At 42.0% G+C, this 70,291-nt stretch overlaps 7 protein-coding genes and 2 long non-coding RNA genes across 9 annotated transcripts in view; 5 read left to right on the forward strand and 4 right to left on the reverse strand.

Annotated features, from left to right (window-relative positions):
• Window positions 1-2,710: 2,710 nt before the first annotated feature.
• On the reverse strand, window positions 2,711-19,759 carry LOC134634798 (mothers against decapentaplegic homolog 6-like). The gene is made up of 4 exons (XM_063484226.1): window positions 18,350-19,759; window positions 16,617-16,670; window positions 16,116-16,193; window positions 2,711-3,642 (listed from the first exon to the last, which is right to left on the reverse strand). The coding sequence occupies exons 1-4, from the start codon at window positions 19,089-19,091 to the stop codon at window positions 3,011-3,013; spliced, it is 1,506 nt and encodes a 501-aa protein (XP_063340296.1). The 5' UTR covers window positions 19,092-19,759; the 3' UTR covers window positions 2,711-3,010.
• A 13,836-nt stretch (window positions 19,760-33,595) lies between these two features.
• tmem208 (transmembrane protein 208) lies at window positions 33,596-38,230 on the reverse strand. The gene is made up of 6 exons (XM_063472517.1): window positions 38,063-38,230; window positions 35,888-35,983; window positions 35,558-35,617; window positions 35,326-35,462; window positions 34,352-34,436; window positions 33,596-34,266 (listed from the first exon to the last, which is right to left on the reverse strand). The coding sequence occupies exons 1-6, from the start codon at window positions 38,066-38,068 to the stop codon at window positions 34,129-34,131; spliced, it is 522 nt and encodes a 173-aa protein (XP_063328587.1). The 5' UTR covers window positions 38,069-38,230; the 3' UTR covers window positions 33,596-34,128.
• Window positions 38,231-38,297: 67 nt separating this feature from the next.
• Window positions 38,298-41,664, forward strand: LOC134626567 (stomatin-like). Its single transcript, XM_063472503.1, has one exon. The coding sequence runs from the start codon at window positions 38,409-38,411 to the stop codon at window positions 39,261-39,263; it is 855 nt and encodes a 284-aa protein (XP_063328573.1). The 5' UTR covers window positions 38,298-38,408; the 3' UTR covers window positions 39,264-41,664.
• Window positions 41,665-41,806: 142 nt separating this feature from the next.
• LOC134626581 (uncharacterized) lies at window positions 41,807-45,703 on the reverse strand. The gene is made up of 3 exons (XR_010093829.1): window positions 45,494-45,703; window positions 43,251-43,446; window positions 41,807-43,162 (listed from the first exon to the last, which is right to left on the reverse strand). It is a non-coding gene; the product is annotated as an uncharacterized LOC134626581 (long non-coding RNA).
• A 1,000-nt stretch (window positions 45,704-46,703) lies between these two features.
• LOC134626585 (stomatin-like) lies at window positions 46,704-50,061 on the forward strand. The gene has a single exon (XM_063472535.1). It carries the CDS (start codon window positions 46,784-46,786, stop codon window positions 47,636-47,638), a length of 855 nt encoding a protein of 284 aa, XP_063328605.1. The 5' UTR covers window positions 46,704-46,783; the 3' UTR covers window positions 47,639-50,061.
• A 162-nt stretch (window positions 50,062-50,223) lies between these two features.
• On the reverse strand, window positions 50,224-54,096 carry LOC134626605 (uncharacterized). Its single transcript, XR_010093832.1, has 3 exons — window positions 53,907-54,096; window positions 51,664-51,859; window positions 50,224-51,575 (listed from the first exon to the last, which is right to left on the reverse strand). It is a non-coding gene; the product is annotated as an uncharacterized LOC134626605 (long non-coding RNA).
• A 35-nt stretch (window positions 54,097-54,131) lies between these two features.
• LOC134626599 (stomatin-like) lies at window positions 54,132-61,060 on the forward strand. Its single transcript, XM_063472560.1, has 2 exons — window positions 54,132-55,195; window positions 61,046-61,060. The coding sequence occupies exon 1, from the start codon at window positions 54,256-54,258 to the stop codon at window positions 55,108-55,110; it is 855 nt and encodes a 284-aa protein (XP_063328630.1). The 5' UTR covers window positions 54,132-54,255; the 3' UTR covers window positions 55,111-55,195; window positions 61,046-61,060.
• slc39a1 (solute carrier family 39 member 1) lies at window positions 58,659-65,292 on the forward strand. The gene is made up of 5 exons (XM_063472548.1): window positions 58,659-58,974; window positions 59,359-59,653; window positions 61,046-61,176; window positions 61,303-61,605; window positions 63,169-65,292. The coding sequence occupies exons 2-5, from the start codon at window positions 59,539-59,541 to the stop codon at window positions 63,520-63,522; spliced, it is 903 nt and encodes a 300-aa protein (XP_063328618.1). The 5' UTR covers window positions 58,659-58,974; window positions 59,359-59,538; the 3' UTR covers window positions 63,523-65,292.
• A 3,703-nt stretch (window positions 65,293-68,995) lies between these two features.
• LOC134626610 (retinaldehyde-binding protein 1-like) overlaps window positions 68,996-70,291 on the forward strand; it is a 5,832-nt gene continuing 4,536 nt past the window's right edge. Inside the window, exons 1-3 of the mRNA XM_063472579.1 lie at window positions 68,996-69,083; window positions 69,719-69,759; window positions 70,191-70,291. The exon at window positions 70,191-70,291 is cut by the window's right edge and continues 28 nt beyond it. Coding sequence (XP_063328649.1) covers window positions 69,751-69,759; window positions 70,191-70,291 — 110 coding nt within the window. The 5' untranslated portion in view covers window positions 68,996-69,083; window positions 69,719-69,750. The remainder of the gene's footprint in view (window positions 69,084-69,718; window positions 69,760-70,190) is intronic.

Here is a 70,291-nt window from a genome sequence, read left to right on the forward strand (position 1 = left end):
CGATGTCCCGCTGCTGCTTCTGCTTCTTCGACCGAAACTCGGGAAAGGTTATCGTTTTTTAACACCCTTCTGACGTATACGTTACTTTTTCATCTCACTTCTCCAGCTCTTTGACCTTTTCTCAGATATGAGTTTCCATAAATAATTGTGTTGTTGGAAGTCTCAAACAGGATGCCGTTACACTATAAACACAAAACTTTCGCCTACCAGAGTCGGTTGGGGCCTGAGTGCCCTGCTGTGGTTTGTTGTGTAATCTCTCAGTTATGCACTTTATTTTCTTACCACTGGCACTGTGACGCCTTTCACTGTTTTCCATTGCTGCTGGTGTTTTCAAAGCGAGAAGATAGCTGAAACTTGGATATGAATTACACAGTCTGAACGCATTTTTAAAGAACATGTTGCGACTGTATGCATGCATGGAGACATAACAAAACAAGCATTTCAGTATGGTTACAATGAGCCGAGGTACATTGATCCACCAGCTTTTTACATCATTTACCATCTCTTTAGCAAATGGAGTTGGTTCACATGTCTCTGCATGATCTACAGCAACTAGAGCCTAGAGTTACTTGAGTAAAGGTATGGTGGATTTTCCATACTACCACAAAGCAAGTGTATTTACATTGCTCTGCCAAAGTCTTGAGCCACCGCTCATTTCTTTAAATTTTTAAAGGAAAATGGGCAATTTATTGAAACATTTGCCAACATAACTGGAAATACAGTGTATAAGTAACATTTATTCAGGAACAGTTCTCCGTGTTTCTTGAAGGACATTCAAAGCTCTTCTTTGGATGTTTCTGCCTTTTGTTCTCTGTCAAGATGATCCCACACTGCTTCAATAATGTTGAGGCCCAGCTCTGGGGAAGCCAGTCCATGACTGATAGTGTTCCTCTGTGTGTCTTTCTATCCAGGTTTGCTTTTACTGCATTGGTGGTGCGTTTGGGGTCCCTTCATAATTCCAGCAACTTTCAAAAGATCCCCAATACCACTGGCTGAAATGACAGAGCCTCCACAGTGTTTTTCAGATGGTTGTAGACGCTCACTGTTGTACCTCTCTCCTGACCTCCTTTGTACATATTGATGATGAAATGAACCAATCATTTCAGATTTGTATTCATTTGTATCTCTGAGGTCCTGTGTCAAGTCTTTGCTGGATTTTTCCCTGGTTGGACACGACAGTTACTGTTCATCTGCTGTTTTTTAGGCCACTTCTTCTTTTGTCCTCCACTTGTCCAGTTTCTGTAAGTTTTTAAGGACACACTGCACACCATGCTAAGATAAGTCAAGTTTTCAAGACATTTATTTTATAATCTGGACAAAATATAATATCTGCTGACAAATGAATGGAGTTTTAAACCACTGCAGCTAAAAGATCAGACATACAGTACAAATCACTAATCATTGGAGTGGGTATGTATCTGTCTTGATGCATGCTCAATCATCCAGGTAAGGAAATCCCAAAAGTTGATCTGGATGTAGCGCTTTCAGTGGCAGAAACGTTTCGTCACTCATCCAAGTGACTTCTTCAGTCTCAGCTGACTGCAGGTTTCCCCAATCTTATAAACAGTACATTTGCATAATGACTGAAACTAGCCCACTGGCGAACAATGTACTGTGAGATCAGTTTCTTGATCATTAATATGCAAATTTTATTGACCATTGATCAAGAACACTGATCAAAGATCATTGAATTGATCAGTGGTCCAGAATCAACTTTTTGGGAGTGTGAACTATCTGTTCTGCTCTGGTTAAAAACAAACAAAAAAACCAGACAAAATATCTGCCGCTGTAAAATCTAATTCGTTCCCAGAACTTAAAAAACTATGCAAAATCGTTGCCTCCAAAAAACTAAGTAAAACTTATATGAGCTTTACCTGGTAAGCTTATAAACTTATTAATAGTCCCCTTTTTCTTCACAGCTGACTTCTCTATTGTGTTTGTGCATATTTACATTATTAGTATGATTACATTTTATGTTATCGTTCAGCTTCCTCCATGAAAACAAGAAACTACAAACCTGGAATGTTTCTCCATTGTTAGCTTGCTGAGTTTTTAGCATCACTTGAAATGTATGCGGAAAGCAGACCTGTGGTTTTGAGGGCAAGACCTTTTAATGAGTTACTTACCATTGGGTGTTGAAGACAGAAGCTGATGTGGAAGTCTCTTAAATGTCGATTTTTTCTAATATTCAACAGGGGGTGGAGGACTTCCATGGCTCCACAGAGAAGTCTGATTGTAAGTCTATGGGATAATGACCTCATGCCAAAGCAGGGTGTGCATTAGGTTGGGCTACCTTGTAGTTAACAGTTCACACCGTATGAGTGTGGCGTGTCCTCAGTATGAAGGTCAGGTCCACAGCTCATTCATCAGACCTCAATTCAAAACACCAAGATGGAAATGACAATGACTAACAAGCTCAGAGGCTTCAAGACAGAATTTTACTTACCACTCGATGGTGTTTCAGTGGCTCTGTGCATCTTTTATGTAAAGTCTATTGCACTGAAGGAACAGGTGTGCTTGTTTGGTTGTTGAGTTCAAACATTAACAACCTTTCTCAGGAATGAGTTACTCACCTTTAATGGATCCTATTAATGACAATGTTATAAACCTGCATGTGCATACAAGTCAAGCAAGCCAAAGCTCAGGTACAAGCACTCAAGAACATGACGGAAACATTCACTTCATACAAAGACTTTATTGACAATGTGTGTGTGGCATACGTTTCAATGGAATTGCTAAATCATGAGAGTTTCATATTTATGTTTGCGAAACGACGCTGAGAATCTGTAATGCATATATAGAGGCAAAAGTGCATACTCTTGTTCCTTTTTATTTTGTTCATGTACACATTACACTATACATAAATAATTGCATTGTAAAAATGACTCAAGTATTTACAAGTATAATATATTTTATATAATATATAAATTTTATATTAAATCTAGGTAGATTACAATTAGGATACTGGATCAGGACGCTTCCTGTGAGTCTATGAGCGTGTGTGCGCGTGCTATCTGTGGTTATTGAGCAGCACCTCCAGCCAGCAGGGACAGGAAGTGATGAACTGTCTGGAGTAGCAGGGCCCCCATCCTTTTGCAAAACTGATGCGAACACTGTGGGGGTCCCAGGGCCCCTCCTGGCTCTCGGGCTTTACGCTGTGCTCTGCCATCCAGCTGGAGCACTCATAGTCGAACACCTTGAGAGAAAAGCCCGGCATCACCCTCTTCACGTTTAGCCCTCGAGCACTGGGCGGGTCCAGAGTGGGCGAGTGAACAAACACCGGGTGCTGGCTGCGATTGTACACCCAAACTCCGTCCGGCTCGTGACTCAGAACGATGCCGAAACCAATTTTACTGCGTATCTGCTGCACACTGCTGCTGCTGCTCCCTCTGTGCCTGTGATGTCCGTGAAGACCTAACAAGCTGTGGCTGCCTGGGTCATCACGCCGGCTATGGTAGGCGTTGGCTTGGAGTTGGCTAAGACAGAGGCCAGTGCCCTGAGGTAGGTCATAGAAGATGCTGAGTGAGGGCTCGTAGGCTGGATAAAGGCGACCCACGCGTGTGCGCTGCTCCCAGTAAGCAACACTGCACCAGTGAGAGCGATGTCCGCCAGAGGTCACCGAGCCGAGGGAGGTACCAGTGTCTGAAGAGAAAAGGAAAGGAAGTGGATGAGGTAATGATCGTAGCAGTAAAGTGTATTTAATTTTTATATCACTGTGACATGATATAAAAGACATTTTAACTGCTGAGCACAAGTACACAACATCAGAACATCATAAATGGATCTTTATATTGCTATCCCTGAGATCTGTTCTGACTCATCAATAAAAGGAATAATGGGAAGTAGCTATCAGTCGATCTACTTCACTTTTTAAGTTGATGGTCATCAATTTGTGTGAACCTTATGTGTTAAAATCTTGTTTAAGTACAACCTTTTTACTCAAAATATGTCAGACTAATACAACTACAGCAGGTTTCACACAGCCACGGAAAACATGCCTGTTTTGAAAGAAGGAAATCATTTTCTAGGAAGTGGAGAAAGACTTTATTTTAGCACAGCTTGATGTGCTAAAATGCACCCACAGTTCATTAGATTGGACTTCTTCGGGAAATCTACATCGTAACTTACGATGCAACTTCCCGAGAAATGTTACCACACTTCGGGTCAATGCAGCCCGCAATGGCTGAATGGCGTGAACGGTTACAGCATACGGTTAAAAGGGGATTACCTACGTTACCACATCTCAGTACTATAGAACATTTATTTGCTTTGACTGAGCTCTAGAGGAAGGACCGTGATGATAGAGGGGACCATCTGAAATTCCTGGTGCTTCAAGGTTTTTTATACGATTGAAAGATCAAAGACAGATGAATGCTGTTATTTTGTTTCTAGTTTGTCTTTCATGTAAAATTAGCATTATCTAGATGTCCTAAATGCATCTCTCGGATTGTTTCCTCTTTTGTAACAATATCTAAAAACAATTAAAAAAAATGTCCCAATACTCGATGCTGTAAATGATTGACATTTTTATACCCATTCAGCTGCACGGACGCATGCTCCCTTTAGTTAGTCACTGTCTGCAGTATTTTGAAAAGGGGGTTAAAACTGTAAACTCCACTGACATCTCCTGACCGTCAGCCTCTGCAAGCCTCCTTCAGGTCCGGAGTTAAAGAGGAGGTTTTAGAGCGGGGTGTCTGGGGTGGAAAGCATTCAGCTCTCTGTCAACCTAGCGCAAGCCCATGAATCCTTGACCCCACAGCCCTCATGCTATCAGCTCACATTAACTCCCACACAGAGTGATGCCATTATTTTGCTCCAGAGACTCTATTGACACAGAAGATTTAAAGACCCATGTGCCTGTGGCCCCATTCCTTTCATATTCCAGCGAAAACCCCCTCGACTTCATTTACCAGGGGCCAAAATGGCGGCAGCCTTTCTCCCAATAGTGGGTTGCTTTAAAAGAAGAAAGTGTAACGAGGGCCGAGATCTGACGAATTTTTTTGTGTTTATGCCCCAGCCATTTTCATTTCAGGGGTTTCAGAGAAGAAGGGTTGGTAAATGTAGGAAGAGATGTGAGTGGTTGTACACGAGCACAAACACACACAGAAAATGATGAGACAGGGCCTCACACATGCCCACGTACGCACACAAATTGAGCCCTCTGATCCAAACAGTATGACTGTAACACACACACACACACACACACACACACACACACACACACACACACACACACACACAAAATTGCACTTCTCATCTGAGGCCCACGTGTGTCATTAGTGAATTCCAGGCTGGCAACTCCTGCGGACTGCAGTTTTACAGCTCTCCAATAAGAGAGCGGGCTGCACGGCTAGCTAGGATCGCTCTCTTTCTCCCACTCTATCTCTTCGTGGCTCGCTCACGCACACACAAACAAACACACACTTTTACAAGCCATGCTCTTCCCTGTAATAAGGCAACGCAAACATGTCTGGGGAAACACAGGGAGACTTTATGAGCTCACGATCAACTTAATTCCCAAAGAAGACTTAAAACAAACTGGAACTTTTAAGGTTTTCTTTCAAAAGGCACGGCACACTTTAATTTCAATCATATGATGAATGATGGGGCAAATAATATGGTTTTAAAGGCTGGCCTTTTACGTTTCAGACACCCTCAGTATTCATAGCTGGATAGTATATTGGAAATAGAAACATAAGAGGCAGCAGCTAGAAGACATGAGCACTCATAAGAATTTAGATCTCCTCCTGCTCTCTTTATTTATGGTCTCATGCACGCCTGAAGTGTGCTTGTGCAGACTTTATTAAATTTAAGAATGACTGACCTGCTGTAAAGTTCAAAACACTAAATCAAAATTTCCACCAGCATTTTGACAGCGAGGCATGTTTAATGTTTCTCGCAGAGTCCTCGGTGTCATCACGCTCGGCCTGGCTATCATCCAAGTAAAGGTGTAACCAGCTTGTGTGAGAACGATGTAGGAGGGAGGGAGGAGGAGGAGGGCAACCGACTTCTTCAATGGAATTTTTAAAGAGGGGTTGAAGCTGGAGGTTATCAGCATGTTTATATTCAACTGGAGGAAGTCAAAAAGCTGTGTGTGTGTGTGTGTCTGTGGGACTTTGTTGGTGTGCATGCATGCCCGCATCTGTACGTGGGCTGGCAGCAATTACAAAGTCCTGCAAGCATTTAAGCCAACCTCTATTTAACAGCCCTGTTTACCAATTAGATAAGTAGCCTTTGTTATTTCATTTCAAAATCGCTGTCTCTTAGTGCCAATCTCACCGAGACGCCCACTGAACTTTAGGGGTTGAACAAAGGTGGGAATATACACGACAACAAGCTGAGACTTTACTGCACAAACAAAGTAAAAGGCAGTGGCAATCAAAGTTCAGAGGTCAGACAGTCAGTTTCCTGCCGGATGCTCACAGATTGTTAAACCTGGACTTCAAACGAGGACGCCAACACTCATCTTTTATCTTACATTTCCGCATCTCTCTGTTTTCCCTCCTGTAACAATGTTGGGAATATGATGTGAGGCTCCCTCAGCAGACAAAATGATGCATAAAAGCTTAACTGGTTATGAACATATCTTGGGTCTTGCATATGTGAAGCAAACATGCTAATAAGCTAATAAGCTGGCTGTTTACATGTCTATAGCTGTAAAGCTACTTTAACTTCCTCCAAACTTCCTGCTTTGTTTTCTCTTACTCCAGTCTGAACAGTGGAGGCTTCCTCCTCCAAACTGTAACCTGGAGAGAAGAGAGGAATAAAGCTGTGCAGGAAAAGACGGGAAGCAGAGGAGTAAAAAAGAGAGAGACAGAGGAAAAGAGAGACTGGGTAGACTGAAAGAGGGAGCGGGGGAATGAGAGGGAGCGAGAACCTGCCAAGCATAACCAGCATCCAAGGAAAAAATGAAGAGAGAGAAAGAGACTGTGAGAAAGAGATGGAGGGAGGGAGACCCTCGTCTTTCATCCAGTGCCAAGGATTAGATTCCCCTCCAGTTATTAGACTCTTCCACTGTGCTGAAAGAAGTGGGTGGGTTGGGAAGGGGGCGGGCGGGGATGAGGAGGGAGTGTGAGGGGGACAGAGGGACGAGAAGGGAGGATAGAATTTAGCTACTGACCATCGTCGGTCGCCTTTAAAATGCTTTGTTTTGATTCAACTTCCTGTGAAAAGATCCTAAAAGAGTAGAAATAAAATCAAATAAGGTGGGCAAAAAAACAGAGAAAAAGTGAGAGAGAGAGAGAGAGAGAGAGACACCCCTCCCTGCCTACAAATGGTAGATTCTATGTTGTTTGAGACAACTATCATTACAGGGAAAAAACTTCAATCCAGCAAGCCACATTTAAGCTGGCGTCTCGACTATCTCTACCATCAGCGGGCTGCCTTATCGCCAGACGTGGCCTTTACAGTCGAACACAGTGGGGCTCTTGCTCACACACACGCACAAACACGCATTCCTGCACACACACACACTCATTCCTTCTCCCTCTTTTTTTTCCATTGTGAAGTGGATCTGTGTGATGGAGCGGTGTGTGGCTAAAGATGTCTCGTGTTTAACGGCACAAGAGACACAAACCTGGCCTCGCCACCTGGAGACGTCCTTTGGACCGGCCCGACTGAGCTGAAGTAAAGTTACAGTGTGTCCCTGTAAAATTCCTAGGGAGAAGTGCTCGGAGGCGGTTTAGAAAGGAAGAGCGAAAGTAACGAGCTTCCTGCATTTCTGCTGCTACTTCAAAGTGCCAAACAACTCGAGCCAAGGAATGTCTCAGGTTTTGCATACAACTCGCATCCTGGACAACTCCACTGTCGTGTTTATGCCATCACCTTGGCCATAAAAAAAAAAAAAGGAAACCCAGATTCTGGCAATATTTATTTAACACGATCCTCCAAATTCTCAGGCTGTAAATCCTACAATAAATGGCTCTTGTTTGTGATTCTTGAAGGGACTGAAAGGCTTTATGTCAGCAAAAACTTTAGATAGATTGATATAATTTGTGAAAGTAAATGCTTGCACTGCAGTTGGCTTTGCAAGATGATCTCATCTGTGGTCAGTTTTTAGCTTTTTATTCCCATTGTGCTTCTCCTATACATGCAACTGTGCGTGCACCTACAGAGCCACCAGAGATACATACGCAGGTATCATCACCACTAAAGACTTAGAGTCTTAAATCTGGCTTGCTTAAGACAATGCATAGTTTAAAGTGCACAAATGACTTAAAGAAAGATGATTAACGTCTGAACGGAGGCACGAAAAGCAGACGCAGGGCTGCTTTGGAGCTCGGTAGTTGACAACTCTCCCCTCCCAACACATTCCTGGACAGGCCCTCTTCCTCAACACTTCCTCCCCCCCACCCACCCTCCCCTCAGCCAGTCACAGGGGTCAAGTTGACAAGTCTCTCATTGAGCCTCACGTGGTCTGACTATATGGCCTTCACTCCTCACAACATAATTACACGCGTTTATTGGTGGAATAGATCCATTTGCTCCACTATGAAGAAGGAGTTATGGAATTCCACTAAAATGTAATTTGGGAGAATTATCAGAATGTGAAACTCCAGCTCAGACATGCACGCAGGAGTGTGGACTGAAAGCGAGGTGACACGAGGGCCTGCAGTCGTTTAGCGGAGGGCGACGCGTGCAAGAGCGCATTTACTATTTCTCGTCATTCGGTCATCAAAATCAAATGATGACAAATGCTGTCAAAAGTGATTTCCAAAGCTGGGTGAACAGGCAGCTACAAGTCCTGAAAATACCTACAAATATTAATTAACGTGTGTCTTAGCTCAGGGTTGCCTTTGGAGCTCACGGTGCTGGCGACAGTTTCTTACATTTCATAGAGTCAGAGTCTGTCGACATCTGCAAAGAATCTTTAGGTTCAGCAGCATGGCAGGATTCCATTAAAAGCCAAATTGCGAGTTGGCAAAAACTCTGAGGGAACAACGGAAAGCCACAGCCAGTCCTGTAATTTAAACCTTATTTTAAATTGTGATTGCCTGACAACATGGGCCGAAAGAGAGGAGAGCAAGACTACGAGAGCAAAAAGCAAGCAGAAGAACTGTGGAGAAGCAACAGAAGAGGTGGATCTTCAGTAAGGGCAGGAAGGGAGCAAGAGCAGAAGACATAATGAAAGAGAGGAGAAAAGGTTTTTGTGAACAATGAAACGACAACCTTTGCTTAATCACCAGGACGGCTACAAATGAGTAACGTCTTCTTAGTGTATGAACTTGGAAGCCTGCTGATTCACTTTGCTTCATTTAGAAATGTCTGCGAGATGCATCTGCACGCGGCGTTTAAACATATGCACACTACTGCCGCATCTATCATAATGAAAAAGAAAATCGAGAAAACACAACCCGCTCAAGCAATCTATTCTAGGCACAGGGACCTCAGATACTCACATACACTATAATTCATGTTGGCTGCTTTTGGGGGGCATCTTCGCCCCAACAGGCGACGTGACGCACGTGACGTGTCAAAACTAGAGCTTCGGACACCTCAGTGAGCACAGATTTTACAGCTTTTTGATTACATTTGAGACAGAGCCAGAAGAAATGAAATCTTTTTTAAAAGATGGAAAGTATTAAACCTCTCTATTGTTTTTCTATAGGGAAATAAAATAAGGGAACCTGGAGGGTTTGGTAAGTGTGGCTGACATGTTCTGGGTCTGCTATCAGAAAGTCCATCTATACAAACCATTAACCCTTTTTATCTGACAGAAACAAACATACAATTACTCTCTGTCTCCCTGTCTCCACACACACACACACACACATATATATATATATATATATATATATATATATATATATATATATATATATATATGTGTGTTAAATTACTGGTTAATCAACATGAATATATATTTCATTTCACCTCTATGTTTTCAAATATCACTTATCCCTATTTCTTTTTTTGTTGCTTTTTTACATTTGTTTGCTATCCTGGAAAATCTGAAATCTAACTTTACTCTTATTTGTTACTTTTCTTTCAGATGTTAACCTGGTCTGTGCTTTGGTTTAAGCCACAAAAGGTCAAAGTTATGGGAAGAGCACTGCAGAATTAAACTGCAAAATACAAAACCATGAAAAGTTTAATAATGGTGCTCTCCAACTGAGAGAAATGCCACATCCAGAACATGTCAGATCTTCCAGATATTCCCTTCACTGCTGTATTTTCTGTGGGAGCAGGGCTGTAATAACGTGGCATTCAGTCCAAAATGTGTTAAAAAAAAAAAAAAAAAAAAAAAAAAGGTCACAAACACAACAAACTGAGCTAGTTGTGTGCTGCGTCCTCGCCCGCGCGGCTGCTTGTAGTGAAAAAGAGGCGCAGTGGAAAATATTTGAGGAAATGGCAAATGGTTAATGGGCCGGCACTTGATGTTGAATTCCATAGTCTAATGTGTCTCAGTCAGGCATAGGAGCAAGTGCTGTACGCGTGCTAGCAAACAGACTAGAGGTTCAGGTCACCGGGAGGACCCATTCAGGCGGCGGCAGAGGGATTCTCACCGGACACGGCAGAATGCGGGTGTTTATTTTGTGTCTTTGCACCATTTATCAAGCATCTGAAAGTGATGACATTTTTTGTTTTTGTTTAATCTAGGTATCTAATTTAATATTCTACTTCTGAGAGTAAAGCCTTTACTTGAGAGTAACATCGCTTTGGTGGGCGAATTCCCCAAAACCTTCTGAGCTAAACGTAGCATGGGAGCACCGTCAAAACTCTTAAAACTGCCTGCTTCCAAACTTCCAAGAATGTCAGTTCCACTCCACGTTTCTTAAGTATTAACGGCGATATGTTCAAACATGTATCACATGTCACTCCCAAGAGTCAGACCCCCTCCTCCCGTTATCCCCCACCTACTCCTTTTACTCGGAGACCCCGCTCCCCCTCACCTTCCCAATTTCCCAACATTCCTAGGCCGTGCCACATCAGTCAAAGGGCCAATTCATGGGGTTAATGCTGCTGTGAGTGCAGACAGGGCTTTGAGACAGGATGTTTGGCTGATACCTCGCTCTGCTTAACCAAACAAGCCCCCAAAATATGATTACTGAGGGCAAAAAGGGCCCAGTCCTCTTGTCTTACCTCATTTCATCCAGGCCATACTAATGTCCTCTAAGTATCATTGCCTTACTTGTTTCCACATGTTCAAAAGCCAGGGGCTAATGACAAGAAGACGAGCAAATGTTTGAAATGCACAAGAATGTCATATGGTGAAAGATGACAAAGAAATCACAAACTCTTGGCACTGTTTAGCTACACTCTCAGTTCCATCAAATGTACATGAATCTGCATATGGCACACTTGACAATGTGATGAGTAACATACACAGTGCTCACTGAAATGCTAGTAAAACGAGCTTGTTATACTCATTACACACCAGGAGGACAAGAAAGCAGCTGAAACACAACATCTATGCCAAAAATATAACATTTATCCCGAGGCTGAATGTAAGTATTTACATTTTATGATACATTTTATGTTACGCGCTGCAAATGTGAGCAAGATGCATCTGCACGCAGTGGTTAAACATGCGCGTGAAGCAGCACGAAATAGACTAAAGAAAGAGTCGACAACAGTCAGCCTAAATAAAATTATGAGAATTGAGATAATCGCAAATTAAGTTAATTTCAATTCAATTGTATCTATATAGCACAAAATCACACCAACAGTCTCCTTAAGGTACGTCATATTGTAGGGTAAAGACTCTACAATAACACAGAGAAAAACCCAACAATCAAACAGTCTCCTCTGACCAATGGCAACAGTGGGGAGGAAAAATGCATTCGTTTGTATTTTAACTTACTAATAAAGGTTTTACAAATGAGCTACACCTATAAAATCCTTACTTTTTTTGGCTATGTGATGGTGTGATGACAGGGGACCGCTTATGAATAATATGAAACCTCATTCTGCAATTCTGCATGACTTTAATGCATCAGAATTAGTTGCTAACACCAAATGCTAGAGTTTATGAGCAAAAACAGCTCTGGAGTCAACATGGTAACAGTTAGCATGTTGTTACACTGCGAGTTTTAACATGATGGCCAGAAACTGTCTTGATGTCATCTGATTCGTGTTTGGATGGGAATGTCACTTAGCTCTGTTTTTGTCCAGTAAATGGCACATCCTGACTGCTGATCGACGCCGGAGAAGCTACAATCAGCTCTCTATTTATTGCCTTTCTCAGTTTTTAAAAAGCAGGTTTGCAAGTTGTTATTCGATGTATGGAAATCTGCAACTAGTGTTGGGATTATCATAGTTATACAGTTATATTACACCATGAATTAAATTTAATCAGGTGCATTTACCTTTGGTGAGAAAAATGAAACTCTTTGAACAGCGTTACTAAATTAGAGTTTACAAAAGACTTACATACTGTGCAGGAGTACATTTTATTTTTATTTTTAAACTAAAGCCAGACAACAAATGTGTTCCAACTAATTTGCAACACCATCAAGAGTAGGTCTTTGTTTCTAGATGTACTACATTAGTTTGGGAGTATACGTTTAACTGCTTCCCCCCTCAGATAGATTTATTGTTTTCCAGTTTTACAAGAAAAGGATGGATGCATTGTGAAATCAGCACTTTTAAACAAACCACAAACAGAACTCATTGCCCAGGGTTCTCACATACAACAGCAAAGATTACGACAATAATGTACAATCAGCCCTCCGTTATCGAGACCTTTCAAAAAAATATTTTTTTTAACTGCTACAGTAATTCAAATAAGTTATACGTTTAAATTTTGATAGCTGTTTTTGATTGGCCGCTCATTTTGCCTATGAAACCAATGAGCACTGCTCTAAGAAACCATGAATCTGTCCAGCCAACTAGGTAACCATCAGGTACCAAATCTATTATTGTTAGAAATTAAACAATATTTTTTTTCCTGAAATCAGAAAAGGCTCTAATATTTCTGTGCAGATGCTGTCAATACTAAATTCCTCCATATCAAACTTTAGAACACAGCTACAGCTTATAGAAGCTAACCTGTACAGCTGACACAAATGTGCTAATGTAACCGGGTCATAAATTACATATTGTTATAATTACATAAAATGTGTTCGAAACCCCAAACTGTTCCTGGTATATCTGACTTTTAGGACCTCCAAGCCTGTAGTTATCTTCATTATCCTTATCCTTTTCTTCTTCTTTGGTGCAACCCTATAAATTTGGGGTACCCCTTTGGGCTTTTCCCCTTTTCTTCGATTCCCCTGTGGGAGAGGTCAGTTTCATTTCTTCTCCAACACTAATTATATTTTTATCCACCCTGATGTTTCTGATTGTGTGTTTTTGGTTCATTATTGTCATAATTACGCCTGTCTTTACTAGATGCTGTGAATATGTGGTACGTGTGTGCGGCGTATGTGTATAGGCAATGCTAATGCTAGCATGAACAGATAAGCCTTGCTAGCTTGTTAGTGGTCGTGGGTTGAGCTAACTCTCGTCCTATTTATATTTGGTTATAGGAGCTGAAGTGGGCACGTTTTTTACTTGGAGGTCTTTCAGTGTCAGACACAATGCGGGAACAGACCGGTTACACTAACACCTTAACTTTTAATGTCAGCTCAGGCTAATAAGACCTCTTTGTTTTTTAGTTTGACCCATTGGCTATGCTAAGTGGAAGGCATTTATTAGTCTCATCCACATTAGGACCAAATTTCATTACGTTTCAAAACTGACACTGTGCGTGCGTGAAAAAGCAAATTTCATTCCAAGCTACGAGAGAAAAACTTACAGTCAGAAGAATCAGAGAAAAGCCAGCACACACCTTCAAGTACAGTACTCAGCAGGCCTGTTCAGTTATACATTGATTTTAAAGGTACGAAGAGGAAAAATCCCCTCCAACAAATCGCGTGATTGGTGAAAGCGTGTGTGTGTTTGCCCTGATAGAACCCCTATGCGAGTACTTTGAGACGATCTTATCACCGAGTCAGACAGAAATTCCTCCCTGTCTCTCTCCCTGTCATACACATACACACACAACACACACAAGCAGCTGAACGGCACATTTTGTTGGAGTCACAGAGGGACGATCCCAGCAGATATAAGTCTACTAAACCTCCAGCAGAAACACTCTTTTTCAAGGCAGAGCTGTTTGCTGTGGTTTAAAGGGAACGTTAACTGATTGAATGATAAAAGAGGCCAGGGCAAAGGTATGTATGGACCACACCCTGCTGTTGCGCTTTTTTTTAAAAGCTGTGAGTACACAGCTGGTTTTTAAAGGAATGAAAAAAGATGCTAAAGTGCCAAAGCACATGTCCAACGCTTGTTTTTGTCCTAAAGAAAACACTGCAAGCTTTAGATGATATGCCAAAGGATTACCTGCACAATAAAAGAGATTCATTTGCACTCTTGAAAGATCTTACCAACATCAAGGGGATTTTTCGGGGGGAGGTTGTGACAGCTACGCTCATTCTGATACATGTTTAAGTAGGCTTCGCGTTCAGCTCACTTCCTGTTATTCACCCAGCTTTAGCTCAAAACAGGAGTCCTCTAACCTGTCAGAGTTAACAACAAAAGCTACATGCAGATTTCTTGGCTGCCTCTGTTTACCCAAGTCTCACTCCTACTCATGCCTCTTGGCCTCCGCTCTGGTTCTCGGCTCCAGAGCGCTGGGGTGGGGGGCAGGGGATCAGAGACCACACACACACACACAAACTGACTTGTCTATACACTCGACACACCACATGTTGTAAGGAAGCTGATACACTTCCATTCATATAGACAGGCAAACAATAGATGGTTCCCCCTCACTCATTACTCAGAAAGTCAAAAACTTGACATTTGATGGACTTCTGACCGAGTGTGGACGATTTGGGACACAGTCTGCTAAAATAAGAACACTTTCACAAATCAGGTAAATTGTTTGACCTCAGAAAGTGTGCAGTGACTGTTAGTCATTCATAAACAACTGTGGATGACTTCTCCAAAACTATCCAAAAAGCAATCTTACACATTCATGATGATGTTCAATGGAAAACTGATTTGTAGGGTGAATGCAGGTGGACAGTTTATATTATTTGCAATTAAAGCATCTTCTTGCTCGCATTTCAGCTCAAACTCTTCTGAGAGGGGTGACGTGTGCTTTGGGAGGACTGCCGACCTCAGTATTGCTAAAAAAGCTGGCTAAGGCTCTGCCCCTGGAAAACGTGCATAACAACTCAATAAACTGCTTCTGCTTCCAACATCAACTTTAACTAAAGGTCTCCAGTTAACTTCTGGGCACAACAACCCCCCCCTCCAAAAAAAAAAGTCTCAGTGACTCCTCATAAAGGTCAACGATACCATGGCTACACTACGCAGACTTCATAGGTTGCCCATTCACCTTTCAACACCGTCCACAAGCGAGCTCGGGGAGGCTTGATCGAGTAGGTTTGTGGGTTTCTTCTAACACTGTGAGGACCTCTCCACCCGACCCCAGCACGTAAACAAATAAAGCTCCAGTTTCATCATCTAGAGGGGGCTGTTTCCTGTCCAAAGCAGCCCTGAGCCCCTTCTCCCCCTTTACCGCATACACACACGCGCGTCCGCGCACACACACAGAGCTCTACATCGCCGCTTCATCAGAGCCGCTCGGCTCCCCCGCCCCCAAAGTGCCAGCCTCTTTCCACTGCTCAATTGCAGAGAGGAATGAAGGGATTTGAGGGAAGAAAGAGGGAAAGAGGGGGATGGGTGGTTAGGGAGGCAAAAGGGGATTGAGAGTATGCACAGGGATCTTATTGCAGCTTCGTCGCAGTGAAATATTTTGCTGTGCAGAAAGCATAGACGGGGGAAAGAGAGACAGAAAGCCTACACTGCTATGGCATCTAGATAGCGAGACCCCAGACCCCCACCGAGCCCTCCGTGCCTCTCTGACAATAGAAGCTTTATGCAGCGGAGTTTTCTGTTGCCTTTGCGGCCTTTGAAAACAGGGGAAAAGCACAACATAACACCACCAGCAAATATAATTTGGCTTTTATGTAAACATTCAGACGGGATGCCTGTCTCAAAAACTTTTTCCCCATTTGTGCTTCCAAACTTCATTGTGAGAACTTTTCCTTTCTTCAGAATCAGCTTTCTTCACCATGCACTGCAGGAAAAGCAAGCCAGCAGTTATTATGCAAGTTACTCACCTGTGTAGTCTCTTGGCATATTGAGAGGCGGATTGGAGAAGAGGGGTGGCGCAGTTTCAGTGTAAGACAGAGATGAGTCTGGAAAATGTAAGAAAAAGCATAGGCATACAGTAGAAGTGTGAGATCCAGGTAAATTTCCCCCCCCCCCCCCCCCCCCCCCCAAAACTATGATTTTGGTAATCAAGCACTCCTTGAATCCTTTATCAAACAATAAAAATCTTCTCGTTATTAAAGCTCAAGCTTCGCTGATTTTTAGACTGTCGATAGGACACCTTGGACTTTCTTTGATAGTGCACAAAATGATTAATCAATCCGTTAATCTGAAAGCATAATTGTCAGATCAATGAAACAGGGGACTGTTTTATCATAACACACCACCATCATGTGTCTCTTTCAGCACAAGTGTCTTATATCAAATAAAGTCTGTATTTTCAGATGAAAGATATAATGAACTCCTTTCCTACTTTGTTTTGTGGTGGCCATTTTTTTTTCCAAACTCACCCAGTGGCTTGTGTTCATCTGAACGGGACAGAGAGTATGGAGGTGGAGGCGATTCTGTAAGAACAGCCAAAAAACACGAGGTTAAAATAAAGGCTCAATGAAGACTGCCACGCACAGTATGCACGGTTAGTTCATTACTGTTTTATTAATCATATCGTAAAGATGCATGAAGTCCACGAGGTTTTATGAGACGCACAATTATGCAAGGAGGCACACAAGAATGTAACATGTTGAACTCTGTCTCTCAGTTCAAAATTTAAGACATTTTGCTTAACACCCCCCCCCCCCCCAAAAAAAAACAAAACAAAACAAAAAAACAAACAAACAAAAAAAACTAGAGCCTACACTCACATAACAAGTATTTTCTCCTCAGGGAAGTCTTTAAACATACCTGTTGTTATAGCAAATGGTAACACATGCAAGACCTGAATGCAGCACTGCAGATCAACTTTACACTGTGTTATTTTTCATGGGAAAATATGTTCATAAGGCTGTGTGTGTCTGTAATTTCTCTTTGTATCGACATACCTTCTACCCTAGATCAAGGAAAAAACTTAAAGCGTGGGGAATATTTGCACAGCTCATATCTGGCATTCCTTTGGAGCTTTTTAAATAAATATGCTTAATCAACACAAGTCACATTGCATCAGACCCCCAGTTAAGTATTTCACCCTAGACAATGTATTTGCTTCTTTATCTGATGCACTCTTAAAAGTCTTTGCTTCGTTTTTACCCCCTGTTACTTCTTCATTATCTTTCCGTTCTTTCACACAAGCTCTCATTATGACTTTTGTGTTAAAGCGGCTCTAAAAGCTCCATAATTCTGCTGCTGCTGGAATAAATCCTTCACTCCAAAGTGGACACAAGTTTGTGGCTGCGGCCCCTTTAAGAGCAGAGCCAGTAATTGCCGGAGTCCTCAGTCAGTCAGATACCCAGCGAGTCAGTCTGGCGCCAGCACTATGCAAACTGTATATTATCGGCACTCCTTAACCTAAATAACAAGAGGAGGACCTCCTTGTCAGAGGAAAAAGAGCCTAAGTGCAACTTGAGTGCGACCTCCATTTGGATGATGTGGAAAGCGCCAGAGTTTTTGCGAAAATTGAAATAAGCGTGTAACGTCATTGGAATGTGCAGAAGGACCAAAGTAATGGTTGACCAAAGTTAAAAAAAAAAGAGTTATGAATAGATCATAAACCTGTAAGACAGACGATAAAACACAAGAAGAAAAACAGACTCGCACTGTCAGCTGGAAGTGCAGCCAGTTAGACGCCTGCAAATGCATGATGAGTTCATCTGTAATAACTGCAGGAAAAGAAATGCTTGACACTTTAACAATACTGACTTTCTTCTTCAGCTGCAGGCCTCAGGCGAGCGATACATATTTGTTGGAATTTCCCATTAATATTATGCTATTCGTTATACTGTAGTTATACAGGTCATCAATCTTTATGTAGCATAAAGCATAAATTAAATACACTTTTTTTTATTTGTATGGGACTAACTTTCTGCAAGGCCTATCAGCTTGGAGGGGATTCTGGGGGGAGACCAGGGGCCCTCGTGAAGGTGTGTGTGATGGTTTCAGATAACTGAATCTCGAGGTTGGATATATTGGCGGATATTTCGGTGTTTAAGGCATTTATAATGGTCTTTTCTAAGGGATGATGTCTGATTAATGAGTTTGATCGATGTTCTCTGATTCCACAACCCCTCCCCTCCGGTGTCAGTGTCCTTACCTGGCCCACATAAGCGGCTGTAGTGATGAGGATTGCAGCACACCTTTGCGCTGTCCACCGCACCGAAGCTCTGGCAGTGGCACAGCGGTTTGAGTCGCGCTGAGAGCGGCAGGTCGCCCCAGCGGAACAGCTTACAAAGGAGATAGTGTGGAGAGATGTGATGAGCACCGAGCCGCAGCTCAGTATTCGGCACCATAACGCACTCGCCGGGTATCCCTCCTTTGGTCTCCACAGCCTTCACCAAGGCGTCCAGAGATCTCTCCTTGAGTCTCTTCAAAAAAGCGTGAGCGGTGCTCGCAAGGTCCTCCTCCAGCACCCCACGCCTCGGTGCGCACTGACAGGGGCCAGCTCCGTCTTTTCTCGCGGCCCAGTAAGCGCTCCGAGGTCTGAAATCCCATTCCCCAAACAAACAACACGTCACCGTCCTGCTGTCGCTCTCCTGTCCTCGCCGAGAGCCTCTGTGCTCCGGGACGCACATGGCACCCCGGTCATCGTCGGGCTGTTCCTCGTCCTCTCTCTCCGCGCCCTCTGTCAGGTCTCCAGCCTCCCCCGTGAGTCCCGGAGCCGTGTCGGTGTGTGTCATCGACCGCTGCTCGTGTCTGTGGAGCTTTCCCGAGTGTCTGCCCCACTCACCGTTCCGCTCTCCTTCACCTCGTCTGCTTCCATCCCGCCCGTCGCTCTCGGTGACCACACGGCTTCTCCAGAGTCGCCGTACAAGACCTGGGCGTCTCGACTTGAACATACGATAACCTAAACAGTTTCGGATGAGTCCCGTCGGTCCCGTCCGCTTCTCGGGAGATGCCACATCGATTTACACTCGACGCACAAGACCGTGAGTTTGTGCACGGTGCGCACAGCGTGCGCAGCCGGTGGTCACCGTTTCCAGGCTTCCTCGCAGCATTAGAAGGTAATGATCAATCACGCATCGCGTTAAACATCACCGAACATCTGATGAGGGAGAAGGCTACATGCAGTCACTGCTCAGTGACCTGCTGTCGCCAACTCAATTAAGCCACTTCTTTCGCCTGCCCTCTCACAAAGCCGTTAACTCCCCGACACTCTGAAGGTCCCACACACAATTCACAGAACATAGTCAGACCGCCCAAAGGGCCAGGATCAGCTTACATGAACAGAAAGACCATCACAATCAGAAGCTCAGAACTTTTCCAGACTTTCCAGACTCGAGCCTCTTCGATCCTTTCGTGGTTCCTTGGCTTCGAAAAATAAATCCTTGCAACACTAAAATCTCGGTTTCTGTCGCTGTGTGGGATGCAGGAACTCCGCGTCAGTGTCCCGGGATAAAGCAGAGATGATCGGACACTCCGGTGCCAAACTCCAGGACGGAATCCGTGCTGAGAAGTTGTTTTAAAGAGAGCTGGAATTACTCCACTCTCCACTCCCCTGCAGGAACTTTTCGGACGCACACACACAAACACACGCGTTCACACGTGCACACACGCTCCCGCAAACACACACGGACACACGCTTCAGTCAAGTCAAACGGAATAAAACCTGGATTATCCAATGGTAACTTTTCAAAATAAAACCTACAGCAGTTAAAACGAGAAAGTTTTGGGGGGATCCAAAAGCGTTTATCCACACTGTAGAGTGAGAAAGGCCAAATCCACTGCCACGAATAAGGTTTAAAAAGCGTATCGTAGGTAGACAGAATTTTCTGTAAAACTTCCTGAAAGTAACTTGGGAGTTTTTTTCTTTCTAGTTTTGATTAAAGAATGCTATTATTCATTTAATAGTATTATTTTTGATTGTTTGCTCTTGTGTGGACACATTTCTGGACATATATGTGCACAAATATTTGTGTCCTTTTATATTTATATGTATATTTACATTTATATTTATATCTCCACTTATATCCCTATACTTATCTTAATATTTATCTGTTAATATCTCTGTTTCTACACTTCCTTTTATATGAGTGCTTGACGTTTGTTGTATATATGCTCAACTCAATTTGCTACTGGGATTAAAAGTCTCTCTGATTCTGATTCTAAAAGATACAATTTTCCGGAACTTTTACGCTTTTATTTTGAAACCAAAATCACAGCGCCTTGGTTTTCGTTTGGTGTTGACTCTCTCTCTTTCTCTCTCTCTCGGGGCCCCAGAGGAAAGCTCTGGAGCCATTGGTTGATTCCCGCCATCATGTGCCAGTCTAGACACTTTGGCGGCTGGGAGCCGCAATGATTGTTGCGCAAACACGGTTTCAAGTTTCTTAACTCTTAAAGACGCAACATCCTGCTCTCCTCTGCTCAGTCCTGAGCAAAGACCAAGCAAGAGAAATAGGGTTAACAAGAGCAAGTATTAGCTAATATTAATACATTATTAGTAACATATAGATGACTGTGTGTTTGTATTTATTTATTCATTTATTGTTTAGGTGTGGTACAACATAATTACTGAGTTAATGCGACACTGAATGTACTCTTTAATTGTTTTACAGGGGATACTGATACAGCAGGTTCTCCATTAATCACACAGTTCAGTTCCTAGCTCCTCTCCTTCACATGTTGAAGTGTCCTTGAAGAAGACACTGAACCCCACATTCATTTTGATGATCAGGATAAACACCTGGAGTGTAAGCAAGGGGCTAGGGCATCCCCCAGTGGCATAACACTAGTCCACTGCTGGTCTCTGTGCCTCCTAACTGGTATTTTAACAACTCCTTACAATGTGGTGGGGGGAAGTCCACACCTCATAACAGAAACATTAACCCTGTCTATTCATGGCTTGTCCAGTTATGTGTGCTAGTCCAACTTCAGTGCCTACTGTCTATATGAGAGGAAGTGAGAGTCAAGTTGCAATGGCAGCAGGAGAGAGTTGACAAAGAAGAGGATGCAGTGTCTGTGAGTGGCTACAGCGAGGTTTACTGGGCATCTGTTCAAAATGTGTCCCCCTGTGTAAGTCAATCACAAGCAAATATGCAAAAAGGGAAGAAGGAAGTGATTTGGAAGAGCTTTGTCCTGAGTTTAATGTTTTACAGGTCACTGGAGTCACAGCAGCCATGGAAAACAACAGTCATAAATTATTATTATTATTATCTAAATTTATCACAGACTCCAACAAACCAACAGAAAAAATAAAAAAAAATTCAGAAGAGCGTTGCTACAGCCGCTGAGTTAAACACATGAATAAATGTAAAATGTATTCCTGCTCAGAAATGCTCAGAATACTTTAATAAAACATCACAGGAAGCAGAAAAACATTGGGGTTAGGTTTTTGGTATTTTGCATATTAGAAGACAAAAAGCTAAATCCCAAATGAACCCAAACAGTGCTGAACAATCCAAGTATATATATATATATATATATATATATATAATATATATATATATATGCCTGATGTTTAAACCTTGTTGTGTTGATATATGTGTATATTTTATTTATAGCCTACAGCACATTTAAACAACAGAAGCTGACCCCAAAGTAGTGCTTTTTTTGGAGTAATATTAATATTGTCATGTTATCACAATGAAGCTCAATTAAAATACCCGACTCAGTAGATGTGGTACTGTTGAACCTGCAAGGAAAAAAAATTAGAAGACGAAAGCTCACTGGAAGAAGATGACTTTTACATGATTAATCTATTTTATTCAGTTAATGAAGAGTATTAATTACATACAAATCTCTTTTTTCCTTTATTATTATGCATTTTATCTTTTTTTTATCAAAAACTTTTCTTGTTTTATTATTATTGTTATTCTTACTGCTTTGTGCAAACTGATCCTCCAAAAGAATATGTGTCAGGAGCACCGTCATCATTTTTGGCAAAAGTGCACCGGTGTGTGTGTGTTGGCGGTGATTTGTGTTGAGAGCGTGGGAAGAGGAGGGTGGTGGTGTGTTAAGGTTGGTGGGAGAGCAGACAGGGTGTCCGGCACCAAACCACCTCCCAAAATAAACGCCGTCCTTGCGTCTCTGTGTCTGTCCAGCGGCAGACCCGCGGGCTCCCTCAGCTCCAGCGGCAGCAGAGTGGAGTCTGGGGCCAGGCGGCCTGTCACAGGAACAACATGTCATCAGCTTCATCGCTCCCCTAATGGCTCTACTCTAGACCAGAGATATGGCAGACAGTATGTTGCCCCACCAAGGCGGCAGTTTACTCTGCACACACACACTGTGGCTGTCCACTCCCAGCCATTTACAGGCTAGCAGTGGAGAGACTAGGAGGCCCCCTTATAAAAACAGTCAGGGGTGCTGGAGATAATGTCGAGCCAGACCTCTGGACTCAGGCCAGGCTGCCCTCTTAATCAGATGCCCATAGGAAACTCTGCATATGTAAACACTGCCAAGGGTTAGCAACACGGCCAGCGTTTACAGTGTTTACCTGCCAGGATCAGCGATCCTGACTTCAAGGAATATTTCAGCATTTAAAAGATGATTTGCTTTCGTGCAAAGATTTACATGAATACCACTCTGCTGCACGTGCTGTTGGACATGATTTCACGCCCACGTTATGTGGGAGGAAAAGCAGTGATGGGAATGAGGCCCACTTCATGTCATTTGATGACTCGAGTTGTCTGCCGTCGCTCTGCTGGCGCCGCTGTTTCTTACTCAATACCGGAGGCTTAAGTAGTCTTAGCAAATTCACACTTACAAAAATGAAATGACTTGAAGGATGGTTTCAACTTTTAAGGGCCAAGAGAGTCTGCGGCAAAGTGGAGGTATCACTAACTCTGGATTTCAAGTCTCATGTGCATCACCATTACTGCATCATAGCAGCACTGTCCACTGACAGTGGTTCCCAGTTGCTGTTTGTGATGTTGTCCTATTAAAGCAATTAATATTATTTTACAGAATCAGTACGTCCAATGATTCCAGAGATTTTAGCTAGCTAAAGCTCCAGTCACAAAGGCGACTCAGCGACGTAAAGGTGGCATACAATCCGTGTGACCTCCAGGAACCATTAAAAGATTGAAACTCACATTTTCATTTGATTGGCGTATTTCCTTATTGACCTGTGGTTGCCAGGGTTCACCAGCCAGTCTCTAGGTCTGTGTGACTGGGGTTTAATGTTGGGATTATACTTCCTGACATGTGATAACTGGCACCACCATGGATATGCAGTCAGCGCTGTTGTGTTTTTATTCCAGTCTGCTTGGAATACTGTAGTGTTTTACAGTTGATTCGATGGGAAAACATGGACATCCATAAAAGCCTTGCATTTCACCGTGTTAAATCTATGAAATTGATTGTGGTGCTATTGGGAACACAATTCCTTCTTTTGATCTTCTCCCTTCAAACATCTTGATTTTTGGCACCAGCAGTAAACCTATGCAGACTCAGAGTGGGGCCCTCTCAGTGGAGGATTAAGGTTTACTGTCCTGAGAACTGGCTGCCCTTATTTCCTAGACATTGTTGTCAAAAGTAGCATTACACCAAAACTAAAAGTAGGAACCTGCACACTTTAGGCAGATTTCATTGAAACGCATACCTGTTATTTTAGCTTTGCATTTTGTAATTAGGTTTTGTTTTGTTTGTTTCGTTTTGACCTTTTGTTTTTACTTCAGCTTAGTTTCAGGTATTTTCCAGAGTGGGCGTGCGTGTTGACTCACAGTCTACAGTCGCCCTGTAGAGTCTCAATAAAAAATACCCATCAAAGCTTCATTGAGGAAGCTGTAATAGCATTTAAAAAACAAAACTAACTAACAAATACTGAAATTGAGATTTACTTTGTTATATTCTTTTTAAATTTTATGTAGTTTTCCAAGTTCATCAAATCAGCAAGTTTAACTTCTTTTTTTCAAAAGTCAAAAAAGTTAACTAAAACATTTTTTAAATTTTTTTTTTAAGTTTTACTTTTTAGTTTAGTTTTAACTATAACAACTTTGGTGTATACTGTGTTGTAGGAAGACGTCACTTAACTGCTAGTACTTACTAGACTTATCTACACTGTACGTCCTAATAACAGCTTGCACAAAAAACTACTGATTTGACCTGTTAGCTAACTTGAACAGAGGATTTTACACAAGACATCCACGGTTGTTTGCTTTTGGTTGTACATCTGCACTTTCAGTGCTCCAAGTGTTAGCACCAAAGATTTGCTAAACCTTTAACTTTTCCCGTCATAATTGTTTACGAGAACCTTGCGTGAATGTTTGGAATCATCACCACCTGATGTCGACGTACATTTTTTATCTTAATTTTTGTGAGGATGATATGACAAGTTCGGATTGGGAAAATTTGGGTTTTCATGTCTCTTTTTCGCAACACGCTCAGTGTGTAATAATTGCATAAAAGCACAGAACCGTATTTTAAATAAGCTCAAGCATTTTTGTTGTTGTTGTTGTTGTTAAAGCGTACTGGTGTTCATTTAGCTTAAAAGCTAGCATGGCTCCATAAAAAGTAAAATCAGCCTATTAAAAACTCACTAATGAACAATTAATTTTTCTTTTTCGCGCTAAAGAAGAAAATTAATTAATTAATTAATTATGGAGAAGGGCAAAGCAAGCCCCAACCCTTCTTTCTGATCTGGCTAGGCTTAGCCAGATCAGAAAAAAGGCAATTGTAGGGAGCTTTTTATTTAGCAGCGTGAACATATTTTTTTCTAACTGACTAACACTGAACATTTGAACATCCCAAACCCTGAAAACACAAAAATCGTGTGTGTGTGTGTTATCACTATGTCAGTTAAATAAACAGAGCATTTCTCTACTCAGCACACACTCACCCCCATGTGCTAGACTCCTGGCACCAGGGAGGATCATAATCAAACCTCATCCTAAACTCACACAGTTCAGCTCAAACACTAGAGCCATCCCTTTGAAACTAAACCGGGTTACCCCTTCCATGCATTTCCATGCACCTTTTTCTGCCTTTCTTTCTTTTTCCAGCAGCCACATATTTATTTTTCTTCCTCTGTCCTCGCTGGTCCGACTCTCAGGCTTACCACTGGGGCTGGACGAGCTGCTGACTGCACTAGTTAGCTCATTAATCACTCGTCTCCACTCCCCCTTCATTCTGAGAAACAGAGTCCCTAATTAATGGAAAGCACTTTATGACAGAACACAGGAGTTTCCTGGAAATTACCATTAATCTAGACTTCCATTATATGTCTAATAGCATGAGGTGGGCGGGGATGGATCGGTATGAAATGGTGGAAAATGGCGATCAGTATCACAATGCTAGCTTCATAAAAAGTGTGCAAAACCTCAAACAGCCAAGCAAAACAAAACAAATAACACAAAAATACTCCAGCACCAGCTGTATGGTCAAAGAAACTATTCATAGGATTTGTCATCTGTAATCTTTGTGATTTTTTTTTGCATAATTTGAATTTAATAAACCAGGATTACATGAAACATGAAGTCTTAAGAGTCTGAGCTCTCACCGAACATTGCAATGACACGCTTAGACCATCAGGATTTTTAAAATTTTATCTCTGGATCAATCTCACTGGAAACTGTTCAGCATAAATTACACTTGATTTAATATCCTATTACACTTAAAGTGCACAATATCCTTCCTCATCATCCAGTTAAGTATGTATTTCCTCGGAACCCGTGCTGCATATCATGCTCTTCTTTGTTTCTTTCCTTGATGCGTATCTTTACTTTGATTTCTAATCCATGCAGAAAAAGCCAAACATTACATTGTAACCTTAAGAATGCATGAAAGTGCGTATGTTTTCCCAAACAGGGTTTGCGCTGACACAGACCTTTCCCTGCCATCTTGCTTCTTCTGAATCAGCAACCTCTCTTTAGTTGTGTAAACATGTGCAAAATTAAAACCATCACAAACAAAATCGAGCATGACGTTCTCCTTAACCTATTATGTAAGTACCAAAATGATGAGCCTGAATCTGGTCCTGGGGTTTAGTGAGGCCAAAGGTTGTAGGATATCATATTTGTACATTTGTTTACTTTCACAGTATTGTCGTTTGTTTAGACTTGCATTGGGGAGAATAGTATCTAAGAAAACGTGGAAGGAAACTGAATGAAAACAAAGGAAAAGGAAGGGAACCCAGTGTGATGGAGACTGTCTCTTACTGATCCTGGTTCAGTGCGAGGCGTTCAGACAGTGGCGCCACTGCCACAGCTAATCCATGATCACTCACAGACGGTTGTGTATTTATTTATTTCTGAGAAACAACCAAACAAAATAATAAATGGGGCTCGGAGAACTGCTGTGTTGTTATCGCGACTTAAAATCAGCCAGTGATCCTCGCTGAGGTCGTGTTGTTCAAGTACTTGAAAACATCTATTTACAAGGTCACATCACTGGATCAAAGGCTGCAGGGTGTTTTTTTTTTTATAAATTTATCAGAGAAACTATAGAGAGAAGCAACAGAAAGATAAAAGAGAGGCAGGGAGCGATGGAGAGTAGATGCAACAGATATCAACATCCAGATTCTAATCATCGTGGCTTTTGGCTGGTGCTTTAGAAAAAGTCCACCAGGCTGGCAGCAAATCAAACAATTTAATAAATAATAATAAACATAGAGTGTAAATTGAAGATGGGTATGAAATGTCACGCTCTAGGTTGTCTCAGCGTTAACATCATGGCTGTCCCTGATCCCTTAGCATTTAAAAAATCATTTACCTCTGTTAAAATGACACAACATTATCTCATATTTCATGATTTTTCCTAAAATTAGCTTATTAATTAAATAGTGAATTGTGGTGTGTGTGTGTGTGCACGATAAAAAGGAAAAACAAATCAGAGATCGGGTCAGAGATTTGATGTTGAGAGCACAGGGGCAGAGACGGGAGGGTGTCACTGAATGCATGGAGAACTGTCTGACTGTTCTGAGCAGCAGAGGAACCGTAGCTGAACTTAGCAGGCAATCCAAAGTGTGGAGAATTCATCTGAGTAAATAAAGACTGAAATCCAAAGCAGAACAGCCAAACTGGTCCAGTTTCAGGCCTGAGCAGAGTTGAGGAGGTGACGCTGCATACTGAGGCGGAGCAGTGTGAACTTGAGGCTGTGGCTGCAGGTCCAGTGATCTCAGGAAGATATGGACGAGATCATAAACTTTGACTTACAGTAATTAATTGTAATTGTAATTACAGTAATTACAGTAATTAATGTATTTAAAATGTGTTTCCTACGTTTTTGTCGCCAGTGAAGTCAATTTTAAAATATAGTTTTTAATGCATCTTTATTTTAGCACAACTTTATTTTCACTTTCCATATAGTTCTTCTTATGTAATAATTATAATTAAACAAGTAAATTATTTAGATGTGTTAGCTACTGTGTTATTTGTTATAGCCTTTGTTTATTAATTTATTAACTTTACTATCTGTAATAAAATGATCTACATAATTTATAAAACTAATAAAATCCCCCCAAATAATTCTTAAATTCTTGCTTTGAGAAATCTTACTGAAAATTATACAAATTAGATGAAAATTAGCAATGTAACTTCTTACATACAAAATCACATATTTGCCATTACTGATGTTGTTGCAGGACAGGGTCAATTTGACCCCTCCTGGCAGTTCTAGTGTTAAAATTGTGGATCCACAGATTTAATGGCACAAACACAGACACGTGCTAAAAATACTGCTCATTTGAGCAAATGAGGTCACCAAAACCAGAGAATACTTCTAAGCTGCTAGTATAATAATTAGTGCTGTCAGCGTTAATCTCGTTAAAATGACGCCATAACCGCATTAACACAGAAAATCTCCATTAGCGAGTTAACGCGGATCGCCCTGTGCGTGGGGCTACACGGCGCTAACGTGTTGACACAAAAACGTCATTTTGCACTAATAATAGTATGCCATATAATTCTTCATAATATTGTATTAAAATGCTAAAAAATGCACTGCAATAGCAATAGGTAAAGCTCATACTTCCTGAGATGAAGCCTAGCGGTAAGCTAGTAGCTACAGCTACACGTCATGGCACCCACTAGCCATGCTACTAATAATGCAAACTATAGGGCTTAATATTTGAATTCTAAGAAGAAGAAGAAACACTGTAGAATTTTTATAAAAGGGAAATTGTGGACAGTCTCTGTGGAGACCTGGCGCGATCTCACGGTAGTTATGCCCGTCTTCTGTATAAGGTCTATAGTTGCTGCTAATTTTGTTTTGTTTTGTTTGTTTTTAGCCACAGATGATTAGATGATTAGATGATCTGTCTGGGGACCTTTAATGCATCTACCATTAATCTCCATCTGCCTCTTTTATCACTTTTCTGTTGTCTGCTTATATAGACATAGACAAGGCGCTTGGGCATTTTAATACAGGAGTCTATGGACTCTCCCTTTTGGAGAGGACCTCGAGAAATTAAAATCTTTGGCACTTTTCCTTTGGCATCATTTTGTAGCCCGGGAGGTTACTGCTAGGTTGTAAATCTTTATAAACAAAGGTGTTCACAGTAAAGCAAACTGTGAATTAGCATATTTTTTCCAAAAAAGATGAAAAATGTAATGAAACTCACAAACAGACCAAGTTGGTGCTTCGAATTTCAGAGTTTTTTTATGGTTATATTAATAGATTTTTACATATTACAGTACATTTTTTTCAAACTGTTTAAATTGCTTTTTATATTTGTGCTGTTTTATTATCAGCTTGTCAAGCTACGAGGACATTTGCTACAACACGCATCCAGGTAATACACGGTGTCACAAAACATAATTTGGCGAGCATTTTTTTTAACAGCGTGTACAAGTTTTGACAAACTCTGCGTGTAGTTTATTGTACGGTGAATTATTTATGATCAATTTAGCTCCAGAGGAGAACATTCATCACAATCTTGACGTTTCTGCTATTATGCTGATTTGTAGGCCTATCCTCTCATAACCTCCGATACATGTACGTACAAACGAAGCACTTCATGTGAGTGATGTTTCTCTAAATCAAAAATAACATGAGGCCAATTTCACAGTGTCTGACAGTGAAGTATTTTATCAGGAGATGGCAGTTTCATGGGGTTGCTAAGGCCAGCGAGTGCAAAATACAACCTGAATGCTCTAAAGCATTCATTGTGTGCAATGTGTGATAATTAAATTAGACTATAAACTGATATTATTAAAAAGCTTCTCCTCAGTATTTTATTCCTCAGTATTTTACCTTCAGGCCCTGTTTATTATTATTTTTTTATTGTTTTTGACCTGCGTTCAAGTATCATCAGACCATCGAACAAAAATATTGCAAAGCAGGCTACTGTTTTATTGCACTCCTTCCTTGTCAGAGTCTGGCACCTGCTTTGCCCACAGTACAGCTCAACTGCCAATAATTTGGTTGGTTGATGGTAGCAGCAGGTGTAGCCCCGAGCCATTAGATGAGGTTCAAATTTCAACCACGCCGTGTTTCAGAGCAATAGAAGGCTTGATAAAGAGGTTTTTTCATATCTAGTAAAAAATAAAACAAAAAAAAAAAATTTTCAGGAATTTTCAGGACTTGTATAAAGAAATGTATTCGGTACGTCTGTGGGTTAGTCCAACGTCACATCTTATTTTGAAATGTGCGCTTTGAAATATGAGAAAACATCCACTGTGCAGCAGCTCCCTGGACAAAAATACCATGCTGATGTCAGAGGTGAGAGGGAAACAAGCATGAGTACTTCGAGATGATTGGAAGTTAACAGTAACTTAAATAACCACTTGTTACAACTAATGTACGCAGAAGACCATCTCTGACGCCCAACATGCCGAACCTCGAAGCAGATGGGCTAGAGCAGCAGAAGACCACACCTGCTGCAACTCCCATTAGCTAAGAACAGGAAACCGAGGCTACAGTTCACAGTCAGAATTTGGTGAAAGCAACATAAAAGCATAGATCCATCCTACCTTGTATCAACAGTTCAGGCTGCGGGTGTTGTAATGGTGTTGTAATGGAGTTCTTAGCACACTCTGGGCCCCCTAGTACCAAATGAGCACCGTTTAAATACCACAGTTTATCTGAGTAGTGTTGTTGACCACGTCCATCCTTTTTGAGACCCATCTTCTGCTGGATAACGCTCCATGTCACAAAGCTCAGATCATCTCAAACTGGTTTCATGAACATCACAGTAAGTCAGCTGTATTTAATTGACCTCCAAGTCACCTGATCTCAACCCAACAGAGCTCCTTTGGTTTGTAGTTGAACAGGAGATTCACAACTCCTGACAAATCTGCAGCAACTCCCTTATTTCATCTTGATGCCATCATGTTTACATGAAATGTTTCCAGCAACTTGTTGAATCGGTTTCATTATCATTAAATAATTAAAAAAGTCTTGAAAACAAAGAGGCAATCCACAACTAGCAAGATGTACCTCATAAACAGTGAGTGTATGTTAGAGCATTTTTCAGAAAGAGCTCATGTTTAAATAAAGAGCATCACTGAGTCCTACAGCATGTTGTGAGTTCTTGAATAACTTTAGTTTTAGCTGTGGCACTTATGTCATGGTTTTACCTGTTTTCTGTCAGGTGACAAACAAGCTGGCAGGGAAATCAGAGGGGTGGTCATCTCTGATGGACTCTAATGCTCAAGAACACAGAGTTGTGTTTCTCTTTAGAAGACAAGGACACCTTTCTTAGTTGTAACAAACAACTTCCTGGCATAAACCAAAACGAAGTCACTACCATGATACGTGTTTTTGTGTGTGTGTAACAGTGTCTGAGACAGATGTATGTCCCCGCAACATGAGCATTACAAGCACACAAACAAACCGACACACCCACGCAGAGTCAAATGCAGCAGGAATTCTGGACGGCCTTTTAAGGCCACGGCGGGAGATGTTAACGCTGCCTCGCCGGTGACATCTTTATGCTCAAAGATGATTCTTATTAGGAAAAGAAATCGCAGCGATCGTAATCTAAGTGAAAAATTAGCGCCATAAACCTCGAGCCGTCCGCAGTGTGTGGCTCGGTTTAGTCAAAACAAGACTGGACTACACCCACAGCTCTGCCAAACACACTGAGAGCTCTGATTCTGTTTACACAGCGGAGGCTGAATGCTCAAGGAAACACACTCAACATCGCGTGTAATTGCTTATGTAAGTGATTCTCTCGCTTGACTTCAAAGGCGAGGAGAGCCGCAGTTCAAAGGTCAAAGGCTCGACTGCTGCCCGAATGCTCCCAATTTCCTGTTTCGTCTAGTGGCGTGAGCCCAAAGGGAACCAAAATGTGATGGCCACCTTCTGCTCAAGGCAAGGAGTCAAGAAGCTCCATTTGTGTCTGCTCATCCTTCTGTTAATCTCATGATTGTTGTTGAGCTCGTGGTTTTTTCCTTTCCTTTTATTTAAAAAAAAATTAACTCTCTGAGTTTATGATGGGTTTAAGCCTTTTAAAGGTTATACCATACAAAGTTACACAAGAAGCCTATGGAATGCAGCTTTAACTCCCTTATTTCATCTTGTCAGGATAAACCCTGTTTTACTGCCACGGTAAACAACATCCTCGCTCTCCCACTCTTTTCCCCCCCCTTCCATCTTAAATCAGCAGCTGCGATAGGGATGTTCACATGCAGCACTGTGCTTTTTTCCATACTGTTGCACTTTACAGTAAAAAGCAAGACGACTTCATGTTATAGAGAAAAGGGGAAAGTTTGAGCCTGCATAAAAAGACGTTTTCCTGTCTGTCTCAGGTTTCTCGCTGAACTCGCTGCACGGTTAGAACGAACACCAAATTTCGGTACATCTTATTATAGAAAGCACAACAGTCAGAAAACACAAAGTACACATGCAAGCCCCTTTGGGGGGGTGGGGTTATGTGCGTGTAAGTGGCCCCGGCGCTAAATTACACTGCAACATGCTCCCTCTCAAAGCCCACATCTGGGATTGGCCTTGACAACTGGATGCTGTGCTGCTCTAATTTTGGTTACTTTTGTTTATAACCCTATAATAGAGACAGTACAGGACCACAGGGTTGGGATGAAGGAGGACAGGACACAGGCAAAGTAAAAGCAGTTATTTTAAAAAAGCCTGTGGGGACACTGACTTTTTAGGAAAAGCATGAAGTTATATAAAAAAATAAAGCTGGTTAAAGTCATTTTTTGGGGGGGTTGTTTTGTTTGTAGATGCTTTTCTCTTCTGTTTCCTTATAAAAGGATTCGCACCATCACAGCAGTTCCCCGTAAAACCCGAGAACTGCAGGTCGTAGCTTGTTGCGTTGGGTAAGCGTGAACAGAACAACAATGCCAATCTGTAATTACACTGGAAGCAGATCAGGGATTTGCCAGCCTACTTGCTCTCTTTGGAGTTTCAACATAATCACTAAATTCACTTTACTAGCAACGGTTAGATGGTGCAGAGCAGGCTTTTAAATTAACAGCATCTCATTTGTCAATTGCTGCTGACTCGGGTTACATTTTTTCAGTCCTCTGTCGTCCAGCTTTGGTGACAGTGTGGAAACTGTAACCTCAGTTCTTAGGACAGTGTGATCTTCTGCTGATGTAGTTTGTGTGCATCCAGGTTCAGTGTTCACTGTTCGGAGGTGCTCTTCTGCATACCTATGTTTTAATGAGTGGATTTCTGTGTTCAGCTCAGCTCAAAGCTGTCTGGCCGTTCTCCTCTGACCTCTAACATCAAGGCATTTTCACCCAGAGAACTGCTGCTTCCTGGATACTTTCTCTTTTTCCAAACATTCCTATAAACTCTACAGATGGTTATGTGGGAAAAGTCTAGTAGATAAAATCATCCCTGTTGCCCGTTCTGATGTTTGATTTGAACTTTAGGAGGTCCTCGACCACGTGTCGAGCTGTTGCCATGTGATTGGCTGATGAGATATATTCATTTACAAGCAGTTGAACCCAATTAACCTAATGAACTCACTGGTGAGTGGATGGAGTTGAGAACAAGCTTAAAAACACACTGTATTATAGTAGATTAAGCTTTAAAATAAATGGATGTCATGTGGACAATAGGACTGTTAGTTGTTTTATATAAGAGTTTCTGTAAACTATTTTTCTCCTCTGCCATTTAACAAAATGAATTTGTTAATTTAATAATCCGTATTATAACCGACCATTACAATTACTCATGTTTTTCTTTGTCTAAACTAGGCCAGGGATATTTGATTGCAAATGACCGTGTCCTATGTGGATCATTTGGCTTCAACTTTTGCCAAACATTACATTTTTCTTCTTCGCGGACTGATTTTAAAATCTGACATTTCTCTTTGAGTTACATTTTAAACCCATGAAACATTTGAGAGAGTCTGTCAGGTTTATTTTCACCAAAACCAAATTTTAGTCTCGTAAGGAAACTGATAATCATCTCTCAATCCTTTAGTCGCGTTTAAGCCAAACATTGCGTCTGCAAATAAATAAAATCTTAAACTCGAGACACTGAAGGAAGATTTCTTTTGTTTATTGCAAAATTGTTTCAATTTTCTTATTAAAACTCACTGGCATTCAGTTGATTTGACGATAACAATAACTCATAAACATCTCTTGATTCTCCGATGAATGCTCACAGTTTTTGAAAAATAAAACAAACCGTGCACCACAATAAAAGCGGCACTAACAGATTCAAAAAAATTTGGACTCATCTTCTTGCCGTGTAACTGAAAACTAACTCACTGTAACTCAAACCTGCATGGGACAGCGCAGCAGCATTGTGCAACAGCAAAACCCCTAATCTCTGCCTGGGGACAAATTACATTTGGGCTGTAATATTATCTAAATAAGGAATAATTTGTTTCATAACTTCGGGAGAAAACTCAATCACAGGAGAGAGCAGAAAGAAAGCAAACACGGAAAACGAGATTCCACAAGATCAGATCTGGATTGAGTTTAATTTAATAACTAAATTTCTTCCTGAATAACTTATGAATTCCTCGCCATCTTCTAGATTAGATTCTGCGTATAAAAATACTGCTTCGCCTGCTCTGCAGCATCAGAATCGTTTCATCTGCCTGCGCTCTTGTCTTCTCTGCTTCTTCTCGTTCACCTCCTCCGGCGCCGACGGGCTTTCTGCCATAAACCAGGGGCCCAGGAAGTTTACCCACAGCAAGTACAGGGCACGGGCCGGGGCCTGGCACACACACAGAGGACAAACTTAAATTATGGCGTGTGTGGAAAACAAAATGAAAAGAAGTCGGGACTACAAAAGCTCTTACCAGCAGCCAGAGATACCAGAAGTAAGAGGAGATGGTGCTGAGCACTTGCACTATGGCTGTGAGCAGGATCACGTCCTTCAGGTGCCTAAAACCAGAATTAATCATCACTGAAAAAGAACATGTGACCACAGCAAAGGACACAGAGCTCTCATCAGGCCGCCTGGACCTTTGCACACGTGCCACGGTTCAGGTGGTTTCCAGCAAATGTTTCACCTCGGGCTCCTCGAGGCGTTACAGTAAAGCCACACGTTCACAGTCTCATCTTGGAGTCTCGACATGGAGTACAACCACATGAATATCTTTTGGGTTTTTTTAAAGTACAAGCGTGTTACTGGCAACAGTCCTGACCTCAGGCGCCACCTTCAGGCCTGCACACTGGACTCTTCCGATGTTTTCATCCACAATGAGGTTCCTCCTCACAAAAAAGTCAGGTCGGGCAGACACAGAGGTTGATGATTTGTGATGGACAATTTAGAGGTCCATCACCACTAGAGATTCTCTATTGATGTCTGGAGAAGACAGCGTTGTACGGGACAGCAGCCACATCTAAATCCGGTGAAGCCTTTGCTTGAAATGGAACTACTTTTATAAAACGCTCAAAAAGATGAAGGAGCACTTTTTAATCAGACTATAGCATCAAGTCAGTTAAAAGTTGTGGGATATTGATCTGGTCAGGATGTTAATCAGTTTCAGCTGCTTTGGTCTTTATGAAATTATCAACAGGTGCACTTGAGGGGCGACAATGAGACTCCTTTCATTTTTTGAGCAGTATATTAATCGTGTCATTTTATTTTTTTCAAAGACAAAGATGCTGTGAGAGCTCACGCATGTTGTTAAGTGGAAAAACACCGAAAACCCTGTTTAGTTTCCACAATGCACAAGTAGGACAGATATACCACCGCACTTCAACAAAAGCTGGAAATGCCTCACACACCTCACTGGACGGTGTGAGACATCTTGGAGAGATGACTTACTCTGCCATTCCCTGCTCCATGTTTAGGTCTATCCCTCCGTCCAGGAGACTTCCGTCGTCAGCAAACGCCGGCTTGGCCATGGCTGCCATGGAGCGGTAACTCCCGACGTACACCGCCAACGCGAACACGAGCAGCAACTGCCAGAGGAGTCGTAGAAGAGGTTTAAAGCCAGAAACATTAAATCTATTTGTGGACATTCACAGTTTAAATTATGGTCTTTAAATAAACTCACCCATGTCCAAAATGTGGACGAACTGTAGAAAACCAAGAAATTTACAGCGGCGTATATCGCCTGCAGAGGAGCACAAGAGACCTGCGATAACTATTTCAAACAAATGATGAATTCAAAATTTAAAAAGAAAATCTGAAAAGTACCTAAATTATTATAAAAACACCCAAATCCTACAGTCAGGACAAACTGACATTAGATCTGAGTGTCCCAAATAGTCAAAGCCTCACAAAATGAAGTGTGAACACACTTTGATCACCTACAAATCTGGAGACCCTGTAAAGGTCTTAAAACATGACTGAAAACATCCAAAAACAACACGGAGCCTCTTACATTCGCTCCGAGGATGACTCTCGTGTAGAACTTCAGAGTGGCTTCATTCTCCTCGTAGATCTGCTTCTTTCCCTTCGTGCCAACTTTACCTTTGGGCTGATAGTCAAAACACAGAGGGCAATGAGAGCATCACCATACACATCCAAGCATTTTAATTAAGGCAGGCGCAAAAGCTTTCAGATACTTCTTTCTTACTGTATGGTGTTTGGCTGGATCTATCAGCTTCTACCATAAATATCTGAAATAGAAGAACTCAACTCATCTAAAGCACCACAAGAAAGTAACACAGTGGTTGTTCCACAGGCCCCACTTACATTTGGACATAAAGCATATGGACTATATTTCTTTTTCCCCCAAATCATGTAAACACTTTAAAGCACACTGTCAAGCGTTTCCAACGCCTTACAGTTGTGCTACAATATTAGTTGTACGATTTACAAATGCATGAGCATACACTCAGAATGTTAATTCACTTCTTCAGTCCATTAAATAAGATGTTACTGTGATATATAAAAAAACAAAATTAGGTTTAAAAAGTGCGTCCTACAGAAGGAACACAGATTAAAGTTTCCACTCACATGAAACCTTTTCATTGTGTTTTCAACTGATGATATTTGACATGATGCACAACAACTAAATATCAGTGTAGGGGTACAGTATCAGTAATGAATGAAGTGTGAAGGTTTTAGCAGATAAATGTAAACGTCTTTGTCAAGATCAATTTTGTCTTCAATGTAAAATGTGATTTTAATGCACATTTTTATGTGATTACATTGAAAGTTTGCCTTTGCTCTGTTTATTGTTCCCTCTGCAAAAATACAGGCCCAAATCAAAAGATGTTTAAATGCCTTGTTCTTCATCTGCTTCCGCATCATCTGCCTCCATCTCACCCTATCCCTAGCATCCCCCTTTATCACACCAACCCTCCGTGCGTCCTCCTTCACTACATCCATGAATCTTCTCTGTGCTCCTGCTCTTTTCCTCCTGCCCGGCAGCTCCATCTTCAGCATCCTTTATTAAATATATCCTCTATACATGCCCGAACCATCTCAGCCTTGCTTCTCTAACTTTGTCTCCAAACTGCTCGACCTGTGCTGTAACTCTGATGTACTCATTTCTAATCTTGCCCATCCTGGTCACTCCCAATGAAACTCTTAGCATCTCCATCTTAGACACCTCTACCTCCTGTCTTTTTCTCAGTGTCAGCAGGTCTCACTATCATCTTCTAGACGCTCCCTTTTACGCTTGCTGATATTCTTCAGCCACAGATCACCCCTGACACTCATCTCCACCTGCTCCACTCTCTTCTTCACCTCTCTCCGTTGCTTTGGATGACTGACTCCAGGTATTTAAACTCATCTACCTTCAGTATCTGTCTGATACAGGGCAGTGCGTCAGCAAGAAGGTCCTGCGTTCAAACCTTTTGGCTGGCTGGTGCCTGTCTGCATGAAATGCTTCTCCCATACTGCCGATACCAATTCTTTTAACCTGTACAGGCAGCTTATGTAGGGGAGAGCAGTGTGTCGTGATTTATGACATGAATCATCATCAATTTGCATATTCTGAACACATTTTAATGACCACCAAATCACTGTGATTTTTACTTAGTAAAATGAGTTAACACAACAAAACACACCTTTCAGTTTTTCATGTATTTTGGGGACCTGGAGTGTAAATGTGCCTGTCTCTAAAGCACTTTGGGCCAGCTTCTGTGGTATAAATGTGGCCATAATGTGTAAATAAAATAAAACAGACATGGGACTCAAAACGAAAAGGTTCAGACATTTTTTCATAGTGTATGTTTGAGGTATTTCTCTCTAATTTCCCCCCATAATTATGATAATAATTTAACACAGCTGAACTTAATCGTATAGAAACAAAGTATCCGCGCTAGTATCCAACACCAGCGTTGGTATCGATACTCCCGATATCTGGATCGATCGCTTCCACCTCTACTGCATAGCAGCACGCGTTAACGGAGCCGGGTGGGAGAGATTAAACGTGAGGAAGTGACAGAAATCAGATTCTTGTGTTTATTTTGTTTTCACACCATCGCAGAACAAACCGCAGGCTTCTGATGCTCTCTGCAGCTGAGTCGGTGCATCAGCTGCGGTACAGCATTGAGGAAATGTGGAAGTGAATTAGTCAGCTCTGCCGCATGTGTGTGTGCCTCACCGCCATTCGCTCTCCGGACCGGTGCTGCTGCTGCTCTCCTCCGCTGCCGTCTTCTTGGACATCGACCTCCGAGCCGCCGCTGCCGCTCTGCTCGTTACTGCATTAAACCCGTGTGCCGTCCAGACTCTTGAAACACATCAGCACTCACGGCTTGTGCGGGGAATGGCAACACATCCGGCGCACGATTATGCCATCATCAGCTCCATTTCCGTCTCCTGCGTCTTTGCGTAATCGTTGTGTAGTTTTTTTCTGTTTGTTTTTTTCAGGAGTGCGCAGCAGCTGCTCCAGTAAACTACTGCCATCTTTACCTCAGCTTCACAGTTAGTTCAGATTTTGGACCCAGACAATGGCTGGCGACAACGAGGAAACCGCCCTGAAAGAAGCCAGGAGACGCGAGCGTCAGGTAACTTTGGAGAATACAGACTCGGACATTGGGTTTTGCGGCTGGCTGCTGGTCGGCCTCTCCCTCCTCCTCGTGCTGCTCACCTTGCCCTTATCTATCTGGATGTGCATCAAGATCGTGAAGGAGTACGAGAGGGCCATTATCTTCCGCCTGGGGCGCATTTTGCGCGGTGGAGCCAAAGGACCGGGTTTGTTCTTCATCGTGCCGTGCACCGACAGCTTCATTAACGTGGACATGCGCACCATCACCTTCGACATCCCACCTCAAGAGGTTCTGACCAAAGACTCGGTGACAGTGAGCGTTGATGGCGTGGTCTACTATCGCGTCCAGAATGCTACCCTGGCTGTGGCCAACATCACTAACGCGGATGCAGCCACGCGCCTGCTGGCCCAGACCACCCTGAGGAACGTGCTGGGCACCAAGAACCTGGCCGAGATCCTGTCCGACCGCGAGGAGATCGCGCACAGCATGCAGTCCTCACTGGATGACGCCACGGATGACTGGGGGATCAAGGTGGAGAGGGTGGAGATCAAAGATGTGAAGCTGCCCCTCCAGCTCCAGAGAGCCATGGCGGCTGAGGCAGAGGCGAGTCGCGAGGCCCGAGCCAAGGTGATCGCCGCCGAGGGGGAGATGAACGCGTCGCGGGCGCTCAAGGAGGCTTCCCTGGTGATCGCAGAGTCTCCGTCCGCCCTGCAGCTGCGCTACCTGCAGACCCTCAACACCATCGCTGCCGAGAAGAACTCCACCATCATTTTCCCGCTGCCGCTGGAGATGATGCAGGGCTTCATCAAACACTGAGGAGGCTACAATCCACACACTAACACAACACGCATCACCTGACACATTACACAGTCTGTCCCTCTGTAACCTTCAGGTAACCGAGGTGGGCTCATTTTCAAGGTTTCCTATTAATAAGCCACGAATTATTAGTGTGGCACAGCTGATAGAAAGTTGTGTGGGCTTATTTATAACACTGCTGGTGTGGGTTTTATTGTGAATTTCCACTTGTGGTGTTTTGCAGTGAACCATGGCAAACACACCTACAGCAGCTCGTTTTACTGCTGTAGAAGCCTTGAGGCAAAGCCTAAGCCAAACCCCTTTCTTACATAGCAGGGATTGAAACCCATAATTAATTATATTACGGCATTTTACAAGATATGTCACAAATGAACACAAATAGAGTCATTATAAAAAAAAAGCAGTCATAAATGACTCCAGTCTGTCATTTCCATAGCTCTGTGGCTGTAGAATTAAACCACCAGTGCTAAGATGATGCTTGGTGAGTTGCTCCCTGTGGTTTATAATACACTGAATTGAGACGGCATTTTTATTTCCTTGTTTCATCTGAACCCAGCCCGCCGCGTTTAACCAGCAGCAGCACTCGCACATAGATCAGGAAATAATAACTGTATTTTCTTTTAGCAAAGCAAGTTTGCTCACTTTGCTTTGCTCTGTTTAGCTGACCAGCCTCAGCTCTCCATCAGCTCTTGTCCATTCAGCATGCTCGCTCAGTCAGTCCAGAGCCAGAGGTGCCAGACGGCCAGCAAAATCTCCAGCGGCTGGCTCGGCGTGCCTGCCAATAGCTGACTGCTGACTGAATTCATAAATTGTGTATGAGCCTTAAACCAAATCAGCGAGAGTGCAGTTTAACTCTTATCTTGTTACATTTTTGTTACAAATTTAGAAATTGTGAGTTTAAGTGCCTGATGTATATGTGGTCTATAGCTGCACACACACACACACACACACACACACACACACACACACACACACACACACACACACACACACACACACACACACACACACACACACACACACCCTGGTCCATATATTTCTCAGCACTGTTACAGCTGCCAGCATCTCAGTGCTGCAGTTATTTAAAGTGTTTTCATTATATAAGTATTCTGACTGTACTGCCTGTTACTATTGCCAAAACCTTACTGAATGTGTTTTTAGACTAATTTAAGTGTAAAACTCAGACTAACCTTAGACCTGACATCATCGTTGTTACCTTTACCTTTAGTCTCTCCCGCTTGTTGTATGTGATTGTGAGGATGAAGGACAAAAAGCTGACATGTTTGTGTGAAATGTTGAATTTGGGCTTCAAACCTTGAATGCTGTGAATATTGTTAATGTAACGTATTCCTGCCGATGCTGAACTTTACTCCACTGACCATGAAGAAGCAGGGAGTCGTGTTAGAATAAGCTGGTCAGAAAGCGAGGATCAGTCAGAGTTACCAAGTAATTATACAGAAACACACACACACACCTTTTCTCTAGTTGCCACCATACTACTACATCATAAGCTGAAACAAGTCGATGGTCGCTGGACTTGTGTGTTTACTCTAAACTCTCTAATGATCCACAGCATGTAACGGGTGGACAAACGGTTCAAACACCCACAGATTGATCTGACACAGTCAGAAGGTGGGCCTGAGCAGCCACAACTCAGTACATGGCTGTCAGTTGTTTCTTTTATTTTGTTCATCCCGTCAACCTGTGTGGCTTCATTGTCTGCTTAGGTGAAGCAGAGGCTGTAAATCTTACAACCAAAGGCCTTAACGTACTGACATGTATTCATTTTACAGTCCAGTATCACTCTATGCACTTCTATACAAAGTTATCTGAAGAAGTTACTTTGCCTATTTTATTTTTTTTAATGATATTTTTATCACTTGCGCTCTTTGTGGGTGTAACAAAAGCCAAATACTAGCCTTTGTATTAATCTGTATTAATCTGTAGTATATCTGCAGTTTGCATGTGTTTCCCTCTTTTTAGCATTTCAAGAACAGAGTTTCTAAATGTAGCTTGCATTATTTAGTCTGTCTGTGAACAAGCAGTGTTTTATATATAGAGCCCTGTGAAGTTTATTATAGTTTTGCTGTTGACTCACGAAGGGCTCGGCTTTGTGGGACAAACAGGTTTAAGTTACCTGTCGCTGCAGGATACAAAGGCTGTGACATTATACTACAGTAACTTTTAGCTCTCTTTTTTTTTGCTGTTACAGTGAAAGAGGAGTATCAGATGCTGTGGAGCTTATGTTAAGTCAAAACGTGTGTTGAAGTTGGATTCAGGATTATTGTTGGTGTTTGCTTTGCTGTTGTTGGTAGCTAACATAATTTTTGGTAGTTCGTTGATAAATGTATGATTTTTGTCTGAGATCTGTATATGACAGGTAAAGGTGACAAATAAAGATCTGACTGAAAAGCAAGTCTCATCATTTGGCAGCTGTCTTCAAACACAGTAGGGTACTAAACTGGACAATTATTATGAACAACTGTATAAATTAGCTTTAATTTAAATGATCATCGGTACAAAAAAAATTTTTTTGATTGTTTTTTTTTATTAAAAAAACATCACATTCACTCACCAGCCACTTTATTAGATACATTTCACCAGCACTGGGTTGGACCCTCTTACTTTCAGAGCGTCTTTAATTCTTCATGGCACAGATTCAACAAGGTGCTGGAAACATTTCTCTGAGATTTTGGTTCATGTTGATGTGATAGTGTCACACAGATTGGTTCATCCATTGCAGCAGAAATAGAGACTCCTGAGATCAGACTCGTTTCCACTCTTCTGTTGTTCAGTTAGTGAGTCCATGTGAACTACAGCCTTGGTTTCCTGTGGCACTCGGTGTGGTCTTCTGCTGCTGTAGCACATCTTCAAGGTTCGACATGTTGTGTGTCCACAGATGCTCTTCTGCATACCTTGGCTTTAACAAGTGGTCTACATTTTTGTCCGGAGAACTGCTGCTCATTGGATATTTTCTCTTTTTCAGGCCATTCTTTGTCAATCCCATTAGATCAGCAGTTTCTGAAATACTCTAACCAGCCCCTCCAGCACCAATAGTTATGCCAGGTTCACTCACTTAAATCATCTTTTTTCATCATACTGATACTCAGTTTGAATTTCAGCAGGTTGTCTTTGCCTTTGCTGGCCTATGTTTAGGTCATTAGATGTTACATTAATGAGCAGTTGAACAGATATTATACCAATAAAGTGGCAAGTGAGTGTCAAATTTGCTAAAAAAACAAACAAAACAAAAACAAAAAAACACGACTTTAATAGTTGGATGAACTTTCCCCCAAATGTTTTATTTTTCTCTTTGGAAGTTATTCTTCCACCAGCCTAGCTGTTCCTAAATTCTCCGACTAATTTGGATTCTTAGAGTGCCAAACCTCCTTTCTGTAGTTGAAAGTGAGTTGCGAACCATGGACACGGGGTTCCATCTGCTGGCCATTTCTAGAAGTTGCACTAAAGAAATAAATAAATGAATAAATACATTTAAAGCAGAAACGATGTTTACAATAGTTTTGCTGTTCAAATATTGTATTTGGTTTTTATGGGGTAAGGATATATGATTTTTTTTTCTAGAATTTTATGTAATAGTTTAAAATGCCACAGTGCTGTCAGGGTCTCCTACATGGGGTGGGAGATGTTGCACAACAGAAATGACAGCTTAGCCACCATTCTCCTGTCACTCAGCACCTCCACTGGGTCCAGAGAGCATCCTAGAACAGAGCTGGCCCTCCAGTCTCTTCCTGTCCCCAGCAGAGATGCTGCCGCCCCAGCAGACCACACCGTAAAAGATGGCTGAGGCCACCACAGAGTCATAGAAGGTCTTCAGGAGTGGGCCCTTCACTCCAAAAGACCTGAGCCTCCGCAGCAGGTACAGCCTGCTCTGTCCTTTCCTGTAGAGGGCATCTGAATTATAAGTCCGGCCAGTTTATTGTTCAACACCAAGGTACCTGTAGCTATCCACAGCCTCAATGTCCATACCTTGAATGTTGTTTAGTGGTTGCAGTGGAGGATGTTTGTGCCTGCAGAAGTCTAACACCAGCTCCTTGGTTTTTCTAGTGTTGATCTGGAGGTAGTTCTGCTGGCACCAGTCCTCAGAGTCTTGGGTCAGTTCTCTGTACTCCCTGTCGTCCCCATCAGTGATGAGGCCGACTATAGCAGAGTCATCAGAGAACTTCTGACAGAAGCACATCCAAGCATTTTAATTAAGGCAGGCGCAAAAGCTTTCAGATACTTCTTTCTTACTGTATGGTGTTTGGCTGGATCTATCAGCTTCTACCATAAATATCTGAAATAGAAGAACTCAACTCATCTAAAGCACCACAAGAAAGTAACACAGTGGTTGTTCCACAGGCCCCACTTACATTTGGACATAAAGCATATGGACTATATTTCTTTTTCCCCCAAATCATGTAAACACTTTAAAGCACAATGTCAAGCTTTCCAACGCCTTACAGTTGTGCTACAATATTAGTTGTACGATTTACAAATGCATGAGCATACACTCAGAATGTTAATTCACTTCTTCAGTCCATTAAATAAGATGTTACTGTGATATATATAAAAACAAAATTAGGTTTAAAAAGTGCGTCCTACAGAAGGAACACAGATTAAAGTTTCCACTCACATGAAACCTTTTCATTGTGTTTTCAACTGATGATATTTGACATGATGCACAACAACTAAATATCAGTGTAGGGGTACAGTATCAGTAATGAATGAAGTGTGAAGGTTTTAGCAGATAAATGTAAACGTCTTTGTCAAGATCAATTTTGTCTTCAATGTAAAATGTGATTTTAATGCACATTTTTATGTGATTACATTGAAAGTTTGCCTTTGCTCTGTTTATTGTTCCCTCTGCAAAAATACAGGCCCAAATCAAAAGATGTTTAAATGCCTTGTTCTTCATCTGCTTCCGCATCATCTGCCTCCATCTCACCCTATCCCTAGCATCCCCCTTTATCACACCAACCCTCCGTGCGTCCTCCTTCACTACATCCATGAATCTTCTCTGTGCTCCTGCTCTTTTCCTCCTGCCCGGCAGCTCCATCTTCAGCATCCTTTATTAAATATATCCTCTATACATGCCCGAACCATCTCAGCCTTGCTTCTCTAACTTTGTCTCCAAACTGCTCGACCTGTGCTGTAACTCTGATGTACTCATTTCTAATCTTGCCCATCCTGGTCACTCCCAATGAAACTCTTAGCATCTCCATCTCAGACACCTTTACCTCCTGTCTTTTTCTCAGTGTCAGCAGGTCTCACTATCATCTTCTAGACGCTCCCTTTTACGCTTGCTGCTATTCTTCAGCCACAGATCACCCCTGACACTCATTTCCACCTGCTCCACTCTCTTCTTCACCTCTCTCCGTTGCTTTGGATGACTGACTCCAGGTATTTAAACTCATCTACCTTCAGTATCTGTCTGATACAGGGCAGTGCGTCAGCAAGAAGGTCCTGCGTTCAAACCTTTTGGCTGGCTGGTGCCTGTCTGCATGAAATGCTTCTCCCATACTGCCGATACCAATTCTTTTAACCTGTACAGGCAGCTTATGTAGGGGAGAGCAGTGTGTCGTGATTTATGACATGAATCATCATCAATTTGCATATTCTGAACACATTTTAATGACCACCAAATCACTGTGATTTTTACTTAGTAAAATGAGTTAACACAACAAAACACACCTTTCAGTTTTTCATGTATTTTGGGGACCTGGAGTGTAAATGTGCCTGTCTCTAAAGCACTTTGGGCCAGCTTCTGTGGTATAAATGTGGCCATAATGTGTAAATAAAATAAAACAGACATGGGACTCAAAACGAAAAGATTCAGACATTTTTTCATAGCGTATGTTTGAGGTATTTCTCTCTAATTTCCCCCCATAATTATGATAATAATTTAACACAGCTGAACTTAATCGTATAGAAACAAAGTATCCGCGCTAGTATCCAACACCAGCGTTGGTATCGATACTCCCGATATCTGGATCGATCGCTTCCACCTCTACTGCATAGCAGCACGCGTTAACGGAGCCGGGTGGGAGAGATTAAACGTGAGGAAGTGACAGAAATCAGATTCTTGCGTTTATTTTGTTTTCACACCATCGCAGAACAAACCGCAGGCTTCTGATGCTCTCTGCAGCTGAGTCGGTGCATCAGCTGCGGTACAGCATTGAGGAAATGTGGAAGTGAATTAGTCAGCTCTGCCGCATGTGTGTGTGCCTCACCGCCATTCGCTCTCCGGACCGGTGCTGCTGCTGCTCTCCTCCGCTGCCGTCTTCTTGGACATCGACCTCCGAGCCGCCGCTGCCGCTCTGCTCGTTACTGCATTAAACCCGTGTGCCGTCCAGACTCTTGAAACACATCAGCACTCACGGCTTGTGCGGGGAATGGCAACACATCCGGCGCACGATTATGCCATCATCTAGTGATGCGCGAATCATGAACGAATCGTTCAATACTCGAGAATCACTTTACTGACTCATGAATCATGATTCACAAGCCCAACTGACTCACTGACTCATCCCTGTTGCTGTTAGCAGCAATATATCTAGCTTATAATTAAAATTGTGGAGAAAAACACAACATCCAGTATCTTAACAAAAACATTTCTGCTCTGAACTGGAAGAAAAAACCCTGAGTAGAAGCTCACATCAAGACAATAGCTCCTCGGTTCACAGTAGCATCGCTCTGCTAACATGCTAACAGCACATTTGAGCTACTCACCCCCTCCTTTCCTGTGCTGAATCATAGAGCCAGCGAGTCACTCAGGACTCGCTAACCCCCTCCCTCCTGTGCTGAATCATAGAGCCAGCGAGACACTCAGGACTCGCTCACCCCCTCCCTCCTGTGCTGAATCATAGAGCCAGCGAGTCACTCAGGACTCGCTAACCCCCTCCCTCCTGTGCTGAATCATAGAGCGAACGAATCACTCACTCACTCACCCCCTCCCTCCGGGCTCACAGCTTCTTCTTCTTGGTTGGCAACCAATGTTAAGGCGCATTACCGCCCCCTGGCTCACGGCTCAGTGGACATTTAGATGAGAAAATATATACTTGACACATTTAAGGAAAATACTAATAAAATAAAAATAAACAAGATAAATGTTCCCTTTAGAAATTTTTTTGCTCTTTTTTGCTTTATAAAATAGTTGTTTTCTTTTAGAATCACTCATCTTAGCAGTAGGATTTACATGAAAAGAGAAAAGAAATTACGTTTGAGTGAAAATGTACATTTTTTGCACTCTCTGGTCAACTGACTCAGTGAATCAAATGACTCAAAAAACCCGATTCACTTTGGTGAGTGACTCATTAAAACTCGATTCAGTAAAAAGAATCAAATTTACCATCACTACCATCATCAGCTCCATTTCCGTCTCCTGCGTCTTTGCGTAATCGTTGTGTAGTTTTTTTCTGTTTGTTTTTTTTTTTTTTTCAGGAGTGCGCAGCAGCTGCTCCAGTAAACTACTGCCATCTTTACCTCAGCGTCACAGTTAGTTCAGATTTTGGACCCAGACAATGGCTGGCGACAACGAGGAAACCGCCCTGAAAGAAGCCAGGAGACGCGAGCGTCAGGTAACTTTGGAGAATACAGACTCGGACATTGGGTTTTGCGGCTGGCTGCTGGTCGGCCTCTCCCTCCTCCTCGTGCTGCTCACCTTGCCCTTATCTATCTGGATGTGCATCAAGATCGTGAAGGAGTACGAGAGGGCCATTATCTTCCGCCTGGGGCGCATTTTGCGCGGTGGAGCCAAAGGACCGGGTTTGTTCTTCATCGTGCCGTGCACCGACAGCTTCATTAACGTGGACATGCGCACCATCACCTTCGACATCCCACCTCAAGAGGTTCTGACCAAAGACTCGGTGACAGTGAGCGTTGATGGCGTGGTCTACTATCGCGTCCAGAATGCTACCCTGGCTGTGGCCAACATCACTAACGCGGATGCAGCCACGCGCCTGCTGGCCCAGACCACCCTGAGGAACGTGCTGGGCACCAAGAACCTGGCCGAGATCCTGTCCGACCGCGAGGAGATCGCGCACAGCATGCAGTCCTCACTGGATGACGCCACGGATGACTGGGGAATCAAGGTGGAGAGGGTGGAGATCAAAGATGTGAAGCTGCCCCTCCAGCTCCAGAGAGCCATGGCGGCTGAGGCAGAGGCGAGTCGCGAGGCCCGAGCCAAGGTGATCGCCGCCGAGGGGGAGATGAACGCGTCGCGGGCGCTCAAGGAGGCTTCCCTGGTGATCGCAGAGTCTCCGTCCGCCCTGCAGCTGCGCTACCTGCAGACCCTCAACACCATCGCTGCCGAGAAGAACTCCACCATCATTTTCCCGCTGCCGCTGGAGATGATGCAGGGCTTCATCAAACACTGAGGAGGCTACAATCCACACACTAACACAACACGCATCACCTGACACATTACACAGTCTCTCCCTCTGTAACCTTCAGGTAACCGAGGTGGGCTCATTTTCAAGGTTTCCTATTAATAAGCCACAAATTAGTAATTATTAGTGTGGCACAGCTGATAGAAAGTTGTGTGGGCTTATTTATAACACTGCTGGTGTGGGTTTTATTGTGAATTTCCACTTGTGGTGTTTTGCAGTGAACCATGGCAAACACACCTACAGCAACTCGATTTACTGCTGTAGAAGCCTTGAGGCAAAGCCTAAGCCAAACCCCTTTCTTACATAGCAGGGATTGAAACCCATAATTAATTATATTACGGCATTTTACAAGATATGTCACAAATGAACACAAATAGAGTCATTATTAAAAAAAAGCAGTCATAAATGACTCCAGTCTGTCATTTCCATAGCTCTGTGGCTGTAGAATTAAACCACTAGTGCTAAGATGATGCTTGGTGAGTTGCTCCCTGTGGTTTATAATGCACTGAATTGAGACGGTGGCATTTTTATTTCCTTGTTTCATCTGAACCCAGCCCGCCGCGTTTAACCAGCAGCAGCACTCGCACATAGATCAGGAAATAATAACTGTATTTTCTTTTAGCAAAGCAAGTTTGCTCACTTTGCTTTGCTCTGTTTAGCTGACCAGCCTCAGCTCTCCATCAGCTCTTGTCCATTCAGCATGCTCGCTCAGTCAGTCCAGAGCCAGAGGTGCCAGACGGCCAGCAAAATCTCCAGCGGCTGGCTCGGCGTGCCTGCCAATAGCTGACTGCTGACTGAATTCATAAATTGTGTATGAGCCTTAAACCAAATCAGCGAGAGTGCAGTTTAACTCTTATCTTGTTACATTTTTGTTACAAATTTAGAAATTGTGAGTTTAAGTGCCTGATGTATATGTGGTCTATAGCTACACACGCACACACACACACACACACACACACACACACACACACACACACACACACACACACACACACACACACACACACACACCCTGGTCCATATATTTCTCAGCACTGTTACAGCTGCCAGCATCTCAGTGCTGCAGTTATTTAAAGTGTTTTCATTATATAAGTATTCTGACTGTACTGCCTGTTACTATTGCCAAAACCTTACTGAATGTGTTTTTAGACTAATTTAAGTGTAAAACTCAGACTAACCTTAGACCTGACATCATCGTTGTTACCTTAAAACACTTATGCCAATGTGTACAGTAGTTGGACTTTAGTCTCTCCCGCTTGTTGTATGTGATTGTGAGGATGAAGGACATAAAGCTGACATGTTTGTGTGAAATGTTGAATTTGGGCTTCAAACCTTGAATGCTGTGAATATTGTTAATGTAACGTATTCCTGCCGATGCTGAACTTTACTCCACTGACCATGAAGAAGCAGGGAGTCGTGTTAGAATAAGCTGGTCAGAAAGCGAGGATCAGTCAGAGTTACCAAGTAATTATACAGAAACACACACACACACCTTTTCTCTAGTTGCCACCATACTACTACATCATAAGCTGAAACAAGTCGATGGTCGCTGGACTTGTGTGTTTACTCTAAACTCTCTAATGATCCACAGCATGTAACGGGTGGACAAACGGTTCAAACACCCACAGATTGATCTGACACAGTCAGAAGGTGGGCCTGAGCAGCCACAACTCAGTACATGGCTGTCAGTTGTTTCTTTTATTTTGTTCATCCCGTCAACCTGTGTGGCTTCATTGTCTGCTTAGGTGAAGCAGAGGCTGTAAATCTTACAACCAAAGGCCTTAACGTACTGACATGTATTCATTTTACAGTCCAGTATCACTCTATGCACTTCTATACAAAGTTATCTGAAGAAGTTACTTTGCCTATTTTATTTTTTTTAATGATATTTTTATCACTTGCGCTCTTTGTGGGTGTAACAAAAGCCAAATACTAGCCTTTGTATTAATCTGTATTAATCTGTATTAATCTGTAGTAAATCTGCAGTTTGCCTGTGTTTCCCTCTTTTTAGCATTTCAAGAACAGAGTTTCTAAATGTAGCTTGCATTATTTAGTCTGTCTGTGAACAAGCAGTGTTTTATATATAGAGCCCTGTGAAGTTTATTATAGTTTTGCTGTTGACTCACGAAGGGCTCGGCTTTGTGGGACAAACAGGTTTAAGTTACCTGTCGCTGCAGGATACAAAGGCTGTGACATTATACTACAGTAACTTTTAGCTCTTTTTTTTGCTGTTACAGTGAAAGAGGAGTATCAGATGCTGTGGAGCTTATGTTAAGTCAAAACATGTGTGTTGAAGTTGGATTCAGGATTATTGTTGGTGTTTGCTTTGCTGTTGTTGGTAGCTAACATAATATTTGGTAGTTCGTTGATAAATGTATGATTTTTGTCTGAGATCTGTATATGACAGATAAAGGTGACAAATAAAGATCTGACTGAAAAGCAAGTCTCATCATTTGGCAGCTGTCTTCAAACACAGTAGGGTACTAAACTGGACAATTATTATGAACAACTGTATAAATTAGCTTTAATTTAAATGATCATCGGTACAACAAAAACTTTTTTTGATTGTTTTTTTTATTAAAAAAACATCACATTCACTCACCAGCCACTTTATTAGATACATTTCACCAGCACTGGGTTGGACCCTCTTACTTTCACAGCGTCTTTAATTCTTCATGGCACAGATTCAACAAGGTGCTGGAAACATTTCTCTGAGATTTTGGTTCATGTTGATGTGATAGTGTCACACAGATTGGTTCATCCATTGCAGCAGAAATAGAGACTCCTGAGATAAGACTCGTTTCCACTCTTCTGTTGTTCAGTTAGTGAGTCCATGTGAACTACAGCCTTGGTTTCCTGTGGCACTCGGTGTGGTCTTCTGTTGCTGTAGCACATCTTCAAGGTTCGACATGTTGTGTGTCCACAGATGCTCTTCTGCATACCTTGGCTTTAACAAGTGGTCTACATTTTTGTCCGGAGAACTGCTGCTCATTGGATATTTTCTCTTTTTCAGGCCATTCTTTGTCAATCCCATTAGATCAGCAGTTTCTGAAATACTCTAACCAGCCCCTCCAGCACCAATAGTTATGCCAGGTTCACGCACTTAAATCATCTTTTTTCATCATACTGATACTCAGTTTGAATTTCAGCAGGTTGTCTTTGCCTTTGCTGGCCTATGTTTAGGTCATTAGATGTTACATTAATGAGCAGTTGAACAGATATTATACCAATAAAGTGGCAAGTGAGTGTCAAATTTGCTAAAAAAACAAACAAAACAAAAACAAAAAAACACGACTTTAATAGTTGGATGAACTTTCCCCCAAATGTTTTATTTTTCTCTTTGGAAGTTATTCTTCCACCAGCCTAGCTGTTCCTAAATTCTCCGACTAATTTGGATTCTTAGAGTGCCAAACCTCCTTTCTGTAGTTGAAAGTGAGTTGCGAACCATGGACACGGGGTTCCATCTGCTGGCCATTTCTAGAAGTTGCACTAAAGAAATAAATAAATGAATAAATACATTTAAAGCAGAAACGATGTTTACAATAGTTTTGCTGTTCAAATATTGTATTTGGTTTTTATGGGGTAAGGATATATGATTTTTTTTCTAGAATTTTATGTAATAGTTTAAAATGCCACAGTGCTGTCAGGGTCTCCTACATGGGGTGGGAGATGTTGCACAACAGAAATGACAGCTTAGCCACCATTCTCCTGTCACTCAGCACCTCCACTGGGTCCAGAGAGCATCCTAGAACAGAGCTGGCCCTCCAGTCTCTTCCTGTCCCCAGCAGAGATGCTGCCGCCCCAGCAGACCACACCGTAAAAGATGGCTGAGGCCACCACAGAGTCATAGAAGGTCTTCAGGAGTGGGCCCTTCACTCCAAAAGACCTGAGCCTCCGCAGCAGGTACAGCCTGCTCTGTCCTTTCCTGTAGAGGGCATCTGAATTATAAGTCCGGCCAGTTTATTGTTCAACACCAAGGTACCTGTAGCTATCCACAGCCTCAATGTCCATACCTTGAATGTTGTTTAGTGGTTGCAGTGGAGGATGTTTGTGCCTGCAGAAGTCTAACACCAGCTCCTTGGTTTTTCTAGTGTTGATCTGGAGGTAGTTCTGCTGGCACCAGTCCTCAGAGTCTTGGGTCAGTTCTCTGTACTCCCTGTCGTCCCCATCAGTGATGAGGCCGACTATAGCAGAGTCATCAGAGAACTTCTGACAGAAGCACATCCAAGCATTTTAATTAAGGCAGGCGCAAAAGCTTTCAGATACTTCTTTCTTACTGTATGGTGTTTGGCTGGATCTATCAGCTTTTACCATAAATATCTGAAATAGAAGAACTCAACTCATCTAAAGCACCACAAGAAAGTAACACAGTGGTTGTTCCACAGGCCCCACTTACATTTGGACATAAACATATGGACTATATTTCTTTTTCCCCCAAATCATGTAAACACTTTAAAGCACAATGTCAAGCTTTCCAACGCCTTACAGTTGTGCTACAATATTAGTTGTACGATTTACAAATGCATGAGCATACACTCAGAATGTTAATTCACTTCTTCAGTCCATTAAATAAGATGTTACTGTGATATATATAAAAACAAAATTAGGTTTAAAAAGTGCGTCCTACAGAAGGAACACAGATTAAAGTTTCCACTCACATGAAACCTTTTCATTGTGTTTTCAACTGATGATATTTGACATGATGCACAACAACTAAATATCAGTGTAGGGGTACAGTATCAGTAATGAATGAAGTGTGAAGGTTTTAGCAGATAAATGTAAACGTCTTTGTCAAGATCAATTTTGTCTTCAATGTAAAATGTGATTTTAATGCACATTTTTATGTGATTACATTGAAAGTTTGCCTTTGCTCTGTTTATTGTTCCCTCTTCAAAAATACAGGCCCAAATCAAAAGATGTTTAAATGCCTTGTTCTTCATCTGCTTCCGCATCATCTGCCTCCATCTCACCCTATCCCTAGCATCCCCCTTTATCACACCAACCCTCCGTGCGTCCTCCTTCACTACATCCATGAATCTTCTCTGTGCTCCTGCTCTTTTCCTCCTGCCCGGCAGCTCCATCTTCAGCATCCTTTATTAAATATATCCTCTATACATGCCCGAACCATCTCAGCCTTGCTTCTCTAACTTTGTCTCCAAACTGCTCGACCTGTGCTGTAACTCTGATGTACTCATTTCTAATCTTGCCCATCCTGGTCACTCCCAATGAAAACTCTTAGCATCTCCATCTCAGACACCTTTACCTCCTGTCTTTTTCTCAGTGTCAGCAGGTCTCACTATCATCTTCTAGACGCTCCCTTTTACGCTTGCTGCTATTCTTCAGCCACAGATCACCCCTGACACTCATTTCCACCTGCTCCACTCTCTTCTTCACCTCTCTCCGTTGCTTTGGATGACTGACTCCAGGTATTTAAACTCATCTACCTTCAGTATCTGTCTGATACAGGGCAGTGCGTCAGCAAGAAGGTCCTGCGTTCAAACCTTTTGGCTGGCTGGTACCTGTCTGCATGAAATGCTTCTCCCATACTGCCGATACCAATTCTTTTAACCTGTACAGGCAGCTTATGTAGGGGAGAGCAGTGTGTCGTGATTTATGACATGAATCATCATCAATTTGCATATTCTGAACACATTTTAATGACCACCAAATCACTGTGATTTTTACTTAGTAAAATGAGTTAACACAACAAAACACACCTTTCAGTTTTTCATGTATTTTGGGGACCTGGAGTGTAAATGTGCCTGTCTCTAAAGCACTTTGGGCCAGCTTCTGTGGTATAAATGTGGCCATAAGGTGTAAATAAAATAAAACAGACATGGGACTCAAAACGAAAAGATTCAGACATTTTTTCATAGTGTATGTTTGAGGTATTTCTCTCTAATTTCCCCCCATAATTATGATAATAATTTAACACAGCTGAACTTAATCGGATAGAACCAAAGTATCCGCGCTAGTATCCAACACCAGCGTTGGTATCGATACTCCCGATATCTGGATCGATCGCTTCCACCTCTACTGCATAGCAGCACGCGTTAACGGAGCCGGGTGGGAGAGATTAAACGTGAGGAAGTGACAGAAATCAGATTCTTGTGTTTATTTTGTTTTCACACCATCGCAGAACAAACCGCAGGCTTCTGATGCTCTCTGCAGCTGAGTCGGTGCATCAGCTGCGGTACAGCATTGAGGAAATGTGGAAGTGAATTAGTCAGCTCTGCCGCATGTGTGTGTGCCTCACCGCCATTCGCTCTCCGGACCGGTGCTGCTGCTGCTCTCCTCCGCTGCCGTCTTCTTGGACATCGACCTCCGAGCCGCCGCTGCCGCTCTGCTCGTTACTGCATTAAACCCGTGTGCCGTCCAGACTCTTGAAACACATCAGCACTCACGGCTTGTGCGGGGAATGGCAACACATCCGGCGCACGATTATGCCATCATCAGCTCCATTTCCGTCTCCTGCGTCTTTGCGTAATCGTTGTGTAGTTTTTTTCTGTTTGTTTTTTTTTTCAGGAGTGTGCAGCAGCTGCTCCAGTAAACTACTGCCATCTTTACCTCAGCGTCACAGTTAGTTCAGATTTTGGACCCAGACAATGGCTGGCGACAACGAGGAAACCGCCCTGAAAGAAGCCAGGAGACGCGAGCGTCAGGTAACTTTGGAGAATACAGACTCGGACATTGGGTTTTGCGGCTGGCTGCTGGTCGGCCTCTCCCTCCTCCTCGTGCTGCTCACCTTGCCCTTATCTATCTGGATGTGCATCAAGATCGTGAAGGAGTACGAGAGGGCCATTATCTTCCGCCTGGGGCGCATTTTGCGCGGTGGAGCCAAAGGACCGGGTTTGTTCTTCATCGTGCCGTGCACCGACAGCTTCATTAACGTGGACATGCGCACCATCACCTTCGACATCCCACCTCAAGAGGTTCTGACCAAAGACTCGGTGACAGTGAGCGTTGATGGCGTGGTCTACTATCGCGTCCAGAATGCTACCCTGGCTGTGGCCAACATCACTAACGCGGATGCAGCCACGCGCCTGCTGGCCCAGACCACCCTGAGGAACGTGCTGGGCACCAAGAACCTGGCCGAGATCCTGTCCGACCGCGAGGAGATCGCGCACAGCATGCAGTCCTCACTGGATGACGCCACGGATGACTGGGGAATCAAGGTGGAGAGGGTGGAGATCAAAGATGTGAAGCTGCCCCTCCAGCTCCAGAGAGCCATGGCGGCTGAGGCAGAGGCGAGTCGCGAGGCCCGAGCCAAGGTGATCGCCGCCGAGGGGGAGATGAACGCGTCGCGGGCGCTCAAGGAGGCTTCCCTGGTGATCGCAGAGTCTCCGTCCGCCCTGCAGCTGCGCTACCTGCAGACCCTCAACACCATCGCTGCCGAGAAGAACTCTACCATCATTTTCCCGCTGCCGCTGGAGATGATGCAGGGCTTCATCAAACACTGAGGAGGCTACAATCCACACACTAACACAACACGCATCACCTGACACATTACACAGTCTCTCCCTCTGTAACCTTCAGGTAACCGAGGTGGGCTCATTTTCAAGGTTTCCTATTAATAAGCCACAAATTAGTAATTATTAGTGTGGCACAGCTGATAGAAAGTTGTGTGGGCTTATTTATAACACTGCTGGTGTGGGTTTTATTGTGAATTTCCACTTGTGGTGTTTTGCAGTGAACCATGGCAAACACACCTACAGCAGCTCGATTTACTGCTGTAGAAGCCTTGAGGCAAAGCCTAAGCCAAACCCCTTTCTTACATAGCAGGGATTGAAACCCATAATTAATTATATTACGGCATTTTACAAGATATGTCACAAATGAACACAAATAGAGTCATTATAAAAAAAAAGCAGTCATAAATGACTCCAGTCTGTCATTTCCATGGCTCTGTGGCTGTAGAATTAAACCACTAGTGCTAAGATGATGCTTGGTGAGTTGCTCCCTGTGGTTTATAATACACTGAATTGAGACGGTGGCATTTTTATTTCCTTGTTTCATCTGAACCCAGCCCGCCGCGTTTAACCAGCAGCAGCACTCGCACATAGATCAGGAAATAATAACTGTATTTTCTTTTAGCAAAGCAAGTTTGCTCACTTTGCTTTGCTCTGTTTAGCTGACCAGCCTCAGCTCTCCATCAGCTCTTGTCCATTCAGCATGCTCGCTCAGTCAGTCCAGAGCCAGAGGTGCCAGACGCCCAGCAAAATCTCCAGCGGCTGGCTCGGCGTGCCTGCCAATAGCTGACTGCTGACTGAATTCATAAATTGTGTATGAGCCTTAAACCAAATCAGCGAGAGTGCAGTTTAACTCTTATCTTGTTACATTTTTGTTACAAATTTAGAAATTGTGAGTTTAAGTGCCTGATGTATATGTGGTCTATAGCTGCACACGCGCACACACACACACACACACACACCATGGTCCATATATTTCTCAGCACTGTTACAGCTGCCAGCATCTCAGTGCTGCAGTTATTTAAAGTGTTTTCATTATATAAGTATTCTGACTGTACTGCCTGTTACTATTGCCAAAACCTTACTGAATGTGGTTTTAGACTAAATTATGTGTAAAACTCAGACTAACCTTAGACCTGACATCATCGTTGTTACCTTAAAACACTTATGCCAATGTGTACAGTAGTTGGACTTTAGTCTCTCCCGCTTGTTGTATGTGATTGTGAGGATGAAGGACAAAAAGCTGACATGTTTGTGTGAAATGTTGAATTTGGGCTTCAAACCTTGAATGCTGTGAATATTGTTAATGTAATGTATTCCTGCCGATGCTGAACTTTACTCCACTGACCATGAAGAAGCAGGGAGTCGTGTTAGAATAAGCTGGTCAGAAAGCGAGGATCAGTCAGAGTTACCAAGTAATTATACAGAAACACACACACACACCTTTTCTCTAGATGCCACCATACTACTACATTATAAGCTGAAACAAGTCGATGGTCGCTGGACTTGTGTGTTTACTCTAAACTCTCTAATGATCCACAGCATGTAACGGGTGGACAAACGGTTCAAACACCCACAGATTGATCTGACACAGTCAGAAGGTGGGCCTGAGCAGCCACACCTCGGTACATGGCTGTCAGTTGTTTCTTTTATTTTGTTCATCCCGTCAACCTGTGTGGCTTCATTGTCTGCTTAGGTGAAGCAGAGGCTGTAAATCTTACAACCAAAGGCCTTAACGTACTGACATGTATTCATTTTACAGTCCAGTATCACTCTATGCACTTCTATACAAAGTTATCTAAAGAACTTTACTTTGCCTATTTTTTAAACGATATTTTTATCACTTGCGCTCTTTGTTGATGTAACAAAAGCCAAATACTAGCCTTTGTATTAATCTGTATTAATCTGTAGTATATCTGCAGTTTGCATGTGTTTCCCTCTTTTTAGCATTTCAAGAACAGAGTTTCTAAATGTAGCTTGCATTATTTAGTCTGTCTGTGAACAAGCAGTGTTTTATATATAGAGCCCTGTGAAGTTTATTATAGTTTTGCTGTGGACTCACGAAGGGCTCGGCTTTGTGGGACAAACAGGTTTAAGTTACCTGTCGCTGCAGGATACAAAGGCTGTGACATTATACTACAGTAACCTTTATCTCTTTTTTTCCTGTTACAGTGAAAGAGGAGTATCAGATGCTGTCAGGTTTATATTATTGGATTGTCATTTATGCTTAGAAATATTTACTCATATATGCTTAGAGTTTTATAATCAATTGCATATTGATAGAGGTTTGATCCTTAGCAGTCTGTAAAGACTCTGTGTGCCTTCCAGAGTGTTCTGGCATACACACTCACATCCTGGGGTCATGAGAGAGGTCGCACCTTCTTTTATTGTTATATGGTATAGCAAACATAAGTATATCTGTTTTAGTGTAAGTGCCTTTTGTTTAGATGAATTGCTGGACTTCCAGACCAGCAGGATTAGGGAAGTCGTTTATGGGGTCACATCTTGACCCCCCCCCCCCCCCACACACACACACACACACACACACACACAGACGGTACTCTTTGTTTACATGTATACCTATGTAAGATATCCTATGTTAATGAGCCTATGCATATTCATGTAACCTCAATAAAAGAGCAGTGTTACGAGGGAGCAGACGAGAGCAACTGGGGTCAAGCGAAGGAACGATGCTGTCCGATTCTCTCCCTCGTGCACGAGATCAAAGAGCTCTGCTTGGTGTTCAGTGCTTTTTGCTGTTGTAGTACAATTGTCTCGTTCCAGCAGTGGGCCTGTGCTAGACAGACCCATCATTAATTGGTCCTTCGGAGCCGGATCCCGTCAGCCAGGACTTATAGAAGTTCCTGTAGTAAAGTCCCGAGACGTGAGAATTCGTCATCGGGCCGGTGGATTAGCTGTCTGTTTTTTTTCTTTTCGCTGGATGATGATTGACGGGATTCAAGATTAATGCAAGAGCAACCACAAGTAAGTAGAAAGAATAGCGCTGTAGCTGCGCGGGTTCACGCGAGCACGGTCGCGCGGTTTCACGCGGACCTGAGCCGTGCGGTTAATCGCAGGCTTATAATAAAAAAAAAGAGCGACGGCTCCTTAATTGCGCGGGTTCACGCGAGTGCGGTTTCACGCGGGCTGGTGCAGCTCAGTGACTGCGCGGGTAAACGCAAGTCCGGGAGCGCAACAGCCGTGCGGGTTCACGCAGGCTCATCAGTGATGAGGCCGACTTTTGCAGAGTCATCAGAGAACTTCGGAACCCACTGGGTGGAGTTGTGGGAGAAGTCTGCAGTGTAGATGGTGAAGAGGAACGGAGCCAAAACCGTTCCCTGTGGGGCCCCCGTACTGCAGACTAGCCTGTCTGACACACAGCTCTGAGTTCTCATGTACTGTGGTTGGTCGGTGATGTAGTCCAGTATTCATGATGTGAGGTGATGGTCCACTCCTGTGTTCTCCAGCTTGTCCTTCAGAACTGTGGGAAGAATGGTGTTGAAGGCACTGGAGAAATCAAAGAACATGATTCTCACAGTGCTCCCAGCGGTCTCCAGCTGAGAGACGGAACGATGTGGAAGGTGAGTGACAGGATCATCCACTCCAATGCCAGATTGGTAGGAAAACTGAAGTGGGTCCACTGATGAGCTCACCAGAGGCCGAAGCTGAGCTAGGACCAGCCGCTCCAGGGTCTGCATCAGGTGGGATGTCAGAGCCACCGGCCTGTTGCTGTTCAGGTCCTTCGGACATAGAGTCTTTGGCACTGGTACAACACAGAAGGGTTTTCCAGAGCTGTGGAACTCTCCCCAGCCTCAGGCTCAGGTTGAAGATGTGCTCCATCACCCCACACAGTTGGTCTGTTTCTCCCTAACGTTTAGCAGTTAGCAGTACAACCACAGTTTAAAATTTTAACAAGAAATAGCTTTGATCTATTAAAAGTAATAGAAAACAAATTCAACCACAGTGATTATAAGATATTCAAAGTGGGATTTTGTATAAATATTTTTTAGCATAGGTTTTATTATTAAGCAGGACTTGGAGTTTATTATTATTATTATTATTATTATTATTATTATTATTATTATTATTATTATCATCATTATTAATAATAATGTTGTTATTAGTGGTAGCAGTAGAGGTTGAGATTGTGGTAGCAGCATTAAAATCATTATTAGAGAAACATTGTTACTATAAAATAGTAAAGAGTAAAAATTCGCTTTTTTCCTCATTTGTTTTTAGCTACGCCACTTTTGTCCCTTCACGGCCCTCGTAGCCTGCTCTTAGTCTAAATAACAACCCTGCGGCAACGGCGGCTCGTCTTTCAGACTCTCTAGTTGGAACTTGCTGGAGTCGTCGCCTTGCGCCGATGTTAACCGAATATTTGTACCTCAGTCCTGAACTGACACTACACGCTACACGATGGAGTATCTGTTCCAGGTGAAAATCGTCGCTCTGATCGGGTTGTTGCTCCTAACTCTTCTTTTTGGATTTATCCCCGCTCGGATCAAATGGTTCAGAGAGACAGATGGGACAGGTTGGTACACGCTAATATGAAAAAGGAATGGCATAAGCAGCTGCTAATAGCAGCAGTATTTGTATTTGAGAGGATAAAATATGTGACTGCTATAATCTGATTTTCAAATACCGAGATCTCACCAATCTCAGCTCAAAAATGCGGAAAGGGGGAATAAATCAGTCATATTACTTGTTCTCTGTTAGTTGTGTCTCGATGACACCAATGCCGAGCTAAACAGGAGAAGTGGCTCATTCCTGTCAGGTATTCCTGCCTCTTTTGGGATTTGCTGCCATTTACAGATAAAGGCGGAAACCTTAATTTGCAAGAAATTTAAACGAAGTTTAGTGTAGCTTCAGAAAAGCCCAGTTACAGGAGCTCAATGGTTTCACCATTATAGCTTCCAGTAGATCACATGATCACATATCACCTCGCTGATAATGTTTTAAGTGCTGCAGTTGATTTTATTAGCCGGGTCCTGGAAACTGAACATGCGCAGCATAAGTGTTGAAAAACAGGGTGGGTCTCACACGTGGAGGGCAAGATAATGCTGTAGGTATTTTAATGTCTACATTTTGACTGTTTATTATTTCTAATATCACAGCAGTCATTTATGTCAGTCTAAAGGGTTAATCTGTACAATCAAGTGAACCATCCTCTGACCTCTGGCTTCAGTCACCTGATAGCTGCGAAAAGCCTGAAGGTTAAAACTCTGATGTCACATTTCTAGAACACAAAAATGAAAATATGAATTTGAAAAAAATGTGTTATAGAGGTGAGTTAAGTTCGGCTTTCTTACAAGGAAGTGAAAGTATCAATTCTGGCTTACATTGCTGCTGGAGTACTCTTTTGAGTCATCTTTGCCCATGAGCGTTGACAGACATGTGTCACATGATGTTCCAACAATTCAAAGGGTGGAGGGAAATCCCGTGATTTAAAGTTGGACGTGTACCATTAATCTTTCAGATTTAGGTTTAGGTTTTCTACTGAACGATCAGATGAAGCTGAAGACTAGTAGTGATTTAACAAGAGCCCGACCACTCCTGTGTTTAAAAATGATGACATCATTGTCAGTGTTTATTTGTAAACAGTAGGTTTTAGTGACAGGTCATAGTTTATTAGCTTCCCAGCAATACATTTTGCATACTAGTCAGTAGCATGACCCCCATAGGCTTTTTATCTGTTATGTTCTAATAAAAGAAATCAACATATAAGCCAGTACAGCTATATTACTCATAGGGGAATAATACAGACTGCCATCTGGCCAGGCCTCTGTTGTGAAAGAAATTTGATCTCCATTGGGTTTCCTGGTTAAATAAACCAATAAAAAAAGACATTATGCAGGACAAGGTTTTACTGCTGTGTTTGAGTTTGTGCTGAAACATAAAGAATGTTTTGTCTTCCTGTTTGCAGATATTCATCGCACGGTTCTCAGTTTGATCAGCTGCTTCGCTGGTGGGGTTTTCCTGGCAGCATGTCTGCTCGACATCATTCCGGATTATCTGTCAGACATTGGCACAGTGCTGGATGCTCGGGAGGTGGAGGTATCTCGGAATAATGATTTAGACAAACTCATAAAGGAAACAATATAATATAATATATCATATATTTACTATGCAATGATCTGTCAACGTTCCCAATTAATATAAATTTTATCTGGTCTTAAAAAGACCCCCTTTCCCCTTCCAGAGTTCATCATAGCTGCTGGCTTCTTCATGGTCCTTATACTGGAGAAGATTGTCCAGAGCTTCCGGGAGATGAGAGGGGCTCGTGAAGAGAGGGCCCCCCTTTTACATGACCATGGGCACGGCCACGGGCTAGCCACAGCCCGTGATCTGGAGAGCAGCGGCCACCACGTTCACGTAGACTTACAGGCTCACTCCTCCTTTCGTTCCTTCATGCTCTTCCTGTCTCTCTCACTCCATTCAGTTTTTGAGGGTCTTGCTATTGGCCTGCAAAGCACTGACTCGAAGGTAAGACAGAGCAAATCACCCGACGTTAACTGTGACGCTCGCTCTTTTTTAAAATTTTCTTAATCCACACAGACTTGTAAAGGATCGTAATGGCACTTCTCTCTTGCTTTGCTACGTATCACGCCCTTTGTCAGCATTTATTTGGGAAAGTACTGCTCAGGTGAATTTGGAGTCATATTCACAGAGCAAGTTTCAGTTCAGAGCTTCAGAAAACTTTGGCAGCAAAGTGAGCCGGATTTATTTCTTCTGATCGAATGACAGCACAAGCAGCTTTAGCAGAATTTCAGTCAGCATCTTTTATTCACATGAAAATGTGATGTGTGTGTTCAGCTGTACTTTACAACTGAGAACAATAAAATGTCGGCTTTTAATTTGGAAACTCCTAATTACATAAAATGTGTCTGTACTCTGCAAAAGTCTTGAGCAACCCCCAGTTTCTTTATATTTTGCTCTGCTCTAGAGCAATAGCTCTCCAAACTTTCTAAAGCTTTTTTTTTTTTCACCCATTTTCGGTCCAGTCCCTGTACCTGACCATTTTCAGTACAATGTTTATTTTTTGTTAAGCCACTTAACACTGACATATGAATCATTCATGCATAAACTTATCAAAGAACCAATTTTAATTGTATCTTTAGACACTTTGTTACCAGCAGTCTGTTGTATAAACGCGTGATTTGTTGCCAAAGATAACACAGTTTGGCTGACACTATATCGTTGTTTACACCACCAAGGTGATTTCCAAAGAGCATTTCTCAGCATGCTGTCTCCTTTGTCCTTAAAAAAACAACAAAACAAAGCAAACAAAAACACACAACTAAAAGAGTACCACATATACCACATATTGATGTTCAAGCTCCTTGTATATTTGGACGTTTCAGTAAGTCCCCGGGATGGCTCAAGACTTTTGCACAATACTCTACAAATATTGCTAGGGATGGGAATTGATTAGAGTATATTGATTCGGTTCCTCATTGATTCTTGCTGGGTTGTTATTGGCTCCATTTTCAGAGTCACCACCACTGCTAAGCTGCAAAAAGCAAATTACATTCACACAAATTTATTGCATGTTTGTGCATGTTTGTTGAGGTATTCCCCCTCTTTCCTGTGATTAGTGTTGGAGTCGTGACTCACAGTCATTATTACACATACTGCACAGAATACTTTTATTAAAAGTAATGGACTGCATTACTCAGTTACTCTCAGGAAAAAATAATTTGTTGTACCACTCATTAAATTAGTTTCATGTTACTCTGTAAAATAGCTGAAACACTTATCGGAGCCCATTACAGCAGCTGTCATAAATTTGTGTTTTATAAAACGGCTTCAGATTTCTAGCAGCTGGTGAATTTGTTAGAACTAAACACATAATAATTAAAAAATGTCACGGAATAGATTCCTTTTAATAAATGATGACGTAATTCCTGATACCATTAAACTTCTATAATTTAGCCCCAGCCTTAATACACCTAGTCATCTACATGCTGTTGTTTGGTTCATTGTAAATTACAGCTTTATAACACAAAGTAAATCTAAATATATGCAAAATGTCTTTATTTTTTCCAGGTACTGGAGATCTGCATCGCTATTCTTGTTCATAAGAGCATCATCGTGTTCAGCCTGTCTGTGAAGCTGGTCCAGAGCACAGTTCACCCACTGTGGGTTGCCGCTTACATCGCAGTGTTTGCCTTGATGTCTCCTTTAGGCATCGCCATTGGCATCGGTGTGATGGAGGCTCAGCTGACAGCCGGACCTCTGATCCAGGCCGTGCTGGAGGGGCTCGCTGCAGGCACGTTTGTTTACATCACTTTCCTGGAGATTCTCCCACATGAGCTGAATTCCCCCGGGAATCAGCTCCTTAAGGTGATGTTCATCCTGTTCGGCTTCACCATCATGGCAGGTTTGACATTTTTGGGTTGAAACTGACATTTCGTCACTTTCGGCTGATGTTGCTGTCAGGATATCCCTTGCATGTGTTGTGCGGCTCCCACAGATTCACTTCACTTTGTTACACAGAGACAAACTTGAAGGAAGACGTAGCTTTGCTGCCACAGGGTTACACCTATTCCTGAAGTTGTTCATTTCGAAGGAGCGTGACAACATTTGGCATTTTATTGCTTTCCTTTATGTTTTAACTTTTACAGTATTGCATATTGAAATACAGAGGACCAAGACATGAAGAATCAATGTCAACAAATGCTATAAAATACATCAAATAGTATTAAAAATAATTGTAGGCTAACGTGTTTCTAAAATGTGACACATCCTAATATTTCTGTTTTAATTTGCATCTGTATTTAACTTTGTGGTAATTCACCAGTGTTTTTATTTTAATGTACTTTTTCAAGAGTGCTTCCATATGGTTACATATTTGTGTTTTATTTTCCCTTTGTCCTTTCAAACTATTTAACCCACCCCCCAACTAAATCATGTGTTGCCATTTATTTATTACATATTTTTAAGTGTTTTATGCATTTATGCTTAAACATGGATTTTCAAGGGAGAATTGGTACTGGGGGTTGTTGTGTAAGAGGGAAAATAAAACATAACAATAAATAAATATGAATATTTAAAAATGAATGATTAGTTTATAATAAAACGGAAATATCACTGGTAAAAATTAAATTAAAAAAAGATTATGAATACAAAGGTAAATAAATACAGATGCAAATTAAATTAAATCAGTCAAAAGTTTGTCCAAACCTGTGACTGGATTGTGTTTCTGTCACATTTTATAAATGATATACATTTGTTTATATATAATTTATTTGTATATCGGTTTTTGATTTGGGCAGTTTTGGTCCTCCATAAAGATGAACTACTGACTGCAGTGCTGCATTTGTTGAATTCATCGCTGATGTTATTTTGAAATGCATGCTGAACGAACCGTTGCCTCTGAACTTTCAGGATATGCACATCACCACTGAAACAAAGGGGCAGTCTTATAAATATGACCTCTTTTAATTCATTCAATCACTATGTATCGGTGCCTCCAGAGCTTTAAGATTTATAAATCGCAAGGTCAGCGGAGAAGTTTGACAGTTACTTCTTTCCGAAATGCACTGATTGTTTCTTTACTTTTGTTTCACGCATGTTGTTCTTTACAGTTGGCCCAGTTGGGTAGTTGGGCTTTGTAAACTGGTTTTTCACTGACCCGGTCTTGTTTACTAAATGTTGTTTTTCCAGTGATTTTAGTAAGTTCTTACATATTGTTCTTAATACTATCTTGCTTTTATTTCTTATTACTGAAAAGATGATGCATCACTACTATTTTAAAAAGGGTTCCAGGACTAGTATAAAGTACCATATTTCAGCCTGCTTACACTCCAAGTACTGACTGTGTTTTTATATTTAAGCAGTGAAGTATCTCTTGTGTAATCTTCTGACTCCACATACGTGCAAAAAGCAGGAAGTATAAATTTGATTGGCATGAAAAGGACACTGTCATCAAAAAAAGTGTTAATGACATGACATGTCACATGCCTCGCCTTTTTTATTTTTATTTTTTAATGTCACCTTTGTTTAGCCAAAGAAATAAAAGCCACTCCTTTTCTTTAGCACAACATCACCCAGTTTGCACTCTAACATATAAAAATCATTTGAAAACCTTGACTGTCTTTTTATAAGCAAACTACATGTATATTTTGTGCCTTATGGTCAGTCTTCTCATGAGAAACACGACTGTTTTTTGTTAACCTTTTCAAAGTAAAAAGGAACTTTAAAAAATGAGTGCAAGTGCTGGTTCTTTCTTTGTTGTTGTTGTTTACAACGGAGCTGTCTCATCGTCTGCTTTCACTCACACATGATCTCATGCATGAACCCCAAATGTCATCATTCCCTGACTTCAAACCAAAAACTGCAAAATAAATAAGGCAAATTTAAAGTAATGGAACTAACACACATACAGAGATTCCTTCATTTTTGAGTGGGATGTGAAAAGAGGAAGAATTTTTAAAAGAGGAAGACCACAGAGAGGGTTCATGATTGCAGGAGTGTGGTATGGCTACGGGCAAATGATGTCCTGTGGTGACCTCTAAAGGGAGAAGGTGAAAGAAAAATGAGTCCGATCTGAATATTTAACTTAACAAATTGGGTTTTTAAAAATTTTGCGTGGTGTGTTTGGGGGGTGGGGGTTTGATTGCATTTGGCAGCAGATTACTGGAGCCACTTGGTGGGAGTGTTGATCCTCTGTCTAATAGCCTCATCCAAAATGGACAGCATACCAAACAGACAGAAATAAGAGACTTAAATTTAAGTTTTTAGGAATACCATTTAGTGATTACCTACCAAGGCGACATTTCAAGAAGGTATTTTAACATTTGAAAACACTCTGGTCACCTCACTTAATTTTCTTTTTAAGTAGTAATTTAGTGTGGAACAACCAGGGTCTAAATAATAAAAACAGTGATGTCGAAGTTGTATGCTGTATGCTCTTGAATAAATAATTTTACTTTTAGCATTTAATTTTTAGTACATCATCTTCATTTCCTGAAATCTTTAATACACTGTAGATTTTGCCCTAATAATTCCCATACACTGAATACATTTTACTTCTGTTATCCACAGTGTTAAAAGCATCCACTCAGTATAGTGTAAGTCCCCTTTGTGCCCCCAAATGTTGGCAGTGCCTCTACTACTTGCAGTGTAGTGTGATGCACTGTCAGGGAGTGGCAGCTATGTTGTGAGGGTCTACAAAGTAAAGTCCACATGAATGCCAGGAGAACCTTGCACTGTAAAAAGATGCACAGTATAATTTGCACTTCAGGGGTGATCAGAGTGCACTGAAACAGTAAAACAGCTCGAAATTCTTCTTTATTAGGTTTGTGGTCACAGAGTCCTGCTTGTTGGCTTGCAGGGTGACATAACTGACAGGAATTCCTTCACATCTTTGAACTTTACTGTAACCCAGAGACAAGAACAAAAAAAAACATAGCCACATCCAATGTGATACATGGAGGAGTGGTTAACCCCTGACTGCCTTTGCAAGGCAATAAGAGCTTATTCAAAAAAACAGAGAGAAAATCACTAATGAGAGCCTGTGATAGACGAACAATGACACAGTAAGCCTGCCAGTTCTAGATCACAGAGGCCTCAGTGTGTGGAGGAAGGAGACCCGGCAGAGCATCAAGCTTTAGCGTGGGGTGGATGGTTTACCCATACCTCATTAACCTCCTTACAGTAATGCCATTGAATACTCCCATTTTGTCTCGCCGACATAGTGCAGATTACATCCTAAGTACCTAAAATGCTCTCCTTTTTCATGCTGCGATGGCACAACTTGGTCTTAGGAAGCACAATGTCACAAACCACTTAAAAAAACATTATTTATTTATTTTTATAATTGCACAGAAATCTTTTTTTAATGCACACCACATTTCAAAGATTGTTGCCATTTAAAAAAAAATGAAAAAGATTTAGGTGAGAAATGTCATATGACTCATCTAGCCATTAAAGATACAGTCAGTCATTGTTCCAACCTTATGTGATTAAAAAAATGAATGTTTTACTAAAAAATATAGATCGATTTGTGTGTATTTACGTCTTCCAACAAACTGATGCGTTCATATAAACTTGGTAATAATCCATTAAAAATGCATAAGAGCAGGCCAGTTACTGGAAACCGCTATGTTGCCCGTCATCTTGAATACAGTGGCCGAGATGGACATCACTGTTCTGCCTAATTACATTTCATGTATGTGAGCAGAAACTAGCTACATGTGTAGTACACCTGATATTGTCTCGATTTTTTTTATTGTCAACAGCGTAGAAGTGCGACCATCCTCACTCTGAAAAGCTGACAACCAGCCAGCTGAAAAAAAAAACAACAAGCACAGGTTATAAGCTAACATTACGCCAGCTATGTTTGCCTTGAGTGTCCTAAGAACCTCTGACTCTGATACTGAACGAGCAGGGAGAGCTCAGAAAGCTCACTTTTAAGGAAACTGATCTTGATCTTCAACAAAATTCAACGGAGTTGAATTCAAGTAGTTCCCTCCTTGTCTGTACTCAGCCTCTCCACCAGGATTCATTACATTTTGTTCTGTAGGTTTTATGTCATCTGTCTTAAAGACAAAACAAGGAAAGAGAAAAAGAATGGGGAATAGAAACTAATGGCTGGCAGTCTTAAAAAGCTTAAACTAAAGAAAAACGAACAACCTTAAAACAGATACACATCTACGTTAAGACACACAAACACGTATACATATACGTGTAAAGTCTGCATTCTCTCCTGCTTACACTTATGATCAATGAATAAATCACCTAGTTAGACTAATTACATTTTTAACCAATTCAACATCTATTTTAATGAGTTACTGCACTGGCATTGCATAAGCAGTACACAAAAAACTGACACGAATCTCCAGAATGTTTTGACCAGACAATGGCACTTAGATGATAAAATATTAGGGGGTGCTCATGAACTCACAAATCATACTAAAGGGAACATAACAAATTTCATATCAAACATATGTCACAGTAACTACAAATGCTTAGTGGTATTAAGGTCACTCACAGTCAGCTAGACTGAACAACCAATAAAAGAAACTCTAAAAGAAATAAAGCAAAACATGGATTCTCACTTCCTGCAATTAGTGAGAGGGACTAAAAGAGAGGCCAGTTTGTCTGATATTGTGCAGTCATGGATAAGTAATCCATAATGTGGGACCCAAAACAAATGATCCCCTCTGAGGAGGATTTCAAAGAATGTGCATAAAGGAATAGCTAATGGTTCTCTTGCTCATATGACATTTCCACCTTTCATGTCACATGTGCTGGGTTAACAGCACATGTGACATGAAAGGTGGGATTTCTCCTACATCAGTGATAGTAAAATGCATATTTCATGAGAATGTGTAAATAAGTGCTAATAAGAACTGTTGTGGAAGGTTTGGTCCAGGGTACGGTGGTCCTAAGGTGCAAAACAAAAAACACACCACTTTGTTTAATTCATGTGTTTTCTCATTAAAAGGGTTTCTTTTATTCTTATTTTGAAGGCAGCACAGTGGTCACCTCACAGCAAGAAGTTCCTAAGGTTGATTCCTAAAGCCAGACCAGGCTCCAGCCCCCCCACAGCGCTGATTTAGATCAGCAGAAGAAAACGGATGGATGGCTCTTTTGTATATTTGTATGTACATCAAGAGCAAAAAAAGAAAAGAAGCTGAGCCATATACCTGTTCAATAAATCTTTTTTCATACAATAAAAATAATAAAAATAATACATTTTCACTTTTTAATTTCATTTAAAACAAAATCTATTCTTTGACTTGCATGTTTCATTTTGGCACCATGGGACTCCATCCCAGCTCACGCTTTGCATCGCAGTTTGCATCATCTAGATTAGCCACCTGTTGTAATCCACTGTGTCATTTTAATCCTACTTTGAGTGTTTTTTCTTCCAGTAACTCCTCCCCTCGTGGTCCTCTCTGTCCCTGCTGTCTCCTCTGCCACTCGCTGTAGGTCTCTGATCCTGTCTGCTCGAGGTAAGGCCGCTCAGCTCTAAATCAGTCAATAGACAGATAAACACAGATAAATAATATATGAGCACTCTGAGGATATATATGTATCATATTTTATGTAGTAACTAAAAATCACATTTAAAACAAATAATACATATTTTGGATGTCAATTGACAGAAACCTTGTTTTTACTTTGATTAATATGTCTTTCATAGTTTAAATGAAGGGTTTATGCATTTGTGCTAAGTTTCTTCTATTGTTTGCTGCACTGCAATTAGGTTTGAATTTTGCACTCTAAAGAGCCTAACACACTCACTGAAGAGGAACTTTAGCATTTGTGTCATGATTCTCGGTTAAAGAGCTTTAACTCAATTATAACAATTATTTGGCTTTATACAGAATACAGAATTGAAACTATTTATGCAGACTGTTTGTATATATTAAAAAAAAAAAAAAAAAAAACCCTTTTCAATAAAAAAAATGCTTTCAGTCAAGATGCTTAATGAGCAGTACAATATATTAAAGACTCACCTCTTCATTTTGAATGCTATTGCTTCCTCCTGGTGATGTTGTATTTGTGTAGCTCTCACATTATTTCATACATCATTAATTGAAAGAGCGTCTGCATGGTTTCTTTGCCAAATCTTCTTCCTCCACAGTTTTAGCGTTGCTGCTGTGAGACGCTGCAACCATGGCTACTGTAAGTTCAATTTCTCTGCAACAGTCCAGAGTGCTTCAGTCTCACTTTATGTCTGTTTACGGCAGTTAGGTCAGTTTCTGGCCTCAGTTCAGTGGTTCAGTGTGGGCTAAAAGCATTAGAGGGCTTTGAGGTCTAACTGTCAGCACATGATGCTGCTTAGTATTGTTATTGTGCCAGTAAATGCTGGCTTCAGGATGGGTCCTTAAGCTGTTTTTAAGAAATGGCTTTAGAAGTCCTTTCTGCAATCATGTGAAGCAGATTAACCAGACGTTCGCTGGCATGCATCGTTTGGAGTCCGGAGGTCCTTGGACCCATTTTTTGCACAATACATGGATACTTTTGTTTTTATTTGAAAACTACTAAAGCCTGAAACAATGAGGTAAAACACAAACAATAAAGGAGGATTTTAACATGGATTTTTTGTCATGCAGACTGGTACTTTTCGCATGGTGTCAGAGGAGGAGCAAGCAATGAGGTCAAAGCTGGAGCATTTGACCGTGAAGGATCATGGGCCTGTGTTTGGGCTGTGCCA

This window comes from Pelmatolapia mariae, linkage group LG1 (genome assembly GCF_036321145.2).
Source record: "Pelmatolapia mariae isolate MD_Pm_ZW linkage group LG1, Pm_UMD_F_2, whole genome shotgun sequence".
Taxonomy (NCBI): Eukaryota; Metazoa; Chordata; class Actinopteri; order Cichliformes; family Cichlidae; genus Pelmatolapia; species Pelmatolapia mariae.

Coding starts and splice junctions, on each gene's coding strand:
- LOC134626585 (XM_063472535.1), top strand. CDS start 46,784: ATGGCTGGCGACAACGAGGAAACCGCCCTGAAAGAAGCCAGGAGACGC.
- LOC134634798 (XM_063484226.1), bottom strand. CDS start 19,091: ATGTTCAAGTCGAGACGCCCAGGTCTTGTACGGCGACTCTGGAGAAGC. Junction 16,671..18,349: donor CAGCCGCTTATGTGGGCCAG/GTAAGGACACTG, acceptor CTGTTCTTACAG/AATCGCCTCCACCTCCATAC. Junction 3,643..16,115: donor TATGCCAAGAGACTACACAG/GTGAGTAACTTG, acceptor TTTTCTCTTCAG/ACACTGGTACCTCCCTCGGC.
- slc39a1 (XM_063472548.1), top strand. CDS start 59,539: ATGGAGTATCTGTTCCAGGTGAAAATCGTCGCTCTGATCGGGTTGTTG. Junction 59,654..61,045: donor CAGAGAGACAGATGGGACAG/GTTGGTACACGC, acceptor TCCTGTTTGCAG/ATATTCATCGCACGGTTCTC. Junction 61,606..63,168: donor TGCAAAGCACTGACTCGAAG/GTAAGACAGAGC, acceptor TATTTTTTCCAG/GTACTGGAGATCTGCATCGC.
- tmem208 (XM_063472517.1), bottom strand. Junction 35,618..35,887: donor GAGTCATCCTCGGAGCGAAT/GTAAGAGGCTCC, acceptor GCTCCTCTGCAG/GCGATATACGCCGCTGTAAA. Junction 35,463..35,557: donor CGTCCACATTTTGGACATGG/GTGAGTTTATTT, acceptor CTCCTCTGGCAG/TTGCTGCTCGTGTTCGCGTT.
- LOC134626599 (XM_063472560.1), top strand. CDS start 54,256: ATGGCTGGCGACAACGAGGAAACCGCCCTGAAAGAAGCCAGGAGACGC.
- LOC134626567 (XM_063472503.1), top strand. CDS start 38,409: ATGGCTGGCGACAACGAGGAAACCGCCCTGAAAGAAGCCAGGAGACGC.